We start from the raw sequence: 72089 nt of genomic DNA on the forward strand, positions 1-72089 counted from the left end.
AAACTCAAATCCTAACACGTTGGTATCGGACTCCTGACTTTCTACATAGAGCAAACTTACTTTCGAACGATTTGTGCTGGAGATGTCGTGAAGGAAAGGGCTCACTCTCGCACATATGGTGGTCTTGCCCGCACTTAAAGCATTTTTGGAGGGAGGTAGAGGGCCACATTAACGACAGTTGTAAAACAAATGTAACACTCACCCCAGAGCTTATTCTAATCTGGAGACCTCAGACAGATATGACACCTTCTGCCGGTAACTTACCCACACACATTATAGCAGCAGCAAAGATTCTGATTCCAGCGACATGGAAAGAGTCAGCACCCCCAACAATTGGGGAATGGCTAAATGAAATACATAAAATCTGCCTTATAAAGGAGTTGGTAGGGTGGAATAGGGGTAAAAGAGCTACCTTTCTCAAAACCTGGCAACCTTGGCTAGATTTTCATGCTCAGAGAATTGGGATAGACCCTGAGTGAATGACCTACCGATTTGCTGGTCATAGTCGTCGTCGTCTCCCTCCCCCCCCCCTTTTTCTTTCCTCCCACTATAGGAAGATATTGTGTCTAACTCGCCCTCCCTCTCCATTGACATAGGTATCACTAGGGCTAAAACCAGACCCATTGACCCTGCTGTACCTGGGAATTTGTGGACGTTCTTTTTATCATTAAGGGATCCAACCTCAGTCTTAGCTTTACATGAGTAGATCTTAAGTAAGGGGTTTAATGTTTATTCTTTGAAACATTTTGGCTCCACACAGATATGGATCAACAGGGGCCCAGCATGCATGTGGGACCTGCATTTCCTTGATTTCATGGTCGCTGTTATGGCACCCAACAGGTGAGCTTTAGTATTAGGATCCGTCTTATTAGAGATCGCCTTGGCGTGCGGCAGACGGGCTCAAATGATTTTGTACAAAATGTATTTGCTAAGCATCTCTAAGTTATTAGCATAGCATTTACTATGTAATATAGTTTTGTACTCTACCTTTGGTTTGTAGAGTGCTGTTGCCTTATGTGTTTGTCAAATGTATATTTGCAGCCACACTGCGACGTGCACCTATGCATTGGGATGTGCTGACCCCCCTTTTTTGTGTTTGTAGTATTATATATGGGAGTAGTGGCTGACTCCCATATGCAGGGTCGTGCACTCCCTAGCCTCTTCTGCCTCACAGGCTGATTTTAATTAGCATGAGTATATAGTTTGCTCAGCATGCATGCTGGTATTTATAGTCCCTGGATTCCATGTAGGCCATTTTGGCTCCACACAGATATGGATCAACAGGGGCCCAGCATGCATGTAGGACCTGCATTTCCTGGATTTCATGGTCGCTGTTATCGCACCTAACAGGTGAGCTTTAGTGTTAGGACCCGTCTTATTAGAGATCACCTTGGCATGCGGCAGACGGGCTCAAATGATTTTGTACAAAATGTATTTGCTAAGCATCTCTAAGTTATTAGCATAGCATTTACTATGTAATATACTTTTGTACTCTACCTTTGGTTTGTAGAGTGCTGTTGCCCTATGTGTTACTCAGAAATGTTTGTCACAGATGGTGCAGGACATCCGTTTAAGAGTGGGTGATTTTCATCAAGAATCTATTTCGTGTTTTCTGCTGGAAGGTCTGCCTGCTCCATTGGTTCTGGGTTTACCATGGTTGAGCAAACATAATCCTACCTTTGACTGGCAAGATAGACAGATTCTCCATTGGAGTGATTATTGCATGGACATCTATCTTAATACATCTCTTTCTGTCTTTACCACTAACGCTGTTCCCTCTTTTATTTCTGATTTTTCTGATGTATTTTCTGAGAGTGGTTGCCAGGGGTTACCCTCACATCAGGAATATGATTGTCCTATCAATCTTATTCCCGGAGCGAAGTTGCAGAAAATAATGCACTACAGTAATAGATGCATACATAACATATGGACTAAGCCCTCACTCTAGTAATAAAATCTGAATCTCTTAGCCAATACATTTTGATCAAAATACATCTGTGCCCACCTACCCAGCGCTAAGGTGGTCTCAGTTCAGGCAGGTCCTACACTAAACCTACCTAAGCTGTTATGCATCTATGTTCAGGAGCGCAGACCCTGCACATATAGTGTGTTGCTCCTAGTTACCTCTATGTGCATCAGCAACCGGTGAGAGGAGGAGCACACACACCTATATGTTCCACCCTAATCAAGGTCGCCTCTTAGATAGGTGGGGCAAAGTGCACATGAATGCTACTCCCAGACTAGGAGCGCATTCACACCTGAGACCACCTTGGCACTGGGTAGGTGGGCACAGATGTATTTTGATCAAAATGTATTGGCTAAGAGTCTCAGATTTTATCACTAGAGTGAGGGCTTAGTCCATATTTTATGTTTGCATCTATTACTATAGTGCTTATGCAGTTTTTGGGATTCACAAACTACTACCGAAAATGTATTTTGAACTACTCGTCTGTGGTCAAACCTTTGACGGACATGTCTAAGAAAGGTTCGGATGTCTTAGTCTGGTCTGATGTGGCATTACAAGCCTTTTCTGTAGTGATGGAGTGTTTTGCTTCTGCTCTTATACTGGTGCAACCTGATGTGTCACAACCATTAATTGTGGAAGTTGACGCATCCGAGGTGGGGGTAGGAGCAGTTTTTTCGCAGGGTCCTTCACCTAGTAAATGGCACCCATGTGCTTTATTCTTTAAGAAACTCTCGGCCGCAGAAAGGAATTATGATGTGGGTAATAGAGAGTTGCTGGCCATTAAGTTGGCTTTTGAGGAATGGTGTCATTGGTTGGAAGGAGCTATTCATCCTATTACTGTGCTTACTGACCACAAAATTCTGGCCTATCTGGAGTCGGCTAAATGACTGAACCCTAGGCAGGCCAGATGGTCGTTGTTTTTCACCAGATTTAATTTCATTATCACCTATCGCCCTGGGGTTAAGAACGTCAAGGCTGATGTTTTGTCGCGTAGCTTTCCTTGGGGGGGGGGGGGGGGGGGATGATTCAGAAGATCCCGGTCCGATATTGTCTGAAGGGGTAGTCATATCCACCCTAAATCCCGACCTTGAGGCACAGATGTTGGAGTCCCAGGGACATGCACCGGATTCTTGTCCTCCGAGGAAGTTGTTTGTTCCTTCTGAGTTACGTCACAAGGTGTTCGATGACCATCACTGTACGGTTCTCACAGGACACCCTGGGAGCAGATCCACTGTCGATCTCATCTCTCGTAGATTCTGGTGGCCCGGGTTGCATAAGAGTGTTGAGGACTATGTGTCTGCTTGTAGTACTTGTGCACATACTAAGGTGACACATACTCGGCCTTCCGGATCTTTACTTCCATTACCCATCCCATCCAGACCTTGGACTCATCTGTCCATGGATTTTATCACAGATTTGCCAAATTCTTCAGGAAAAACTGTGATTTTGGTGGTTGTTGATCGCTTTAGTAAGATGGCGTATGTGACAAAACTCCTGTTTTAGGAGTCTTGTATTTCGTCTGCTGTTCATGTAGTTAACCGTATTTCGCCCTTTAAATGTACACAAACCACCTCATCTGCCTGTGACACAGCGAACACAATGGACATTAGCGAACACAATGGATATTGCCGGTGACGCAATCCACAAACACAATGGATATTGCCTGTGATATATTTAGCAAACACAATGGTCTTGGTCATTGACTATGGGAACTATGTCCGGCCGCCTTTATCTAATTATCTCCAGGATAGAGAGGAGAGATTTTACTGTTTATGTGGGAGTGTGTTATATCTTACTGTATATTGATTGGTCACTGTATTTCGTGTGCCTGTTCCCTACAAGGGCACCGTGGGAGTAACCCTTGCTGGAGGACTTGATAAAAGACTGAACTGTGGCCATCAATAAAGTTTAAAGTTTTTACCCCCTTCCTGAAGTCCTGCATCTTGTTTGTGGGGGATTGGGAGCTATATATTCACAACACCTTCGAATTTACTTGGTTTTTGGGAGACGCTGTACGGATTTACTCAGCTGGAGTGTAAAATATCTGTAACAGCGTACTTTATAGCATTACCAGGTCTACCTAATGCTAAAACTCTGGCACGAGTGTTTGTCGATAACATCGTGAAATTACATGGTATTCCTTCTGATGTGGTGTCTGATAGGGGGACTCAGTTTTCAAATTCTGGAAGGCGTTCTGTACTCGTCTGGGGGTACAATTGTCCTTCTCTTCGGCCTTTCATCCTCAGTCGAACGGACAGACTGAACACACTAACCAGAATCTGGAGACTTATTTGAGATGTTTTGTCTCGGAGAACCAGGAGTGGTCTTCATTTTTGTCTTTAGCCGAATTTGCCATAAATAACCGTAGACAGGAGTCCACTGATAAGTCGCTGTTTTTTGGGGCATATGGGTTCCACCTGCAATTTGGCACATTTTCTGGTACAGAAACTTATGGTATACTGGAAGAGGAACGTTTTTCCTCTTCTTTGTCATCTATTTGGCGGAAGATTCAAAATAATCTAAAACAAATGGGCAATAAGTATAAACGTATGGCTGACAAGAGACGTATGAATGGTCCGGACCTGAGAGTGGGTGACTCTGTGTGGTTGTCCACAAGAAACATTAAGTTGAAAGTACCCTCTTGGAAGTTGGGTCCAAGGTTTATTGGTCCATACAAAATCATTGCCATTGTTAACCCAGTTGCCTTTCGTCTTGAACTCCCTCAAGCTTTGAAGATTCATAATGTGTTCCATAAGTCGTTGTTGAAGAGATATGTCGAACCTGTTGAGCCATCCTCCTTACCTCCTGCGCCTGTCATGAAGGACGGTAATCTAGAATTTCAAATAGCCAGGATAGTGGACTCCCGAATTCTCCGTAGATCCCTCCAGTATCTCATCCACTGGAAGGGTTACGGACCAGAGGAGAGGATGTGGGTTCTAGCATCCAACGTTAATACTAATCTTGTGAAAGCTTTTCACAGGGCTTATCTGGATAAAGACGGTCCTGGGTGTCCGGAGGCCACCCGTAGAAGGGGGGTTACTGTCACACTCCCACCTGTGACAAGGACTAGAAGATCTAGCAGACTGGCTGCATGTGATTGACAGTCTCTTTGGTTTCACCTTTCTTTGTTGTTGCTGGGGATGGCCACATCTCTTGTCTTAGGTGTAGCTTAAGTGGTTATTCCTTCCCCTTTTTTTAGTCTTTCCTCACCCATCATGCTAGGCAGTTGATAGCTCCTTTTTTGTGGAAGTCCTGGTGTTGGTTCTCTCTGAGTTCCTGCTCGTCCACATACTTCTGGAAGTTAAATGTATTTTCTCTGTTTGTTGTTTTTCCCTACCTCCTGATATTAGGCCTGAGGGGGTCTCCTATTCCTTTATCTGGGGAGGAATAGGCCATCCGTGTCCTAACACTATCTGCAGGGCCCTGTTAGGATGAGATTGGGCTTAGGTTCCTGCGTATGAACATTCCTACCATCAAGGTCTGTTTATACTGATAGCAGTCAGGGCTTGGCGTAGGGACTCACTAGGTGTGACATTTTCCCTTTCCCTAGGTTCCAGGCCTAAAATCTTGTCACTGCCCTTCTGTGTTCAGTGTGGAGTGCATTTACCACACTGCGCCGTGACAAGTATCTTGTGGATTCTCTGCATATTCTTCACCACTGATCTTTAACAGTCCTGCTGTTTCTCATTTGCAAATTGAAAGCAATCTATCATTCATGTAGAGCCATGTGATCATGGTGGCCAGTGACCACCTCATGTGACATCAGAATGGACAATACATAACCATTGTTCCCTCTAAGCTTTTTCCATTGCTGAGTCGGGTCAGCTCAGAACTGGGCACAGCGCCATCAAAGGTGGGTGATAGGAAAACCTAAGATAATTGTCACATTAAAGAGCATACAGTGTAACCCCTGCCCAATCCCGTACAATACAGTATAATCACTGCACCATGCTGTGTAATATACAGTATAATTCCTACACCATTCTGTACAGAATACATTATTATCCCTACACCATGCCGTACAATATATAGTATAGTTCATACACCATGCTATACAATAACCCCTACACCATGCTGTGTAATATACATTATAATCCCTGCACCATGCTGTATAATATACATTATAGTCCCTGCACCATGCTGTGTAATATACATTATAATCCCTACACCATGCTGTACAATATACAGTATAATCCCTGCACCATGCCGTATAATATACATTATAATCCCTGCACTGCTGTATAGTATACATTATAATTCCTGCACCATGCTGTACAGTATACATTATAACCCCTCCACCATGCTGTATAATATACATTATAATCCATACACCATACAGTAAAATATACAGTATAATCCATACACCATGCTGTACAATATACATTATAATTCCTGCATCATGCCGTACACTATGCATTATAATCCCACAGTGTAGGTGTTATACTGTATATTGAACGGCATGGTGTATGATTATAATGTACATTGTATAGCATGATGCAGGGGTTAAAATGTATATTGTATAGCATGGTGCAGGGATTATAATGTATATTGTACAGCATGGTACAGGGATTATAATGTATACTGTACAGCAAATATATGGAGGTTACACCATGCCGAACAATATAACTCATGTGGGATGGATAGATAGATATACCTATATACAGCCTATACCTATACACAGTCTATACCTATATACAGCCCATACCTATGTACATACAGTATATACAGCCTATACATATTGTGACACAGTGAGAGGTTTAGTCTGGAAAACAGGTATTTTCCTCCCAGCATGGGCTGCTTTACAGCCAGGTGAGGTCAAATACCGGACCAGATTTTAAGTGCCGGTCCGGGTTTTGGCAGCACCTGACTGTCCTTAAATAGGTAGCTGGGCTCAGAAGCGAGGTCTCTGTGTTGGGATCTGGGAGCCTTATGTCTGGATGAAGGCTTGCTACCTGTTTGGCGTGAAAACAGGTTGGTGCATATAGTATATAGTGCATATAGTATATAGGTGTGGACTGTATATAGGTGTAGCCTGTATATAGATATAGGCTGTATATAGGTATAGGCAGTATATAGGTGCAGGCTGTATAGAGGTATAGACTGTATACAGGGAGTGCAGAATTATTAGGCAAGTTGTATTTTTGAGGATTAATTTTATTATTGAACAACAACCATGTTCTCAATGAACCCAAAAAACTCATTAATATCAAAGCTGAATATTTTTGGAAGTAGTTTTTAGTTTGTTTTTAGTTTTAGCTATTTTAGGGGGATATCTGTGTGTTCAGGTGACTATTACTGTGCATAATTATTAGGCAACTTAACAAAAAACAAATATATACCCATTTCAATTATTTATTTTTACCAGTGAAACCAATATAACATCTCAACATTCACAAATATACATTTCTGACATTCAAAAACAAAACAAAAACAAATCAGTGACCAATATAGCCACCTTTCTTTGCAAGGACACTCAAAAGCCTGCCATCCATGGATTCTGTCAGTGTTTTGATCTGTTCACCATCAACATTGCGTGCAGCAGCAACCACAGCCTCCCAGACACTGTTCAGAGAGGTGTACTGTTTTCCCTCCTTGTAAATCTCACATTTGATGATGGACCACAGGTTCTCAATGGGGTTCAGATCAGGTGAACAAGGAGGCCATGTCATTAGATTTTCTTCTTTTATACCCTTTCTTGCCAGCCACGCTGTGGAGTACTTGGACGCGTGTGATGGAGCATTGTCCTGCATGAAAATCATGTTTTTCTTGAAGGATGCAGACTTCTTCCTGTACCACTGCTTGAAGAAGGTGTCTTCCAGAAACTGGCAGTAGGACTGGGAGTTGAGCTTGACTCCATCCTCAACCCGAAAAGGCCCCACAAGCTCATCTTTGATGATACCAGCCCAAACCAGTACTCCACCTCCACCTTGCTGGCGTCTGAGTCGGACTGGAGCTCTCTGCCCTTTACCAATCCAGCCACGGGCCCATCAAGACTCACTCTCATTTCATCAGTCCATAAAACCTTAGAAAAATCAGTCTTGAGATATTTCTTGGCCCAGTCTTGACGTTTCAGCTTGTGTGTCTTGTTCAGTGGTGGTCGTCTTTCAGCCTTTCTTACCTTGGCCATGTCTCTGAGTATTGCACACCTTGTGCTTTTGGGCACTCCAGTGATGTTGCAGCTCTGAAATATGGCCAAACTGGTGGCAAGTGGCATCTTGGCAGCTGCACGCTTGACTTTTCTCAGTTCATGGGCAGTTATTTTGCGCCTTGGTTTTTCCACACGCTTCTTGCGACCCTGTTGACTATTTTGAATGAAACGCTTGATTGTCCGATGATCACGCTTCAGAAGCTTTGCAATTTTAAGAGTGCTGCATCCCTCTGCAAGATATCTCACTATTTTTGACTTTTCTGAGCCTGTCAAGTCCTTCTTTTGACCCATTTTGCCAAAGGAAAGGAAGTTGCCTAATAATTATGCACACCTAATATAGGGTGTTGATGTCATTAGACCACACCCCTTCTCATTACAGAGATGCACATCACCTAATATGCTTAATTGGTAGTAGGCTTTCGAGCCTATACAGCTTGGAGTAAGACAACATGCATAAAGAGGATGATGTGGTCAAAATACTCATTTGCCTAATAATTCTGCACGCAGTGTATAGGTATAGGCTGTACAAAGGTGTAGACTGTAAATAGGTATAGGCTGTATATAGGTATAGACTGTATATAGGTGTAGACTGTATATAGATATAAGCAGTATATAGGTAAAGGCGGTATATAGTTGTAGGCTGTACTAGGGTATAGGCTGTATATAGGTATAGACTGTATATAGGTGTAGGCTGTATATAAGTATAGGCTGTATATAGGTATAGGCTGAACATAGGTCTAGACTGTATAGGTATAGTCTGTACATAGGTGTAGACTGTATAGATATAGGCTGTACATAGGTATAGGCTGTATATAGGTGGAGGGCATGCTGCTGCAGAACACAAGGGGTGAAACCATGGCAGGAACACACCATCCCAGTGATAGACTATCACTGTGATGGGATGGTGTGTTCCTGCCAGTGGTTTCACCTCTCTTGTTCTGCAGCAGCATGCCCTCCAAGTCTGTCCCCAGCATACTTATGTAGCAGGCGCAGCAGGCAGCTCTCAGTCTCAGGACAGAGTCTAGCTTCTAAGATGGCACCGCCGCCGCCAACACCACCTTCACGTTACCTCTCCCTGTCCACTGCTGTTCCTCCTCTTCGGTCAGAAAAAGGAGGAGGCAGCAGTAGCGCGGGTATATGTGGTAGGCAGCGCCCAGCTTACCATGCACACAGAAGGAGGAAGTTTGGAAGAACTCATCAATAGTGTAGGTAAGTATGTGGGCATTTTGCAAGCAGGATGAGCGGGCGCTGAGTGGACTTATTAGACTTGTGTGTGGGTATAAACTATATCTGACCATTATATGACTTGTATCCTGAATTTTTATCAGGTTCCCCTCTGGGGGCTCATCTATAATTCTCTGTTCTGCCTGAGCTGGGGACAAGCTTCTGATGAAACATCCGGTCGATTCGCATAAAACTTTGTTCTAATACTGTACCGAGCAGGAGCTCCGTACAGTAGTAGAATGTATTGGCTCCGATGAGCCGAAGTTATTGCTCCGCAAAGTCTCGCGAGACTTCATGCAATAGCTTCATAAATTAATTTGTACTGTAAAAAACTATTTTCCGAACTCGGGTTCGGTTCCAAGGCTCCTGCTCCATACAGTATTAGAACAAAGATTTATGCAAATCGACTTCCCTGATGATGGCTTCCATGAATGCACATGGAGAAAGCAAGGGATTCTGCTCTCTAACTTTCACTAAGAATCACTCAGAAGCACAATATAGGGCATTATAGAGAAGCACTGAACAGTATTGATATGAATAAAGTACATGGGGTGACAAAAAACACTAGCAGCTGCTGCAGCCTCCCTATCTGCTCCTCTTTGTTGGTTTCTCACTCTACAGCTCGGTCCTCTTCCCTTCTGTACCTCTCCTTTGACTTGTAATCTGATCCTTCATTGAGCTGGCTGCCCAAATCGCTCTCTGAAGATGGATTTATCACAGAATTCAGAGTAATTATTAATTTAGGAGGTGGGGAAGAGCTGATTAGCGGAGAAAAAGGCCTTCTTCTCTAAGACAAATTACAATTGTTTTTATATCCGCCTGTACTATTGATTTATGCCAATTTGTGTGAAAAGTTAATAACCATTTAAAGGATCAAGTATATTGCATCGTTTGTATATGTCTAAATGGATAAATTAAATATTTTGATAATACAGGATGATTTTTTTCAATTGTTGGGAATGTTATGTAAACCATTTACATCATCACTCTGATTGGTCAGAGAGGTCCCATAGCTTTATGACAAGATCTGCAGTGGGTAATAATGCTGAGCTTCATGAATACGAATTTGAGGCATTAGCAATATCTGTATAAATTGAATTAAATGTGGCTTGAATATGCTTCAGTGACTGGAACAGTTACCTGTTAAGAATTTGTTATAAATATCCCTCTAATGTTAAATTTTCTATTGTACGTTTTAAGCTCTAAGTAATGAATGATCTTTATTTCTTGGTATCTATAGAAAATATATGCAGAATTATTCAGACTAAGAGACTTTAAATGTATCTTTAAATGCATCTCAAAAATCTAAGAATTTGCTTAAAATGTTTTACATATGCCATGAGGCAGACAAAGAAATTGCATTTTTATTTGATATAAGGAGCAATTGTATAGTTAGTTTCTATCAGCATTACAGTTCATCAGATTAAAACAGGTTTGTAGTTCAAATGTTATCCTACACAATTCTGTCTCAATAAATTATTATTGTGCTACCACACATTCTTATTTTGGTGTGTGTTTTCAAAAAGCACATCCAAAAATGCTTTTTTTTTGTCATTTTGTGATGTTTTTGGACAAATAGTGTGAGTACAGGTAGTTTTTAACCACTTAAGGACCACAGGTTTATACCCCCCTAAAGACCAGGCCCTTTTTTTACAAATCGGCACTCCACAACTTTAGCGGTTTATTTCTCGGTCATGCAACTTACCACCCAAATGAATTTTACCTCCTTTTCTTCTCACTAATAGAGCTTTCATTTGGTGGTATTTCATTGCTGCTGACATTTTTACTTTTTTTGTTATTAATCGAAATATAACGATTTATTTGCAAAAAAATGACATTTTTCACTTTCAGTTGTAAAATTTTGCAAAAAAAAAAATGACATCCATATATAAATTTTGCTCTAAATTTATTGTTCTACATGTCTTTGATAAAAAAAAAATGTTTGGGTAAAAAAAAAATGGTTTGGGTAAAAGTTATAGCGTTTACAAACTATGGTACAAAAATGTGAATTTCCGCTTTTTGAAGGAGCTCTGACTTTCTGAGCACCTGTCATGTTTCCTGAGGTTCTACAATGGCCAGACAGTACAAACACCCCACAAATGACCCCATTTCGGAAAGTAGACAGCCTAAGGTATTCGCTGATGGGCATAGTGAGTTCATAGAACTTTTTATTTTTTGTCACAAGGTATTGTCACAAAGGTATTGTCACAAACTCCTTACCACACATTTGGGCCCCTAGAATGCCAGGGCAGTCTAACTACCCCACAAGTGACCCCATTTTGGAAAGAAGACACCCCAAGGTATTCGCTGATGGGCATAGTGAGTTCATGGAAGTTTTTATTTTTTGTCACAAGTTAGTGGAATATGAGACTTTGTAAGAAAAAAAAAAAAAAATCATAATTTTCCACTAACTTGTGACAAAAAATAAAAAATTCTAGGAACTCGCCATGCCCCTCACGGAATACCTTGGGGTGTCTTCTTTCCAAAATGGGGTCACTTGTGGGGTAGTTATACTGCCCTGGCATTTTCCAGGGGCCCTAATGTGTGGTAAGTAGGTAAATGACCTGTGAAATCCTAAAGGTGCTTTTTGGAATGTGGGCCCCTTTGCCCACCTAGGCTGCAAAAAAGTGTCACACATGTGGTATCGCCGTATTCAGGAGAAGTTGGGCAATGTGTTTTGGGGTGTCATTTTACATATACCCATGCTGGGTGAGAGAAATATCTTGGCAAAAGACAACTTTTCCCATTTTTTTTATACAAAGTTGGCATTTGACCAAGATATTTCTCTCACCCAGCATGGGTATATGTAAAATGACACTCCAAAACACATTCCCCAACTTCTCCTGAGTACGGCGATACCAGATGTGTGACACTTTTTTGCAGCCTAGATGCGCAAAGGTGCCCAAAATCCTTTTAGGAGGGCATTTTTAGACATTTGGATACCAGACTTCTTCTCACGCTTTGGGGCCCCTAGAATGCCAGGGCAGTATAAATACCCCACATGTGACCCCATTTTGGAAAGAAGACACCCCAAGGTATTCAATGAGGGGCATGGCGAGTTCATAGAAAAAAAATTTTTTTGGCACAAGTTAGCGGAAATTGATATTTTTTATTTTTTTCTCACAAAGTCTCCCTTTCCGCTAACTTGGGACAAAAATTTCAATCTTTCATGGACTCGATATGCCCCTCACGGAATACCTTGGGGTGTCTTCTTTCCGAAATGGGGTCACATGTGGGGTATTTATACTGCCCTGGCATTCATGGGGCCCTAAAGCGTGAGAAGAAGTCTGGAATATAAATGTCTAAAAAAATTTACGCATTTGGATTCCGTGAGGGGTATGGTGAGTTCATGTGTGATTTTTTTTTTGGACACAAGTTAGTGGAATATGAGACTTTGTAAGAAAAAAAATAATAATTTCCGCTAACTTGGGCCAAAAAAATGTCTGAATGGAGCCTTACAGGGGGGTGATCAATGACAGGGGGGTGATCAATGACAGGGGGGTGATCAGAGAGTCTATATGAGGTGATCACCCCCCTGTCATTGATCACCCCCCTGTAAGGCTCCATTCAGATGTCCGTATGTGTTTTGCGGATCCGATCCATGTATCCGTGGATCCGTAAAAATTATACGGACATCTGAATGCAGCCTGACGGGGGGGTGATCAATGACAGGGGGGGTGATCAATGACAGGGGGGGTGATCAGGGAGTCTATATGGGGTGATCACCCCCCCTGGAAGGCTCCAGGGAGACGCCTGTATGTGTTTTGCGGATCCGATCCATCTATCAGTGGATCCGTAAAAATCATGCGGACATCTGAATGGAGCTTTACAGGGGGGTGATCAATGACAGGGGGGTAATCAATGACAGGGGGGTGATCAGGGAGTCTATATGGGGTGATCACCACAGTCATTGATCACGCCCCTGTAAGGCTCCATTCAGACGTCCGTATGCGTTTTGCGGATCCGATCCATCTATGAGTGGATCCGTAAAAATCATGCGGACATCTGAATGGAGCTTTACAGGGGGGTGATCAATGACAGGGGTGTAATCAATGACAGGGGTGTAATCAATGACAGGGGGGTGATCAGGGAGTCTATATGGGGTGATCACCCCCCCTGGAAGGCTCCAGGGAGACGCCTGTATGTGTTTTGCGGATCCGATCCATCTATCAGTGGATCCGTAAAAATCATGCGGACATCTGAATGGAGCTTTACAGGGGGGTGATCAATGACAGGGGGGTAATCAATGACAGGGGGGTGATCAGGGAGTCTATATGGGGTGATCACCACAGTCATTGATCACGCCCCTGTAAGGCTCCATTCAGACGTCCGTATGCGTTTTGCGGATCCGATCCATCTATCAGTGGATCCGTAAAAATCATGCGGACATCTGAATGGAGCTTTACAGGGGTGTAATCAATGACAGGGGGGTAATCAATGACAGGGGGGTGATCAGGGAGTCTATATGGGGTGATCAGGGGCTAATAAGGGGTTAATAAGTGACGGGGGGGGGTGTAGTGTAGTGTAGTGGTGCTTGGTGCTACTTTACTGAGCTACCTGTGTCCTCTGGTGGTCGATCCAAACAAAGGGGACCACCAGAGGACCAGGTAGCAGGTATATTAGACGCTGTTATCAAAACAGCGTCTAATATACCTGTTAGGGGTTAAAAAAAACACATCTCCAGCCTGCCAGCGAACGATCGCCGCTGGCAGGCTGGAGATCAACTCTCTTACCTTCTGTTCCTGTGAGCGCGCGCGCCTGTGTGCGCGCGTTCACAGGAAATCTCAGCTCACGCGAGATGACGCCAATCGGCATTAGCGTAGCCTGGGGGAGCCGCCGCAATGACGCCTTTCGGCGTTAGCGCGGCGGCAAGTGGTTAATTGGGTCCCGGGTGTTGTACTCCCACTGATCAGATACTGGTGACCAATCCTGAGCATAGGTCATTAGTATAAGGCCTCATGCACATGACCAAATTTTGACAGTTTGAGCATTTTAAGCTATATTTACACATCAGCTATAATTTCAGGTATGTTTCATCCACACTAATGTCACATCATATGATGGTGATTGCGCCCTTTTACTAGTGCAGCTTTTGGACACATTACCACTCTGCCACATAAGGGAATAACAATTTTTATGTCTGTGTTGTGACGTCACTGATTATTAATGCTGTACTATTGCTTTACCATGTGCATAATCTTTTAGCTCTATCACCGTGTTTATTACTTTTGTGAAATCATTGCATTAATGATCCCTGTCATGTGAAAACACTGGGGCGGATTTACTAAAACCGTCAACACATTATAAACTTAGGCTACTTTCACACTAATGTTTTTTGTGGATCTGTCATGGATCAGCAAAAACGCTTCAGTTACAATAATACAATAATACAACCGCATGCATCCATCATGAACGGATCTGGTTGTATTATGTCTTATATAGCCATGACGGATCCGCCATGAACAGCATTGTAAGTCAATGGGGGATGGATCCGTTTTCTATTGTGTCAGAGAAAACGGATCCGTCTCCATTGACTTACTTTGTGTGTATGACGCATTCTGGTGCACTCCATTTCGTTCAGTTCAGTTTTGTCCCCATTGACAATGGATGGGGACAAAACTTTTCATCCGCTATTGAGATCCTATGACGGATCTCAATAGCGGAATTGAAAACGCTAGTGTGAAAGTAGCCTTAGACAGAGAGCCTTAAACTTCTTCTAACTTTACACTACCTATAAAATTTTGCTGCATTTTTTGGCGCACAGAGGCGCATTTAAGCCACACACCTTTGTCGTTGAGGCGTAAATAACTTAGAAAAGTGTGTAAAATACTTGATAAATGCAGTACAAAGCATGTGCACCAGGTTTTTGTTTGGCACAAATTGCGCATTTTCAATAGTAAATCTGCCCCACTGAGTTCATTATCTCTGTCCAGTGACAACAACGAGGCCCTTACCTGTCAGCAATGAAATCACTGTGTTTATTATCTACATATGTTTGTGCATTACTTGTTGGCATGTTGGCTGGACGCTTGCTGCTAATCAAGTGCTGGTCTAATCAAGTGCTGGTCTGCAAGTGCATTGGAGATATTCAGGAGATACTCAGGAGGTAATCTGGAGGTGGATACAATCTAAACAAGTAAGATTTGTTTGTCTAAAAAATTTTCCCCTCTTTGCAATGGCAGACCTGGTTCTGTGCAGGAATTGTTGTGCTTTTATTTCAGGTTCCACTCTTCAGAGGTTTGGATACTGTCTGATCTGTAGACAGCTCTCCATAATGCAACAGGAAATTACCTTTTTGAAATATGAGATTTGTAAATTAACCATTAAACAAACTCAGGCTGAGAACGTTGCAATGCCACTGCCACAGAGGCCCCCTAGAAATGGAAAATGGGTTACTGTAGGTTCTGGCAGACTGAGAGTTGTGGATAGAAGACATGTCCCACAGTCTGTGGCTCTCCATAATTCATTTGCAGCACTTTCAGAGTGCAAGAGCAACATGGCGGATGGCTCAAGCACAGTGGGTGAGAAACAATCATCTCCCATGCCTAAAGTATGCAAGACTGCAGCCAAAGACAGAAAGGAGAAGGTGAGGACTGATAGTAAGCAGCTGTTGGTGGGCGATTCCATCATAAGAGGTGTGAAGTTTGAGGAGAATGGTGTTGTGAGATGTCTCCCTGGTGCTACCGCTAGCAGGGATAGACGACGGATCCTGAATATTGTTAGGCAAGCAAAGCAGGAAAGGGAAGTGGATGTTATTGTCCATCTTGGGACAAACGATCTCGCTTGTAATGAGGTTTCAAAGATGAAAGAAGCTTTTCACACACTTGGAAAGGATATACGGGAGGTTGCGTCAACTGTTTCATTCTCTGCAGTTTTGCCTGTGCATAACCTTCAGCATGACAGGAAGATGCGCATTAAGGAATTCAATGTATGGCTTGGTGAATGGTGTCTGAACCAAGGGTTTGGCTTTGTGTCTCATGTTAGCTCTTGTTGGAATGGAAAAGAACTGTACAAGAAAGATGGTTTGCATCTTTCTCTCAAAGGAACGAATGTCCTTGGTGAACAGTTCCAAGTATTTGCTAAGAAGCATTTAAACTAGGAAAGGGGGGCAAAAGAGTGATAATCCAGCAGTCCGACTGCCCACCGGAACAATGCCAGAAGATGCCAGTAGCACAAAGGTTAAGAAATGACAAGCTCAGATTCTTATCTACAAATGCTCACAGTTTAGGGAATAAGATCAATGAACTTGAGGCTATAATGGCATATGAGAATATAGATGTAGTGGCTGTTACCGAGACGTGGTTCAAGGGGAGTAATGACTGGGATATATCAATACCAGGGTTCTCTCTATACAGGAAAGACAGAGAAGGCAAGAAGGGGGAGGGGTGGCCCTGTATGTGAAAGACAGCATAAAATCTAATTTGATACAAGTTAGCGAGAACAATTTAGAGTCAGTTTGGGTTACCTTGCAGCTTGATAATCATAAGGTAACTCGTGTAGGTGTGATATTCAGACCACCTACCCAAGTCAAAGAATTAGATGATCTACTAGTTGAGGAAATAGCTAAAATGACATTGAAGGGGGAAGTTATCATTATGGGAGACTTCAATCTTCCAGATGTAAACTGGAAAACCAAAATAGCTAGTTCTGCCAGGGGTACAGATATTCTAAATTCCCTACTGGGATTATCTCTACAGCAAGTAGTTGAGGAGCCAACCCGGAAGGATGCCATTTTAGATTTAGTATTCACAAATGGGAATTTTATATATGGTATTACTGTAGGGGAAAGCTTGGGATCTAGTGATCACCAGTCAGTGTGGTTTACTATAAGTACAGTGACTGAGTCACACCACACAAAATCAAAAGTTTTAGATTTTAGAAAAACTGACTTTTCTCAAATTAGATTAGTGGTATAGGAGTCCCTATCAGATTGGAACAGTTTCATTGGAGTCCTGGAGAAATGGCACTACTTAAAAGAGGCACTATTGAAGGCAACAGAAAATTGCATTAGGCTTGTCAGTAAAAGCAAAAAAAGGAAGAGACCACTGTGGTACTCAGCAGAAGTGGCCAAAATCATTAAAAAGAAAAAGATAGCATTTAGGAATTATAAATAAAAACAAAACGAGGATGACAGGCAAATTTATAAGATTAGGCAGAGAGAGGCCTAACAAGTTATAAGAGCTTCTAAAGCACAGGCAGAAGAGAAATTAGCTCAGTCAGGGAAAAAAGGCGATAAGGCATTCTTCAGATACATAAATGAAAAAAGGAAACTAAAACAAGGAATTACAAAATTAAAAACAAAAGAAGGAAGGTATATGGAAGAAGATAAAGAACTAGCTGACTGCCTCAATGAATACTTCTGTTCAGTCTTTACAAAGGAAAATGAAGGAAAAGGACCTCAGTTAGGAAAGAAGACTAATGAATTTTTTGATGCATGTGTCTTTACAGAGGAAGAGGTTCTAAGTCAGCTGTCTAAAATCAATACAAATAAGTCACAGGGGCCTGATGGGATACACCCAAAGCTATTAAAAGAGCTCAGTGGTGAACTAGCAAAACCATTAACAGATTTATTTAACCAATCACTGGCAACAGGAGTCATCCCAGAAGATTGGAAATTAGCAAATGTTGTGCCCATTCACAAGAAAGGTAGTAGGGAGGAATCGGGCAACTATAGGCCAGTAAGCCTGACATCAATAGTGGGGAAATTAATGGAAACCATACTTAAGGAGAGGATTGTGGAACATCTAAAATCCCATGGATTAAAAGATGAAAAACAGCATGGGTTTACTTCAGGGAGATCATGTCAAACTAATCTTATTGATTTTTTTGATGGGGGGACTAAAATAATAGATGGAGGAGGTGCAGTAGACATCGCTTATCTAGACTTCAGTAAGGCTTTTGATACTGTCCCACACAGAAGGCTTATCAATAAATTGCAGTCTTTGGGCTTGGACTCCCATATTGTTGAATGGATTAGGCAGTGGCTGAGGGACAGGCAACAGAGGGTTGTAGTCAATGGAGTATATTCAGACCAAGGTCTTGTTACCAGTGGGGTACCTCAGGGATCTGTCCTGGGACCCATATTGTTTAATATCTTTATCAGTGAAATTGCAGAAGGCCTCGCTGGTAAGGTGTGTCTTTTTGCTGATGACACAAAGATTTGTAACAGGGTTGATGTTCCTGGAGGGATACACCAAATGGAAAAGGATTTAGGAAAACTAGAGGAATGGTCAAAAATCTGGCAACTAAAATTTAATGTTGATAAGTGCAAGATAATGCACCTGGGACGTAAAAACCCAAGAGCAGAATATAAAATCAGTGATACTGTCCTAACCTCAGTATCTGAGGAAAGGGATTTAGGGGTCATTATTTCAGAAGACTTAAAGGTAGGCAGACAATGTCATAGAGCAGCAGGAAATACTAGCAGAATGCTTGGGTGTATAGGGAGAGGAATTACCAGTAGAAAGAGGGAGGTGCTCATGCCGATCTACAGAGCACTAGTGAGACCTCATTTGGAGTATTGTGCGCAGTACTGGAGACCATATCTCCAGAAGGATATTGATACTTTGGAGAGAGTTTAGAGAAGAGCTACTAAACTGGTACATGGATTGCAGGATAAAACTTACCAGGAAATATTAAAGGACCTTAGCATGTATAGCTTGGAAGAAAGACGAGACAGAGGGGATATGATAGAAACTTTTAAATACATAAAGGGAATCAACAAGGTAAAAGAGGAGAGAATATTTAAAAGAAGAAAAACTGCTACAAGAGGACATAGTTTTAAATTAGAGGGGCAAAGGTTTAAAAGTAATATCAGGAAGTATTACTTTACTGAGAGAATAGTGGATGCATGGAATAGCCTACCTGCAGAAGTGGTAGCTGCAAATACAGTGAAGGAGTTTAAGCATGCATGGGATAGGCATAAGGCCATCCTTCATATAAGATAGGGCCAGGGGCTATCCATAGTTCTTAGTATATTGGGCAGACTAGATGGGCCAAATGGTTCTTATCTGCCGACACATTCTATGTTTCTATGACAACACCCCATGGCCTCAGGGGCGTAGCTAAAAGCTCTTGGGCCCTGGTGCAAGATTTTAACTTTAACTTTAATTTTAACCGCCCTTCCCTCAGTGCTTTGTGGCCAGGGGCAGGGAAGCACATTGCCTTCATACTGCCCGAGGCGAGAATTGAATCAGCACCCCCCCCTCATGCCAAATTCTTCAGCTAACCCATTCCCTCCAGCCAGAGGTGTAACTTGACCTACATGCAGTTTCTATAATACTAGTGTCTTCTTATGTCGAACAAGGGTCTTTGGGCCCCCTCAGGCTCCTAAGCCCAGTAGCAACTGCTATCTCTGCACCCCCTGTAGCTACGCCCCTACATGGCCTCCATTATAACTGACAATATTTTTTACTTCTTATTGACACAGTAGGAAGAGCAGCTCTGAAGCTCAAACTGCTTCCCTAACAGGTAAAGTTCTGTGTAAGTTATGAAAAGAGGATCATTCATAATCATATTAAAGTTTTATTACTTGGGTGGAGATGTGCTTTAGACATTTGCTGGAAATTGTTCAAGATGTTTTGACGTCTTTTTATAACAGTATAATTATCTGTCCTCCATCAGCACCAAGTCTATATAAAATATGCCAAAATTTTAAGGCTAGGAAACCTGTTCAGCAAGTATGGTGAATATTAATGTTATTCCAAAATAATTCTTAATTACCTAGGATTTGCCAGAATGAAAAATGGAGACTTTCTTATTTAAGTTTGGCATGCAAGAGGAAAATTCAATCATAAATCAAAACTAAAGCTCACTGGTATGATAATATAAAAAGCAGGAGTGAAATCACTGCATGTTTGGGGCCCATGCACATATCCAATTTGTACAGTGACATACAAGTATTAGGACACGCTTAGAGTTTTACTGTACCTCCATAAGCCTCTAATTTCATACTCTGTTGGTTGCTGTATATGGTAGAATAGCTCCACACAAACACCAACCAAAGGAGCATTGTTGTCACGGCTGTATGTGGGCAACAATAGTAATACACAGTACAGAGCTACTGACTGGACCCAGAACTAGGGAGGATAACGGGTGACCCCTGTCCGACCCTCAACGCTCTCCCTATTCTGCTAAAGCACATGCCCGGATCCAAATGGCGGAAAGAGGCATGCCCACGTGCCTAAGACTAATGACCACTGTAACCCCTACAATAGTGGAAGGGGCACGGCCACCAGTGCCCTACTCAGTATATGGAGGGAACCGTGGCCACCTCAGATCCAGTCAGAAAATAAACAGGAACACAACAATGTCTGCACACTTAGCTGGAGGTGTTGCAGCCGCAGAGAAGACGGATCCAAGGACAGGCTGGCAATATCCAGAGTGCTAGCTGCAGCAGAACACAGGTCCAGTGAACTGATAGCTACAAGTGAAGAAACTAAAGCCAGAGCTACAACTGAAGTGAGAACTATAATCCACATCCTATCATAGGAGGAGGGGTGATATAAAGAGAGGAAAATCAAACACATGAAGGACAGCTGTGGTGAAAGAAACCAAAAGTAAACAGAGTAGTGAGAACTCCTCCCAGCTCTAGTAGTGACATCATCACAGGGGTGGAGAAACAGAGCTGTGAGAACGTCCCAAAGCTCTGGTAGTGACAGTACCCCCCCCTCTACGGGTGGACTCCGGACACCCAGGACCCACCTTCTCAGGATGAGCCCTATGAAATGCCCTGATGAGGCGAGTGGCTTTAATGTCCGACACCGGAACCCACATCCTCTCTTCAGGACCATAACCCTTCCAATGAACGAGGTACTGAAGAGAACCGCGGACCATGCGAGAGTCCACAATTCTGGAAACCTCAAACTCCAGATTGCCATCAACCAAAATCGGAGGAGGAGGCAAAGAGGAGGGTACCGTGGGCTGGACATATGGTTTTAAGAGAGATCTGTGAAATACATTATGTATCTTCCAAACCCGTGGAAGATCAAGACGGAAGGCAACAGGATTGATGACTGACAAGATTTTATAAGGCCCAATAAACTTGGGACCCAATTTCCAGGAGGGAACCTTCAACTTAATGTTTCTAGTAGACAACCACACCAGATCACCCACATTCAGGTCCGGACCAGGCACACGTCTCTTATCAGCCACACGCTTATACCTCTCACTCATCTTTTTAAGATTACCCTGAATCTTTTGCCAAATGGTAGACAAAGACGAGGAAAATCTCTCCTCCTCAGGTAAACCAGAAAGAGCCCCTCCCGAGAATGTCCCAAACTGTGGATGGAACCCATATGCACCAAAGAATGGTGACTTATCAGAAGATTCCTGACGACGGTTGTTCAGAGCAAACTCAGCAAGAGGGAGAAATGAACACCAATCCTCCTGGTTCTCTGAAACAAAACAGCGCAAATATGTCTCCAGATTCTGATTGAGGCGCTCAGTCTGACCATTCGACTGCGGATGAAAAGCAGAAGAGAAGGACAGCCGAACCCCCAGGCGAGAACAGAAAGCCTTCCAGAACCTGGACACAAACTGCGTGCCTCTATCGGAAACAATATCAGAGGGAATGCCGTGCAATTTAACAATATGGTCGACAAAAGCTTGCGCCAACGTTTTAGCATTGGGTAAACCAGGGAAAGGTACGAAATGAGCCATCTTGCTAAAACGGTCCACCACCACCAGGATCACCGACTTCCCCGAGGAACGAGGAAGATCCGTGATAAAGTCCATGGACAGGTGTGTCCAAGGACGGGAAGGAATGGGTAACGGGAGAAGGGAACCTGAAGGCCGTGAACGAGGGACCTTAGCGCGAGCGCACGTCTCACAAGCAGCCACAAAACCCTCCACCGACTTACGAAGAGCCGGCCACCAAAATCTCCGAGCAATAAGATCCACCGTGGCTCTACTCCCGGGGTGACCAGCAAGAACCGTATCATGATGCTCCTTAAAGAGTTTGTGACGTAGCTCAGGAGGCACGAACAACTTCCCAGAAGGACAACGGGCAGGTGTCTCAGTCTGGGCAGCCTGGACCTCGGCCTCCAAATCGGAATATAGAGCAGAAACAACTACCCCCTCCGCCAAAATGGGACCCGGGTCCTCGGAGTTTCCTCCTCCCGGAAAACAGCGAGAGAGAGCATCAGCCTTCACATTTTTTATCCCAGGTCGGAATGTAACAACAAAATTGAATCTGGAGAAGAACAGAGACCATCTGGCCTGTCTCGGATTCATACGCCTGGCCGACTCCAAGTATGCCAGATTCTTATGGTCGGTAAAAACGGTGATAGGGTGCCTGGCCCCCTCCAACCAATGGCGCCATTCCTCGAAAGCCAACTTGATGGCCAACAACTCCCTATCGCCCACATCATAGTTTCTCTCTGCCGGGGAGAGTTTTTTAGAGAAAAAGGCACAGGGTCGCCACTTGGCAGGGGAAGGGCCCTGGGACAAAACCGCACCCACACCCACCTCGGAAGCATCCACCTCAACAATAAAAGGTAAGGAAACATCGGGATGCACCAAGACGGGAGCAGACGCAAAATTCTCTTTAATCTTAGAAAAGGCTGCAAGCGCCTCCTCCGACCAAGAGGAAAAATCCGCCCCCTTTTTTGTCATGTCAGTGAGGGGTTTGACAACAGAGGAATAATTCAAAATGAACTTTCTGTAATAGTTCGCAAAACCCAGAAAGCGCATCAATGCCTTCTGATTCTCAGGAAGCTCCCACTCAAGTACAGCACGGACCTTCTCGGGATCCATGCGAAAACCAGAAGCAGAGAGGAGAAAACCCAGAAATTGAATCTCCGATACCATAAAAAGACATTTCTCCAGCTTGGCGTACAATTTATTTTCCCGCAGAATCTGCAGAACCTGAAAAAGATGATCCTGATGGGTCTGAACATCAGGGGAAAAAATCAAAATATCATCAAGATACACCAATACAAATTTCCCCATTAAATGATAGAAAATACTATTAACAAAATGCTGAAAGACGGCCGGAGCATTCATCAGGCCGAAAGGCATAACGAGATTCTCGAAATGCCCGTTAGGGGTATTAAAGGCCGTTTTCCATTCATCCCCCTCTCTGACCCTGACCAGGTTGTACGCGCCTCTCAAATCCAATTTGGAAAACACCTTGGCCCCAACAATTTGATTGAAGAGGTCCGGGATCAGAGGAAGGGGATAGGGATCGCGAATCGTGATACGGTTCAGCTCCCTAAAATCTAGGCAAGGTCTCAGAGAGCCATCTTTCTTTTTAACAAAAAAAAAACCCGCGGCCACAGGTGACTTTGAGGGACGAATATGCCCCTTTTCGAGACTCTCGGAGATGTAAGTTCGCATAGCGATTCTTTCCGGTTGTGAGAGATTGTAGAGGCGTGCTTTTGGCAGCTTGGCGCCGGGAATGAGGTTAATGGGACAGTCAAACTCCCGGTGAGGAGGTAGCTCCTGAACACCGCTCTCGGAAAACACGTCAGAGAAATCAGAGAGAAATGATGGCACCGTTTTAGTAGACACCTCTGCAAAAGTCGCTGTGAGACAATTCTCTCTACAAAAGTCACTCCACTCATTTATTTGCCTTCCTTGCCAATCAATAGTGGGGTTATGTCTAGTGAGCCAGGGTAACCCCAAAACTAGAGGAGACGGCAATCCGTTAAGGACAAAACAAGATATATCCTCCACATGAGTGTCACCTACAGCTAGCCGGATATTGTGAACAATGCCTTTCAGAGATCTCTGTGAGAGCGGAGCAGAGTCAATAGCAAAAACAGGTATATCTTTATCTAATGTGCAAACCTGAAAACCATGCATGGCTACAAATTGAGTGTCAATAAGATTGACGGCCGCTCCACTATCGACAAAAATCTCACAAGAAATGACTTTGCTCTCTAGCGCCACCCTGGCAGACAGGAGAAAACGGGAACTGCAGGTCAGAGGAAAAGCATCAAATCCTACATCAACTTTGCCCAAAGTAGCAGATGAAGCAGAACTTGATGATTTACCTTTTGAGATTTTTCTCTTATTATCGCTCTTAGTACGGTTCAAGAATCTCCTAGATGGACAAACATTTGCCAAATGACCTATGCCCCCACAACAAAAACAGACCATACTCTGAGGACTAAATCCTCTTTTATCAGGGGCAAGTCGAGCTAGCTGCATGGGCTCCTCCTCAGAGGGGAGCGAGACAGGATGAGGCCCCTGCACACTGAATGAGTCCGCACCACTTCCCCTAGACTGACAATGGCTGGACAGAGAGGTCTCGTTTCTTTCTCTTAGACGCCTGTCAAGGCGTACCGCCAATGACATGGCAGACTCTAAGGACGTTGGTCTCTCATGGAAAGCAAACGCATCTTTTAATCTCTCCGAGAGACCATGACAGAACTGACTCCGGAGTGCAGCATCATTCCAACCCGAATCAGCTGCCCATCTCCGAAATTCAGAACAATAAAGCTCCGCAGACCGTTTGTTCTGGCATAAAACACGTAGGTTAGATTCGGCCAGAGCAACACGATCCGGGTCATCATAAATCTGCCCCAGGGCCACAAAAAATCCCTCCACGGATCGAAGGGAGGGATCCCCTGATGGCAGCGAAAAAGCCCAAGTCTGAGCATTACCCCTGAGCAGGGAGATGACAATCCTCACCCTCTGCTCTTGATTACCAGAAGAGTGAGGACACAAGCAAAAATGGAGTTTGCATGCCTCTCTGAAACGAACAAAATTCTCACTGCCCCCGGAGAACGTCTCCGGAAGTGAGACCTTTGGCTCGCAACAGACTCCATGAGCCGGAGCAGGGCCCAATGCTTGAAGCTGAGTCATAGATTGACGGAGATCCGCTACTTCCAAAGAAAGACCCTGCATGCGGTCAACCAGGCCAGAAAGCGGATCCATGTCAAAAAAGGACGGTTTTGGTGGATTATAATGTCACGGCTGTATGTGGGCAACAATAGTAATACACAGTACAGAGCTACTGACTGGACCCAGAACTAGGGAGGATAACGGGTGACCCCTGTCCGACCCTCAACGCTCTCCCTATTCTGCTAAAGCACATGCCCGGATCCAAATGGCGGAAAGAGGCATGCCCACGTGCCTAAGACTAATGACCACTGTAACCCCTACAATAGTGGAAGGGGCACGGCCACCAGTGCCCTACTCAGTATATGGAGGGAACCGTGGCCACCTCAGATCCAGTCAGAAAATAAACAGGAACACAACAATGTCTGCACACTTAGCTGGAGGTGTTGCAGCCGCAGAGAAGACGGATCCAAGGACAGGCTGGCAATATCCAGAGTGCTAGCTGCAGCAGAACACAGGTCCAGTGAACTGATAGCTACAAGTGAAGAAACTAAAGCCAGAGCTACAACTGAAGTGAGAACTATAATCCACATCCTATCATAGGAGGAGGGGTGATATAAAGAGAGGAAAATCAAACACATGAAGGACAGCTGTGGTGAAAGAAACCAAAAGTAAACAGAGTAGTGAGAACTCCTCCCAGCTCTAGTAGTGACATCATCACAGGGGTGGAGAAACAGAGCTGTGAGAACGTCCCAAAGCTCTGGTAGTGACAATTGTACAGCAGCACGCTGAGTCACATACGGGTTCGTGTGCCACTTGAGCTGTGTGCATGAGCTCTTGTAAAGAGTGCTAACTAATCTTGTCTTGGATTATTTTTATACCACTACTAATTACATACCGTATTTTTCGCTTTATAAGACGCACCTGATGATAAGACGCACCCAGATTTTTGAGGAGGAAAATAAGAAAAAAAAAATTTGAACCAAAAGGTGTGCTTTTGGAGGGGTTTTGAACTAATGGTGTGCTTTTGGAGGGGTTTTGAACTAATGGTGGTCTGTGGATGACGCACTGTTATGGGGCGACCTGTGGGTGACGCACTGTTATGGGGGGACCTGTGGGTGACGCACTGTTATGGGGGGACCTGTGGGTGACGCACTCTTATGGGGGGACCTGTGGGTGACGCACTGTTATGGGGGGACCTGTGGGTGACGCACTGTTATGGGTAGACCTGTGGGTGACGCTCTGTTATGGGGGGACCTGTGGGTGACGCACTGTTATGGGGGACCTTTGGGTGACGCACTACTACGGGGGATGTAGCATCATATATAGCATCTTATGTAATGGGGGTCACTATTCACACAGGGACAATATACTGTGACACATATGATACTGTGACCAGCATAAGATGATCTTATGCTGGTCACAGTATCATGTGTCACAGTATATTGTCCCTGTGTGAATAGTGACCCCCATTACACCACAGGGCACACAGTAGACTTTATATGTAAAATCTTTTAATGGCTCTGCTTTCTTCTATACCAGTACTCACTATAAAAGCAGCAGTCCGGCCAGCACGTGACGTCACTCACTCAGTCAGTCACGCTCCTGCCAGCTTCATTAATGAAGTGGGAGGAGCATGACCGAGTGAGTGACGTCACGCGCCGGCAGGACCGCTGCTTTCATAGTGAGTACTGGTATAGAAGAAAGCAGAGTGTAATGAAGCCGTTTTCATATGTAAAGTCTATAATCTTCAAGCAGTGTCTCTGCTTTAAACTAGGGCAATCCTCTGTAGTGCAACTCACTATGAAAGCGGCAGGCAGAGCGGCAGTGTAACCTCGCGATTCTCACTCATTAATGCTCCTCCCACTTCCTTCCCATGAATGAGTGAGAATCGCGAGGTTACGCTGCCGCTCTGCCTGCCGCTTTCATAGTGAGTTGCACTACAGAGGATTGCCCTAGTTTAAAGCAGAGACACTGCTTGAAGATTATAGACTTTACATGTGATAATTACCGTGAGCGGGGTCCGATGTATTACAGTACAGTGACTGCATCGGGCCCCGCCGCGAGTGTTGCCAGCCTCCGTCCCCTCCTCCCACCCCTCTGATACATTGCGGCTTGCGATGTATCAGCGTCAGCAAAGTAAACATGGCAGTGTTCGCTTTATAAGACGCACTGCCATTTCCCCCCCACTATTGGGGGGGGGGAAAAGTGCGTCTTATAAAGCGAAAAATACGGTATTTGGGTCTGGTTACCTGCCGTGACTCCTCTGTAGGATGAACATGGCCATATGGTAACATTTCAAACACAGGTCACCCTGTACATGGCTCAGGCACAGCAGGCGTACTAATCAGTATACATTGGTGATTGGCTTTCCTTATTCTGATAGAAAGCAGAGTTCTGCAAAAGAAAAAAATGGAATCCAGAACAATCCCTTTAACTTAATTCGCCCTGCTTGTTTTCAAAGGGGTTATCCATGGTTTTTTTTTTAATTCCCTTCCCCACCCAGCAGGACCTGTGAAGAGAAGTATTCTTACCTGTTCTCCACAGCTCAGTTTTGGCTCCATGGGTCCTTGGCTGTCTTCACTAGACTTCTAGGGCCAGATTTATCATTATAATCAAAATAATGGAGTGAAAAAGTAGCAAATTTTTGCGCAATCGCTAAAACTGCGCAAAAATTTGCGACTTTTATTGGCTCTGCGCTATGCTCGCCAGTTTTCTGAAAGTGGGAGTGTTTTCTTATGTAAATGAATCTCTAGACAGATTTACTATTGCGACAATTTAAAAAAGTTGCAAAATATTGCGCAAAAAAAAAAGCAATTTCACTCCAGTGAGGACCATACTTATCTTATGCGACTTTTTAATAGAACATGTGACTTTTTCGTAAAGACATGCGACTTTTGTAAAGCCGCTTACTGAAGGATAAACTGCTACTGTCAAACCACATTTATCACAGTATTTAAAGGACCATTAATAAATCTGACTTAGCCAAAAGTGACTTTGGACATATGTAAAAGTGGAGTAAGATGTAAGTGTAATGATAAATCTGGCCCCTAGTCTCCACATATAAACTTCCTACATGGATATGGACATGTGCACTGCTGCAGCCAATGACTGGCCTTAGAAGTGACATGTTTCTTAGTAGGCATGACCTACAGTGCCCCTGGAAAAAAACTAAAAGTGACCTCCATTTTGTACGTGAGTCCAAATTGACAGAAGACAGAGCAGTACAAGTAGGCAGGGCCAACACAAACCACAAGTAGGCATGGCCAGCAATAGCATAGTGCAGCACCAAATACAGCTCCGGTGAAAAGAAATACCATATATAAAATACTGCCCTACACCATACTGAATAGAGTGATACAGTTAAAGACGTTCTCCAGGCTTTTTCATATTGATGGCCTATCCTTAGGATAGGCCATCAATATCAGATTGGCAGTGGTCCGACACCCTACACCCCCGCCGATCTCATATTGATGGCCTATCCTGAGGATAGGTCATGAATATGAAAAAGCGCCGATGTAATAGGATCCTGCGCTATGTCCCAGACATGTGCCTAAAATGTATATGCTGATAAGACTTTTTGATCGATGTGTAACACTGTAACTGTGCAGTGATCTCACCTGAAGTGTGGTGCTGCAACAATATTTCCAATGTCTATTTCTTCTCCGGCAATGTTCTTTCCTTGAACGTTCTGTGCCTCTGTCTTTTGTTGCTAAAAGTCCTCTTTTCTTTCGCTTACCCCCCTCTCAACACACGCCGCTCCGGCCGGTAGCTTAGCGTGGGAGCAGGGAAGTATGAAAAAGAAACCGGGTCCCAGAACAAGTTCCTGAAGTGACGTCACACTTCTAAGTACGGATACCTCAGGGGGAAAAAAAATCCAACGCGTTTCAAAACACTCGTGTTTCTTCGTTCGGAACCCAGCAGCGGCCCGTGGGATCACTCCCAGGGCAACTCCAGACATAGTGGTTGTAGAAGATTGGCAGCGCAACAGTACCTTTTCTCATAATGAATATGAAAAAGCCCGGAGAACCCCTTTAATTCAGGAGGATACCTGCATCTGCTGGCCCAAGTACCTGATGTTCCTAGCATTAATTAATTCTGAGAGCATCAGATTATTAAGTACCTGGAAAGTGGTTGTGTGTAGGGCTTAGGCGGCCTCCTGGTCAGGAAAATTTTCCTGTAGGGTCTATGGTCTGTCCACCTCTGGTGACCTAGCAGTGACCTGTCATTTGAGGATGTCAAAGCCCAGTCATTGGCTGTATTGGCACATGTAACTCCATCTCTGCAGGAAGTTTACATGCGGAGCCCAGTAGTCCAGTGAAAACAACTGAGGAGCCATCTAGCCAGAACCAAACAGCAAGGAGCAGCCAAGTATATTTTTCGTCAGAAATCCCACTGGGTGGCTGGGGGATGAGTAATTTAATAAAATTAGAAAAAACCTAAAAAACCTAAAAAAAAATTGTGTGTCCTCTTTTTTCCCCCATAGTAACCAACTTCTTTTGTTTTATGGTGGAAATTATTATTTTTTATAAAATAAATGAGAAGACGCATCAATAGCACTGCACTGCTAATTATAAAAATCATCATAATAGCAGTTACACAAAAGCCAAGTGCAATGTATTTAATAGAATCTTCTCAGAAATAATAAAATGTTCTAAAAAAGAAAATGTGCTATTGCTCATTTTCAGTCAATATCCCCCACCATCAAGATAGTGAAGTGGCAAGAATGTGTTTTAAATGCAGCGGTGGCTATTTAGTAGGCCATTACATTCTGTGAGCATTGTGTTATTGATCTCACCCGTCCCTACATGCTGCAAAGCTCAGTCATTTCGGCAAATTAAGGTCACCTAATTAGTAGCCAGATTTACAATGTAAATGGATACAGCGTTAAAACATACAAATGTGACAGGTATTTTATAGATATTGAAACATTATCAGTTTGCATAAATGTTGTTTATTTTCCATGCAGTGTCTACTTAAAATTTTTGTGCCCGTTGTGTTTTTTAATTTAATTTTTTTTTTCTTATTTAATAGGCAGTTGTGATATAAATAGTATATTTATGAAATAAAATATAGAGATTAAAATGATCTAATGATGTGTTAGTAAATGTATTTTGTTTCCATCTTGAATAAGATAAATAAGTAAAGAAATAGTTCCAAGTTTCCCAGCAATCATATAGCTCAATTATTTTAATATTATAGTAGGAAATCTCATATTTTTGCACTCCAATAGATAAATCAAACCGTTTTAGAGAAATAACTGATAAACAAAATGGCAATTAAACCTAAATGTGCTGGAGACCACTGGGGAGAGATTAGAAAACGTGCAAATTAATCTATGGAATTACGGCTGTTGCATAATGTATTGCTAGATATGTTACCTTTGGGATTTATTGCAAAGAAATCGTGGTTAAATCAGCATTCCCGTGAGAGGAATAGGCATAGAGCAAGGCAAGCATCAATCTGGAGTGACCATACATTAATTTTAATGCTAGTAACACATTTTGGGATGTAAGGCTAGATTCATACCACAGTTAGAATACCTGACAGTATAGCTTTAAAACAAATGCATGTATGCAAGAAAGGCTACAAAAAAATTTTTGTACCCATTTGACATGTACAGTGATGCTTCAAAGTTTGTGAACCCTTCGGAATTTTCTATATTTCTACGTCAGATTTTCACTCAAGTTATAAAAGTAGATAAATAAAACCATATCAAGCAAATTAATTAAGAAATATTAGCCTTGGTCACTTATTTATTGTGAAAAATGATCCAATGTCACATGTGTGTGAGTGGCACAAGTATGTGTGAACCTTTGTATTCAGGATCTGGTGTAACCTTTTGTGCAGCAAAAATTGCTGCTAAATGTTTCCAGTAATTGTTGATTAGCCCTGCACATCGGTTTGGAGGAATTTTAGCCCATTCTTGTGTAAAAAACAGTTTCTACTCTGTTATGTTAGTGGTTTCCTCCTATGAGGTGCTGGCTTCAGGTCCTCCCACAACAATTCTATTAGATTAAGGTCAGGACTTTGACTTGGCCATTCCAAAAATTTTAAAGCTAGGGCTACACAGCTGGATTTCTTGTGACCGTTGCAGTGATCCCATTCATTTCTATGGGATCATCTCTATTCAGCGATCCTGGCTGCAACAGATGTCTTGCGACTAGTATAGCCCTGACCTAATTGTTTAACCATTCTTTGGTAGAAGGACTTGTGTGCTTAGGGTCGTTGTCTTGCTGCATGATCTATGTTCTCTTGGGATTCAATTCACAAACAGATCTCCTAATATTTTCCTTTAAAATTCACTGGTATAATTCAGGATTCATTTTTCCGGGCCCAGATGCTGCAAAACAGGCCTTGACCATGATACTACCGCCATTGTGTTCCACAGATGAGATGAGGTTTTTATGCTGGAATGCAGTAGTTTCCTTTCTCCAAACATAACACTTCTCAATCTAAAAGTTATATTTTAGGCTAGTTTCACACTGTCGGCAAGAGTTCTGGCAGAGAACTCCTGCCGGCAGTGTGAAACAGGCCTTAGTCTTCTGGCTTTTTCAATTAATCTTTAGCAAACTGCAGACAGGCTGCAATGTTCTTTTTGGGGTGCATCGGCTTTTCCTTGCAATCCTGCCATGCACATCATTGTTGTTCAGTGTCTTCCTGATGTTTTCCGGTGGGCCAACTGCCTTTCACATACATTGGGCCAATGTACTAAGAACATTTTATCCACTCCTGTTCTGCTTAGGAGTCCCCTGCCTACCTCCATATATAGCTATTTCCATATATAGAGTCATCCTTGGGGGCATTCCCAAAAACTGTGAGCATTCTGACATTGTATGAGGATACCCCGTATATTTTAAATATTTTCAGTCACAACTTTTAAACAGTTACCAAAGGGATTTTACCTCACAACTTTCTGCTTTAGAGACAGATACCTTACCAGTTGTGCTACAAAGCACACTGTTGTCTATGGGAAGAATTTCTCTAGCTAGAAACTTTCATTAGTACTGATGTAGAATGCACTGGTATCTACAGATACATCTCTGTATACCAGGACACTGAATTAACAGCAAAAGCCTTATTTACAATAAATACATTTTAGCTGTCTCTCTTTAAAAACATATATATATATATATATATATATATATATATATAGTGGGGATTCTCTCTGGTAGTTAGGATTAGTGGGTGCAGCACAGAGGCAAAGTACAAGTTCTTGCTTCAAAACATCAGTGTTTATTCACACATGAAAGCAAAACAAAAACGCAAGTTGCTTAGTGATCGTTCACACACATGAAAAGTTCATATACAAAACAGTCACCTTTTCTCCTGGGTGTTACTTCACACCCTGTTGGAAGTTCTGCCTTGTCAAGTCCACAGGCAGGCGTTAGACAGCCTGTTCGCCCTCACAGGGGTCTGAGCTTTCCAGCCCGGCTCAAACAGCAGGTCCCAACACAGCCCTGCTCCACTGTCGGACGGAGGTAATCCTCCTCACCTGGCAGTGCTGGCTGGTTTTTATGCCTGGCAAAACCCGGCCTGGAACATGGGGAGTAGTCACCCACCTAGCACTTTGACTACTCCCAGTAAGAGCTGTCCCGGATCAGCTATTATAGCCATACTAAGTATCAAGGTGTCAAACAGCAACTGCTGCTGACACATAAAAAAACATCTCTTACTCCACCGAGGCCAGGAACTCGGGGACACATACCTATCCACGATGATTCCTTGTACCTTCTTACATACCTCCCCCCTTTGTTCAAACCTGAGGAGGTGAACACATGCCATACATTATACTCGGGACAGGGCTTCCTCGTTTCCCTGCAACCGGCCTGCCCTGTGTTCTACGGAGAACTTAAAGTTTTGTAAGGACAGGAACCACCTGGTGACTCGGGCATTTTCTCTTTGGCCTGGCTCATCCACTTGAGAGGGGAGTGGTCAGTCACCAGGCGGAATGTTCTCCCCAACAAATAATAGCGGAGAGACTCAAGTGCCCACTTGATAGCCAGGCACTCTCTCTCCATTATACTGTACCTGGTCTCGGCTGGGGTGAGCTTGCGGCTTAGGAAGACAATGGAATGCTCCTCACTGTTGACTTCCTGAGACAGTACAGCACCGAGGCCTACTTCAGAGGCGTCCGTCTGTACTATGAATTCTCGCTTGAAGTCAGGCGTCACCTAAACCGAGGACCCACACAGGGCCGACTTCAAAGCGGAGAAAGCCTCTTCCGCCCGGTCATTCCAGTGAACCATCACTGACTTGTGTCCCTTCAATAACCCTGTCAATGGCGCGGCTACAGTAGCAAAGTGGGGAATAAATCTAATGTAATAGCCTATCATTCCTAGGAATGACTTTACTTGATTAGTGGTGACAGGTCGGGGCCAATTACTTATCGCCTCTATTTTGTTTACTTGGGGTTTGATCACTCCACGCCCAGTGACATACCCCAGGTATTTTGTCTCCTCTAACCCTATCGCGCATTTATTTTTGGGGTTAGCGGTTAGTCCAGCTTTTCAAAGGGAGTCTACTACAGCCTGCACTTTGGGCAGGTGACTTTCCCAGTCGGTACTGTGGATGACAATATCATCAAGGTAAGCTGAAGCGTACCGACGATGTGGTCGCAGCACAATGTCCATTAGCCTTAAGAAAGTGGCGGGGGCGCCATGCAGACCAAAGGGTAACACCTTATTCCGGTATAGCCTCTCCGGTGTGATGAAGGCCGTTTTCTCTTTGGCAGCCTCCATTAGGGGTACCTGCCAGTACCCTTTGGTGAGGTCCAAAACAGAAAAATACCGGGCTTGTCCTAACCTCTCAATCAGCTCATCTACCCATCGCATGGGATATGCATCGAACTTGGAGATTTCGTTTAGTTTCCGGGAATCGTTACAGAATCGTAACGACAGGTCCGACTTTGGTATTAAGACTATCGGACTGGCCCATTCACTTTTGGACTCCTCAATGATGTCTAGTTGCAGCATTAGCATTAGCCTCGGGTACCCAGTATGGTTTCAACCGGATTCTGGCCTGAGGCTCAGTGACAATGTCATGCTGGATTATGGAAGTGTGTCCAGGGGCGTCTGAGAACACATCCTGGCCTCCTGAGTCTGTTTAGAGGAGAGGCTGTCAGCAATCTTCACTGTGGCAACCGCTTACCTTACATCAGACTTAGGGGCCGGCACCTCTCCCCCTAGAAAACTCGGCCGCGGGCTATCGTCAGTACTGGTCTCCCTATCCTTCCACGGTTTGAGTAAATTCACATGGTACACCTGCTCCGGCTTCCGCCACCCTGGCTGGTGTACCTTGTATTTTACTTCTCCAACCTTTTCGAGTACCTCGTAAGGTCCCTGCCACCTAGCCAGTAACTTATTGTCCACTGTCGGTACCAGAACCAAAACCCAATCTCCCAGGTTAAAGATCCGGACCCGAGCCTGCAGATTATACACCCGACTTTGAGCTTGCTGAGCTGCCTCCATATGTTCCTTTAACAGCGGCAACACGGATTCCATACGTTCCTGCATCTTGGTGACGTATTCAACAACACTTTTATATGGCGTGAGTTGTTGCTCCCATGCCTCTTTGGCCATGTCCAACAGACCACGTGGATGTCTGCCATATAGTAGTTCGAAGGGCGAAAACCCAGTAGAGGCTTGGGGCACTTCTCGCACGGCAAACATAAGATTAGGCAGAAGGAGATCCCAGTCCTTCCCATCCTTAGACACTACTCGTTTTAACATGGTTTTTAACGTTTTATTAAACCTTTTTACTAGGCCGTCAGTTTGCGGGTGATAGACGGATGTCCGTATCTGCTTGATGTTCAGCAACTTACAGAGTTCCCACATGACCTTGGACATAAAAGGGGTCCCCTGGTCAGTCAGAACCTCTTTAGGTAGCCTCACTGTGGAGAATATCTCCATTAACTCCTTTGCTATGAGTTTGGCCGATGTATGTCGCAGTGGCACCGCCTCCGGGTACCAAGTGGCGTAGTCTAGGACTACCAAGATATGTTGGTGCCCTCTAGCTGACTTCGGTACTGGGCCTACGAGATAAATAGCAATTCTTTCAAATGGAGTCTCGATAATCGGGAGAGGCACTAAGGGACTGCGGAACAGGTGCTGGGGGCTAGTTTGGCAGGTTGGGCAAGACTTACAAAAGTCATCCACCTCTCTAAACACACTGGGCCAGTAAAACCGTTGTAGTATCCGGTCCTGTGTATTCTGCAGTCCCAGATGACCCCCGAGTACATGGTGGGTTAACTCTAACACGAGTTTTCAATAAGCCTTGGGCACCACCAACTGTTCAATGAGTTCACTCCGCAGCTGGTTTACCCGATATAGCATATTCTGGTTGACCACAAAACGGGGAAACATCGACTCGGCCCCAGGTTGTTGGGGTACCCCATCAACTATTACCACATTCTCACAATCCCGGGATAGGGTTGAGTCTCGGCTTTGGGCTGTACTGAAATTCTCCCCGGAGACATTGAGGTCTGCCAACTCAGGTCCCGGTGGCAATTCCCCCAGGTCTCCCACCTATACCCTATGCAGGGTTGTCTCCCCCTCTTCCACTGAGGTGGCGGTCACACCTACTGCTGGCCCTTCGGCCTCAGGTTCCCAGGGTTCTGGCCATCCCCCTGAACAAGGCCAATCTCCTGGGCTCACCTCTGACTCAGGGGTACCAGTCACTCTCACAAACGGCCATAGGGCTGGGAAACCCGGAAAATCTCTCCCTATTATGAGTTCGTAGTGCCAGTTTGCGGCGACTGCCACTTCGTGGGTCCACCTGCCGGCTACAGTGGTTAGAGTCACCAGCGCTGTGGGGTAGTCTTTTAAGTCTTCGTGAATGCACATCACCCCAACTTTCCGGTCAGTATACTCAGCGGACCGCACCAGGGTAGCCCTTACTAGGGTCACCAAGCTCCCTGAGTCCAGCCGCGCCTCAGCTTGAGTGTCTCCCACTTCCACCTGGCACAAGTGGTCTAGAGCCTCCGGGGTACCTGTGGCACACAGTTTCATAGCATACAGTGACTGACGGTAACCACAATTAGTGTCCATGGGCTCAACCCGATGGGGACACTCAGCCCTTATATGGCTAGGTTCCTGACACCACCAACAGATTACCTGGGTCCGGCCCATAGTGGGAACCTCCCAGGTGGGTTTCACCGGCTCATACTGTTAGACCTGGGGTGGGGAGTTCTGGGGTTTACCTGCCCCCCTCCCAAAAGAACACCCCTTAAGATTCTTAGTGGCCTCATAGCGTTCTACCAGGTCTACCATTTCCAGGGCATTTCCAGAGCTGGAGAGGGGGTGGCAGTGCCCTCCATAATATGTCAGCCAATAGTCTATCCAGCATAGCCGTGGGACTCAGCACATCAGGCTGTAGTCACTTTTGCAAAAGGTGGAGTAAGTCAGATTACTGGGGTCTCATGGGCTCAGCCGGCTTAAACCCCCACTGATGTACCCGCTGGGCCTGGACCAACACATTTACCCCCAGTCTTGCCAAAATCTCACCCTTTACCTTCGGGTAGTCGGCCGCTTGATCGTCTGGCAAGTCGAAATATACGTGCTGGGACTCTGATGCCAGGAAAGTAGCGATGACCTCAGCCCACTGGTCTTGGGGCAGCTTTTCCCTGGTGGCCACTTTCTCGTACATCGCCAGGTAGGTTTCGATGTCGTCTGCGGGTGTCATCTTAGAGATCGCTGCTCGGACTGCTTTCCGGGCATCGTGGACGCTTGGGGTTGCTCCTGCTGTCTGCAAAGCCATCACATGTTGTAGCAGCAACTGGTTGGTCTCTTGCTGCTGATTATTAGCCTCCCGTTGGTGCAGGTTGGTCTTTCGCTGTTGTAGATTAACTTCCACGAGGGCCTTCACAACAGCCCCCATTTTGTTGTGTGGTACGGGTTGTAATACCGCTGGTTTGATGTACGACATACAACCGTGCCCAAAAATGCAAACCAAAAAATATATTGGCTTTCACGCCAGCCTCACTGCGCTTGCCCGCATCCTCCACCAAATGTGGGGATTCCCTCTGGTAGTTAGGATTACCGGGTGCAGCACAGAGGCAAAGTACAAGTTCTTGCTTCAAAACATCAGTGTTTATTCACACGTGAAAGCGAAACAAAAACGCAAATTGCTTGGTGATCGTTCACACACATGAAAAGTTCATATACAAAACAGTCACCTTTTCTACTGCGTGTTACTTCACATCCTGTTGGAAGTTCTGCCTTGTCAAGTCCACAGGCAGGCGTTGGGCGGCCTGTTCGCCCTCACAGGGGTCTGAGCCCTCCAGCCCGGCTCAAGCCGCACATCCCAACACAGCCCTCAGATCACAGCACATAGACCTCCTGAGCTCCACTGTCAGATGGAGGTAATCCTCTCCCGTGGCATTGCTGGCTGGTTTTTATGTCTGGCAAAACCCGGCCCGGAACATGGGGAGTAGTCACCCACCCAGCACTTTGACTACTCCCAGTAAGAGCTGTCCCGGATCAGCTATTATAGCCATACTAAGTATCAAGGTATCAAACAGCAACTGCTGCTGACACATAAAAAACGTCTCTTACTCCACCGAGGCCAGGAACCTCGGTGACATGTATCTATCATCCACGATGATTACTTGTACCTTTTTACAATATATACAGTACAGACCAAAAGTTTGGATACACCTTCTCATTCAAAGAGTTTTCTTTATTTTCATGACTATGAAGGCATCAAAACAATGAATTAACACATGTGGAATTATATACATAACAAACAAGTGTGAAACCACTGAAAATATGTAATATTCTAGGTTCTTCAAAGTAGCCACCTTTTGCTTTGATTACTGCTTTGCACACTCTTGGCATTCTCTTGATGAGCTTCAAGAGGTAGTCACCTGAAATGGTCTTCCAACAGTCTTGAAGGAGTTCCCAGAGATGCTTAGCACTTGTTGGCCCTTTTGCCTTCACTCTGCGGTCCAGCTCACCCCAACCCATCTCGATTGGGTTCAGGTCCGGTGACTGTGGAGGCCAGGTCATCTGGCGCAGCACCCCATCACTCTCCTTCATGGTCAAATAGCCCTTACTTTCAAAGTTTTCCCAATTTTTTGGCTGACTGACTCTCCTTCATTTCTTAAAGTAATGATGGCCACTCGTTTTTCTTTACTTAGCTGCTTTTTTCTTGCCATAATACAAATTCTAACTGTCTATTCAGTAGGACTATCAGCTGTGTATCCACCTGACTTCTCCTCAACACAACTGATGGTCCCAACCCTATTTATAAGGCAAGAAATCCCACTTATTAAACCTGACAGGGCACACCTGTGAAGTGAAAACCATTTCAGGGGACTACCTCTTGAAGCTCATCAAGAGAATGCCAAGAGTGTGCAAAGCAGTAATCAAAGCAAAAGGTGGCTACTTTGAAGAACCTAGAATATGACATATTTTCAGTTGTTTCACACTTGTTTGTTATGTATATAATTCCACATGTGTTAATTCATAGTTTTGATGCCTTCAGTGTGAATCTACAATTTTCATAGTCATGAAAATAAAGAAAACTCTTTGAATGAGAAGGTGTGTCCAAACTTTTGGTCTGTACTGTATATATATATAATTTAAGTATGTATATTATTTATTTTGCTCCATTATATTTTAGTGGTTACTAAATAAAATTAACTTCCGTGGTTAACCCAGGATTCATACCCACAAATCTTGCGTTTAGAAGACCAGCACTTTACTAGTGTACTACAGGGTACACAGCTAGCATAGGAAGGAATTTCTCTAACTAAAAATTAAGGCATCTGACTTCCATACAAAACTCATGAGTTAAAGTCCTGGGGTAGCAGTAAAAGATAAATTTATTTATTAATCAAAGAAATGTAATGGGGGAAAAAATTACATAGAGAGAGCTAAAATGTGTTCACTTTTAATTATTTTGCTCCATTACATTGTGTGATTACGAAATAAATTAAATAAAAACAAAGATTTTTGTTATCCCAGTGTCCTGGTATACAGACATGGATCTGTAGATACCAGTGCATTGAACAGGAATACTAGTTCAGTCTATGGGAGATCGATCAGATGACCGCAATTAAACTGCCCTAGGGAGATGTAAAATAAGTGAAAATAAATGGAAAAAAGTTTTCAAAACTATATAAAAAAAATTAAATTTATAAAAATTGTAATCAGGCCCTTTCCCCATATTAATAACAAAAATAAACAATAAAAAATGAAGACCATTGTCATTGTTGTGCACAAAATGGCCATACTATTAAAATATAAACATATTTATTCCATACGGGAATCTCCATAATGAAAATTCGCCGTTTTTTAGTTGCTTCATCTTCCAAAAAAATCTAAATATAAAATGATCAAAAAGGCATATTCCAAAATGATATCAATAAAAAAAAATACATATTTCCCTGCAAAACCCCCGCCTACTTGTCTTGGCCACACTTTGTACCAGTTTGGCTCTGTTTACAACATGGGGCCACTTCTACGTTTTTTTTTTCCAGGGCCACTTTGAGTTCCCAATCCACCTCTGCTGATAATAGGCTCATGCACATTAACATTAGCTAATGTGAGAAAGGCCATTAGTTGCTTAGATGTTACCACAGGATAGGGGATAACTAAATAAATAGAGTGGCCGTTCGGGCTCCATTAATTTCTATGGGACTTCCAGAGATAGTCGAGTACAGCGCTTGGCTATTGACTGACCTGCCACTCCATTCATTTTGGGGGGCTCCAAAAGGTACGAGGCCTCCGTTCTCGTAGTCAGTGTGGGTTCCAGCAGTAGGACCCCCACCAATCTAATAGTTATCCTCTGTCCTTTGGTTACGAGATAACTTTATACAACTGGAATATCCCTTTAACACAATTCCAAGGAGGCAAGACATCTTTTAGAAACAATTGTTGCTGTCCATCAATCTGGGAAGGGCTATAAGGCTATTTAAAAAAAATCTGAAGTTCATCATTCTATCGAGAGATTATTTGCAAGTGAAAAATATTCACAGTTCACCATCTTTCCAGGAGTGGATGTCATAGAAAATTCACCCCCAAGTCAGACCGTGCAATGCTTAGAAAAATTGCAAAAACCCCAAAAGCTACATGCAAGGTTCTATAGGCCTCAGCCTATTACATAGTCAAGTGGAGTAATTACATAGTGGAATCTCTTGTGTGTTGATCATCTGAGGTTGTATTTACCTAATTTTAAGACCACCAGATTTCTATTATTATGTTCTAATACATTAAACCATAGAATTCAAAGAGGGTTTATTTTTTTTAAAGAAGGAAGGGATGCAAATGAGCTCTTAACAAGCTCTCCCTCTAATGCCACCAGGTGTGAGGCAGCTATCCTATAAGTCAATGTTCAGCTCTTAAAATAAGCCTTGAGACATGACTTAGATATTAAGCCAGCACCTCATCTGCAGACAGCTGTTTCGGGGTGATTGCCCCTCATCAGTGCAGACTAGAGAGTACTGGCTTAACTGGGTGAGAGGCCTGTGTCCGAGTCAGGGGAGAACTAACTCTTCTTAGGGAGAGAGCACCTTAATCAATGTGAGGAGACTTATAGGCCATACATGCTCCTCTGGAATTCTGGGAGGGAAGGGATGCAAATGAGCTCTTAATAAGCTCTGCCTCTAATGCCACCAGATGTAAAGCAGCTATCCTATAAGTCAATGTTTAGCTCCTCACACTGATTAAGGTGCTCTCTCCCTAAGGAGAGTTAGTTCCCCCCTGACTCAGACACAGGCCTCTCACTCCGTTAAGCCAGTACTCTCTGTTCTGCACTGATGAGGGGCAATCACCCTGAAACAGCTGTCTGCAGATGAGGTGCTGTCTTATTTAATATCCAAGTCATGTCTCAAGGCTTATTCTAAAAGCTGAACATTGACTTATAGGATAGCTGCCTTACATCTGGTGGCATTAGAATTGGAGCTTGTTAAGAGCTCATTTGCATCCCTTCCCTCCCAGAATTCCAGAGGAGCATGTATGGCCTATAAGGCTCCTCACACTGTTTAAGGTGCTCTCTCCCTAAGGAGAGTTAGTTCCCCCCTGACTTTTTAAAAAGAAAGAATGCTGTAAACTAAACAAAATTCCTCAGCTCACCAGGCCTCCACAACTGCCATTCTAACACTTACCAAGTGTTTGCTGGTCTCCACTTTCTGGTATTGCCTCACATAATCTTTAGCTGCAGTGGTGACCTACCTCAGTCAGTGACTGGTTAAGCAGGCATCTCCTGCCATTTTCTATGTGGTGAGCCGCGACCAGGAAATGGAGGCAGACGGGGACAGGAATATATGAGGTAAATAATGTATGTATCTTTTTTTTTTTTAACACCATATCACCCGTTTATGATAAATGAATATTGTTAAATTAATGTGATGTCCGGATATTCTGAAAAGTTTTGTAGTCCATTTTTATCTATACTCTTCTTGATCGTGTCTGCTATATAAGACTACGGATCATGTACGGGACCATATTTTTGGTCCGCATCCGATCAGAATGTTTTTTTACTTCGGATGTGGACCTATTCATTTCTATGGGGCCACAAAAAATTAAGACAGCACACCGTGTGCTGTCTGCATCCATATGTCTACGCCACCATTCCACAAAAAAAGATAGAACATGTCCTTTTCATATCCATTTTGTGGACAAAAATACAGTGGCATGCAAAAGTTTGGGTACCCCTTGTCAAAATTATAGTTACTGTGAACAGTTAAGCAAGTTGAAAATGACATGAGCTCCGAAAGGTATAAAGTTAAACATGAAACATTCCCTTTCTATTTTAAGCAAAAACTTTTATTTTCATTTTTTACATTTTCAAAATAACAAAAAAAGAAAAAGGCCCAAAGCAAAATTTTGGGCACCCTGCATGGATAGTGCCTAGTAGCCAGCGAAAAGTGTTTTAATTCTTGTTTAAGGGATTTTCATCTATTCTTCCTTGCAAAAGTCTTTCAGTTCTGTGAGATTCCTGGACCATCTTGCATACACTGCTCTTTTGAGGTCTATCCACAGATTTTCAATGATGTTCAGATCAGGGAACTGAGGCGGTAAAACCTTCAGCTTGCGCCCTTTGAGGTAGTCTATTGTGGATTCTGAGGTGTGTTTAGGATCCTTATCCATGTGTAGAAGCCATCCTCTTTTCAACTTCAGCTTTTTTATAGTTAGTGTTATGTTTGTTTCCAGAATTTGCTGAAATTTCACTGAAGCCATTATTCCCTCTACCCATGAAATCTTCCCTGTGCCATTGGCTGTAACACAACCCCAAAGCATGATTGATCTATCCTAAGCTTAATAGTTGGAGAGTTGTTCTTTTCATGAAATTCTGTGCCCATTTTTCTCCAAGCATACCTTTGCTCATTGTGGTTAAACAGCTGTAATTTAATCTCATTAGTCCACGGGACTTGTTTCCAAAATGCATCAGGCTTGTTTAAATGTTCTTTTTCAAACCTCTGGCACTGAAATTTGTGGTGAGGACGCAGGAGAGATTTTCTTCTGATGACTCTTCCATGAAGGCCATTTTTGTGCAAGTATCACTAAACAGTAAAACAATGTACCACAACTCCAAAGTCTGCTAAATCTTCCTGAAGGTCTTTTGCAGTCAAGCCGGGGGTTTTGATTCACCTTTTTGGCAATCCTAGCAACTGTCTCTGAAATTGTGCTTGGTTTTCCAGACCTTTTCTTGACTTAATTAAATTTGGAACTGAGGAAATGGCAACCTGAAAATGCTTTGCTATCTTCTTATAGGCTTCTCCTACTTTGTGGGCCTCAACCGTTTTCATTTTCAGAGTAGTTAGGCAACTGCTGATTGTGAACCTCATATCATGTAATACACTAATTTTCCCTAAAATGCTGAAAAGTGTGTTTTTTCTTTAGCTTTATGCCTTCGGAGATAATTTCATTTTCAACTTGCTTAACTTTTCGCAGTAATTTTGACCGGGGGTGCCCAAACTTTTTCATGCTACTGTAAGTATTTTTAACATAGGGTGGGACGTGTGAAACGGGAAAAATGCTGGATGCACAGTTATATCCAAATCTTATTGCTACAGTATTGTAACTTGTGCTCAGTTTTTGCACACTTAATCCCTATTGTTATATACACTGCTCAAAAAAATAAAGGGAACACAAAATAACACATCCTAGATCTGAATTAATTATTCTTCTGAAATACTTTGTTCTTTACATAGTTGAATGTGCTGACAACAAAATCACACAAAAAAAAAAATGGAAATCAAATTTTTCAACCCGTGGAGGTCTGGATTTGGAGTCACACTCAAAATTAAAGTGGAAAAACACACTACAGGCTGATCCAACTTTGATGTAATGTCCTTAAAACAAGTCAAAATGAGGCTCAGTAGTGTGTGTGGCCTCCACGTGCCTGTATGACCTCCCTACAACGCCTGTGCATGCTCCTGATGAGGTGGCGGACGGTCTCCTGAGGGATCTCCTCCCAGACCTGGACTAAAGCATCTGCCAACTCCTGGACAGTCTGTGGTGCAACGTGGCGCTGGTGGATAGAGCGAGACATAATGTCCCAGATGTGCTCAATTGGATTCAGGTCTGGGGAACGGGCGGGCCAGTCCATAGCATCAATGCCTTCGTCTTGCAGGAACTGCTGACACACTCCAGCCACATGAGGTCTAGCATTGTCTTGCATTAGGAGGAACCCAGGGCCAACCGCACCAGCATATGGTCTCACAAGGGGTCTGAGGATCTTATCTCGGTACCTAATGGCAGTCAGGCTACCTCTGGCGAGCACATGGAGGGCTGTGCGGCCCTCCAAAGAAATGCCACCCCACACCATTACTGACCCAATGCCAAACCGGTCATGCTGGAGGATGTTGCAGGCAGCAGAACATTCTCCAACATTCCTTGATCCTGACCAGATTATATGCCCCCCTTAAGTCCAACTTGGAGAACACCTTAGCATCAACAATCTGGTTAAACAAATCAGTAATCAAAGAAAGGGGGTAAGGATCACGGACAGTAATCCGATGGAGCTCACGGAAATCCAGACATGGCCTAAGACTTCCGTCCTTTTTTTTTTAACAAAGAAACACCCTGCTGCCACTGGAGATTTGAAAGGTCTTACGTGTCTTTTAGCCAAACTCTCGGTAATATCTCATGGCCTTTTTTTCTGGTCCAGAAAGGTTATACAACCTAGATTTGGGCAACTTAGCTCCGGGAATAAGGTTGATAGGACAATCATATTCCCAATGCAGAGGTAAATCCTGGCATCCACTTTCAGAAAATACATGGGCAAAATCATATAAAAAAGAGGGTAATGTTTTAGTGGTAAAGGCAGAAAAAGATGTATTCAGACAATTGTCAGGAATCATCAGTAATAGAATCACATGACGCAGGGATTGGTAACCATTGGCCACTAGTCACTTAAAAAGACCTCCTTAGCCATTAGAAAGAAATCCTCCTGATGAAGCATTAGCGAAACGTACGTCGAGGAGTACGCCAGATAGAGACAGCCCACACGCACGCCACTGAATATCGGGTAAGTGAGTAATTCAGATCGGTCCGATATATTCACCATGATAATGCATGATAAATTAAACTGTTTGGATGGTTAGGATCAGAATATATGGATGCTATTTACACCCGATATACATTTATGCTTGATTCGCCTCACAGTGGAGATAGTTGTGCTATAATGGCTAGATACAGCTTTGAATAATATATGCTGATCTAGACCCTGCACTCACAACATCCTCAATGTGATTGAGGGGATCAAAACGATTTAATATCTGCTAGTGGTGGATTTATTGTGGATTGCCCCTTGAGGCACGCTGTACGGTCTCTACATTTATGTTTGTATGTTGTTTTATGTCATAATAAAATTTAACTTTATTGGGTAATATTTTGTACCGATTCTCTTTTTGTTGATATGCATATTAAGGAGGTACACCCTTTCTAACACAAGGCTGTTTTGATCCAGTTGAAGAATTGTCAACGCAATAATCACCCCAATCCAGAATCTGTCTAGCTTGCCAATCGATGGTTGGATTGTGCTTGCTGAACCACGGTAAACCCAGAACCAACGGAGCAGGGAGACCCTCCATAACAAAACACAAGATGAATTCCTGATATAAGTCACCCATTCTTAATCGGATGTCATGTATCATCTGAGATAAACACTTCTGAGTTAGAGGTGCAGAATCAATAGCAAAAATGGAAATGTTTTTCTCTAATGCACTTGGAGACAACCCATGCATACAGACGAACTGAGCATTAAACAGGTTCACCCCTGCCCCACTGTCGATAAACACCTCAATCCCCACAGTCTTGGACTCTAGCGCCACCTCGGCAGTCAGGAGAAATCGGTTACTACCAGTCAAAGACAAATGCACGTTCTCTGACTCCCCTTAACCACTCCAAGAGTCAGATGGGAATTAGACGTCCCCTTTTTTTTCCTTTTTGATGCTGAATGCATGGACATACATCGATAAAATGTCCCCTTTGTCCGCAGAAAAAAACACACTCCCTTCCTACGACTAATACTCTTAAAAGCAGATCCAGGAATTGCCTAATTGCATGGGTTCGTCCCCAGGAGTATCTTCACCCAAAGTGTCAGAGGAAGATGATACATTATGTGATAGTTTGTCCTGAAAGTGGGGGCCCCTAGATCTCTCTCTCAGGCGTCTATCAATGCGTACTGCAAGAGACATAGCGGCCTCCAGAGACTCAGGATTCTCATGAAAGGCCAAAGCGTCCCTTAGCCTCTCTGATAATCTCTGACAAAACTGACTACAGAGAGCCGGATCAATCCACTCAGTATCCGGCCACTTAGCTTGGTCTCGGCCAGGGAGGACCGATCGGGGTCATCATTGATGAGACCCACAGCTTTGAAACATTCATCCACCGACCGGAGAGACTACGATCCAGTCGGCAGAGAAAAAGCCCATGACTGAGCGTCCCCTTTAAGCAATGAAATAACCACACCAACTCTCTGAATCTTATCCCCAGATGAGTGTGGACGTAGCCTAAAATACAATTTGCACACCTCTCTAAACAAAAGGAAATTATCACTTCCCCCAGAGAATCTGTCCGGGAGTGCAAATACTGGTAGCCTTATACATTTTGTAGGCTACCAGTATTTGCACATTTTTGCAGTGGAGATTTGTCATTTATTTATGAAGCACTTAGCACTTTAACAGTATAGATTGCATACCAGTACTTGAATGGATGTTTTCTTAAATGTCGCTTCTCCAATTAGAGTGTGGTCATAAACCTCATCCCAGTAGTCCCTCTCCTATTAATCTCTTTCCCACTCGATAGTGTGGACTCCTTTTGTATGTTTTAATGGGTATGGACTCAAAGATTTAATGGATTATTAATATGGTTGTTGTGGTTTTTCAATAACCTGAGGCATACACAAAATATATGTTTGTAGGTTCTGTATTATTTGTTTGTGGCTCATATTGGTCGTTTTATAGGTTGATTCAAGTGGCTATGGCAGCACCAGGAACTCAGCCGAGATCCACACACCAGCTATCCACAACTTAAACTGGAGCTATAAATCGCATAGCATAGTGTGAGAAACAACAATAAATAGAGAGGGGTAAATAACCATAATAGCCACACCTGGGGAAAGAAGGTGTGGCAAGCACCAGAAACAACACAGACGTCATTTGATCTAAATGGAAAACATGTCAGATCAAACCACGTGTTGCCAGCCTCACCGATCTCCTTCCACCTGACGCGGGAACGTCCGTGACACAACCCCGTGCCGGTACTGCTCGCAAAAACTGAAGAAAAGGTCCCTCAACTTCATAGGCAACAGAAAGGCAGTACCATTCCTGGTTGACACGGGGGCAGCCAAAACAGTAGTAGACCACAGTTTCTTGCGGCCACATCAGTTAACCCCTAGGCAAGTACCGGCTGTGGGATTTACAGGAGAAACTGTTTTGGTCTGTGAATCTGAGCCAGTTAAACTAGAGATAAAAGACAGTACGGTTGTTGTCCAATTGCTACTTAAAGAAAACCTGCCAGAACCTCTTTTAGGGCCTGATGTTTTGCAAGCACTGGGAGCCCAACTAAACTTTGATCCCGATGGCACTACCCGTGTAATTTTGGGGTCCCAGAGGAAGTATTATGTCCCATAATAGCGACACTGGCCCTGCCTGAGACTGAACTGTCAGAATTAACTGTTGTAGACCAAGCTGTTCTTGAGGTGGTACCAAAGGATTTGTGGGCAACATCTAACACAGACATTGTAAGACTCACTGTGTCTCCAGCTATGGTGTATCTTAAGCCAGGATGTCAGCCCCCTCAAGTAAAGCAGTACCCCCTCAGTCATGCCCAGGAGATAGCAGTGGCCAGCCAAATTGATGGTTTCTTCCAGGCCGGTGTATTGATAAAAACAGTAGGGATCGACCGCTTATCGGTTTTACCGATATTATCGGCCGATATTCCTGGTTTTGCAAGTTATCAGTATCGGCATCTAAACTGCCGATACCACCGATAATGCGTCCAACACGCGCGTGTGCCCGTCCGAAGTCTCAGAGTCCGCTTGTCTTTCAGCTGCCAGTGCCAACTATTGCGGGAGTACAGGAGAGACTACGCGTGTGGGCGTGCCTGCCTGGAACGTCCCCTAACGGGACTCTGTAGGCGACGTTGGTCGATAGGACTGACGTTACCGATCCGGAGACGGGAAAGTGGTCAGTGTAGGCCAAGTGGAGAAACATAAAGAGCGCCTGCCGAGACCGTATACAGTCACTATATACACTACAGTGTGTGATATGGTAATAAATACGTGCGTCATAGTAGATATACAGTGTGTTATATATACCTACTAAATCATAGACACCTTATATACCTCATATACTAACTATTATACAGTGTGTTATGTATTATATATACCTCATACTAGATCATGCACACATTATATAGTATGTAATTGTAATGTGTGTATGATGTAGTATGAGGTATATAATACATATAACACACTGTATATGTATAATAGTATGAGGTATATAATGTAATGTGATGAAGTATATATAATATATAACACACAGTATATGTTATGTATACTATTATCAGGTATATAAGGACTCTAAGGAGTGTTTGTATGATGTACCGTAGTATGAGCGAGGTATATAATATATAACACACTGTATATGTATAATATTATGAGGTATGATGTAATATGAGGTTTAACACACCATATATGTGAGGTATATATTTATATACCTCATAATATTTTACATATACAGTGTGTTATATATTATATATATATACCTCAGCTCATACTACATCATACACTCCTTATATAACTCACAAGCTTTTATTGTTATATATATTTATTTTACTCCCCCCTCGATTCCACATATTTCTTAGCTAAGAATGATTATATTGCTTCAAGCTTTGTGAAATGTAAACAGTCACTGTACTATTGTTTGTATGCGCGCTGTTCCTTAATCTGTACTGCTTCTACAAGTAAAAGGCTAATAGCACTAGTAGTCATGTAACCCTCTTCTTTCAATGCAGATGGATGCACAAAGAAAAAGTAAAAGTATAGTTTGGGACTATTTTAGTCAACCCACCCCAGGATGGGCAATGTGCAACACATGCAAAATCAATGTGAGCATGGGATTTGCAACTGCAAAAACAAAGAATACATCAAATCTTTGGACCCATCTAAGAATTAATCATGTTAAATAATTTAATGAAACACAAAAAGAAAGGGAATCATCTGAAACACCAACTCTATTCCATCCAAAAATAAGAGACCTATTTCAGAAACACAGAAAAGTGGAAAAATTCAGATGAAAGATCCCAACTTCTGGACAGAGCAATCACAGAGATGATGGTTACGGATAACCAGCCATTTACAATGGTGTCTGACTCTGTCTTTAAGCACATGATGTCCATAGTTGAGCCAAGGTACACACTGAAAAATGAAAAGTTTTACAGAACCGAAATGCTGCCAAAGATTCATCACAAGGTGGTTCAGAAAGTGAAAACAATGTTACAACCAGAGAACGCTGGCAATTTACTCTCATTCACTACTGACTGTTGGACTGGATCAACAGAATCACTAATGAGTCTTATGTGTCACTTCATTGATAATGGATGGACAAAAAGGCAGTTGGTGTTGAACACAAAGGTGATGCAAGGATCCCACACTGGCGAGTACATTAAAGAAATGTTTCTAGGCATGCTTGATGACTGGGGGATAAACAAAGATCGAGTGCTGCTTGTGTTTCGAGACAGCAGATCAAACATGGTGAAAGGAATGAAGCTTGCTGAAGTGTCAGATTTCAGCTGCATGGCACACACCCTGCAACTTGTAGTAAATGATGGTCTGTCAAGCCAGAGAGCTGTGAGCGACATAATTGCCCTGCTAAAGAAGTGCGCAAGTCATTTCCACCATTCATTCATTGCCAAGCACCGACTGAGGTGCATTCAGTCAGACCTTGGCCTGCCCCAAAACAGCCTGATTCAGGCTGTTCCAACAAGGTGGAACTCCACACTCCACATGCTACAAAGAATGCTGGAACAGAAGCGAGCTCTTAGCATCTATGCTCGTGAACATGGAGGATATTCTTGCCCTAATGCTGATCAGTGGGAGATTGTAGCAAATGTGATTCAGACCCTCCTCCCAATAGAGGAAGTGACCCTAGAGGTTAGCCATAACGACTCAAGTGTGTCATCCGTCATTCCATGTGTGAGAGTGCTGAAGATTTCTTCAAAAGAATGAAGGGCCCACTACACGTGGCATTAAAACACTCAGGGAGGTCATGAAGGAAAGCCTCAACAAACATTTTTTAAAGTATGAAGAGAATATAAACGTAGTGTTGGCATGTCTTTTAGATCCTTGATTCAAACATCAGGCTTTCTCTTCTGATAATGTATTGAGCAAGGCAAAAGAATGGCTGACAGAAGATATGCAAAAGGAGGTGCAGGTTCTAGAAAGGTCACATCTGGAAGAGCTTGATGCTACTAGTCTGGAAGAGCCTACTACTAGTACTAATAGTCTGGAAGAGCAGGATGATGATGCAACAGAAACAAATTCCCAAAAAGGAAACACATGGAAAAAAGGCTTAAACATGGCTAAAATGATGCCATGTTCAGCGTTTTATTGGGGCATTCTTTTATTGGGGCGTAGAGGATTCTTTAACTTTACCAAAAGTCTGCCTTGATGATGAGCTTCATTTTTATTTGAAAGAACGAGTGATTAATAGAAAGGGCAATCCACTTGAGTGGTTGAAAGAAAATGAGACACGCTTTAAAACCCTTGCTTCTTATGACAAAACATACCTTTGCTCTCCACCCTCCTCTGTACCTAGTGAGCGTGTTTTCAGTGAAGTGTCAACAATCAACGAAAGAAACAGAAGCCGTTTAACAGGAGAATATGCAGAAATGTTGTGCTTTCTGCACAATATATTCCTTCTCAACTGGAAGTATTGAAGAAATTCTAAATGTTCTCCGTGCACAGCATGAACCAAGGCGGGCTCTCAGCACATAAATGTGAAAGGATAAATTCCAGCACTGGATAAATTTACCGTTGCGTCATCTTTATTTTTCATTTCATATCACATCACAGGTTACATCTTGTAGACATCACCTCCCACCACCACAGGTTGACATGTTTCGAATGTCCAGGAGGTTACGACTAAGAACGCTATAGTTCGAAACATGTCAACCTGTGGTGGTGGAAGGTGATGTCCACATTTGAACATTGTTGTTCTTGTTAGTTGTTACCTTTTGACTGAGATTTATTAACTTCTTGCAGACACAGGGCGTACAGGTATGCCCTGATGCCCCGGTACTTCAGGACACAGGGCGTACAGGTACGTCCTGTGTATTTACGATCACCGTTGCGCGGCGGGCGATGATCGGAACAGAGTGCCTGCTGAAATCATTCAGCAGGCACTCTGTGACAATGCCGAGGGGGGTCCTGTGAACCCCCCCATATCGGCGATCGCTGCAAACTGCAGGTCAACTCAGACCTGCTGTTTGCAACGCTTTAGGAAGTTTCTGATTCCCGCGGTCCGTGACCGCGGGGATCAGAAACTTCGAAATGACACATCTTTTCATTTTTAAACCCTCCCCGCAGCCCTGATTGTTATCTTCCGGCAGGCTGTGCAGAGGGGGTGCAGGCGGTGCGGGCGGGCGATCATCCATCCGCCCCCTCTCTCATTTCCAGGATGGCCGAGCAGTTAGCAGAGTATCAGCACATTACTGACACTCTGCTTGAAAGGGCTGACATCTGTGCTGGCACAGATGTCAGCCGTTTAACCCCTTCCATGTATGGAAGGAGTTAACAGGGAGGGAGCTCCCTCCCTCTCCCATCGGGGGGCTGCTGTGCTGTTTCAGCCCCCGATTCTTGACGAGATCACAGAGGGAGGGGGACCCCCTCCCTCTCCATCACCCGCTGCTCTGTTGTGGCAGCGGGTGATGGTTACTATGGCAACCGGACGCCTTCACAGGCTTCCGGCTTGCCATGGTAAGGCTAAGTCTGTGTCACGAGGGTATCGAGAACCACGCCTGACTCTGTTATACCCGGGGTCAGGAAGTCGCAGCGGTTGGCTGTACGCTCTATTTAAGATAGGGCTGTTTTCCTTATGGTAGCTTTCTGGGTTTGCTTTGCAAACCCTTTTGGCTCACTCAGGGATACGTAGCTCCTTCTCCTCAGCTGTTCCTTGTCCAGCACTCCCAGACCTCCTTATATTCCTCTCTCACACTTCTCTGGTTGCCAGAGATAGAGCTTCCTGCCTGGACATCTATTCTGACCTTCTGGAGCTGTGTTGCTGCGTTCTCTGGTAGTTGGTCCAGAACGCTACCCTCCGGATCCCTGTTGGACATTTTTGGTCTATTGTGGTCACCCACCTGGGTGTATGTGTTTGTCTGTTTTGTCTGTCCTCTCCCTGGTGTTTCCCTCTTAGGCCTCATGCACACGACCGTTGTGTGCACCCGTGGCCGTTGTGCCGTTTTCCTTTTTTTTTCGCGGACCCATTGACTTTCAATGGGTCCGTGGAAAAATCGGAAAATGCACCGTTTTGCAGCCGCATCCGTGATCCGTGTTTCCTGGCCGTGAAAAAAATATGACCTGTCCTATTTTTTTCACGGCCAACGGTTCACGGACCCATTCAAGTCAATGGGTCCGTGAAAGAACACGGATGCACACAAGATTGGCATCCGTGTCCGTGATCCGTGGCCGTAGTTTAGTTTTTATACAGACGGATCCGAAGATCCGTCTGCATAAAAGCTTTTTCAAAGCTGAGTTTTCACTTCGTGAAAACTCAGAACCGACAGTATATTCTAACACAGAAGCGTTCCCATGGTGATGGGGACGCTTCTAGTTAGAATACACTACAAACTGTGTACAAGACTGCCCCCTGCTGCCTGGCAGCACCCGATCTCTTACAGGGGGCCTTCATCAGCACAATTAACCCCTTCAGGTGCGGCACCTGAAAGGGTTAATTGTACTATCATATCCCCCTGTAAGAGATCAGGGCTGCCAGGCAGCAGGGGGCAGACCCTCCCCCCCCCTCCCCAGTTTGAATATCATTGGTGGCCAGTGCGGCCCCCCCCCCCCTCCCTCTATTGTAATAATTCGTTGGTGGCACAGTGTGCGCCCCCCCCCTTCCTCCCTCTATTGTACTAAATCGTTGGTGGCACAGTGTGCGCCCCCCATTGCCCCCCCCCCTCTATAGCATTAACAACGTTGGTGGCCAGTGTGCAGCCTCCCATCTCCCCCCCCCTCCCCCCCATCATCATTGGTGGCAGCGGAGTTCCGATCGGAGTCCCAGTTTATTCGCTGGGGCTCCGATCGGTAACCATGGCAACCAGGACGCTACTACAGTCCTCGTTGCCATGGTTACTTAGCAATAGTACAATAGTAGAAGATTAATACTTACCTGCTGCTGCGATGTTCGTGTCCGGCCGGGAGCTCCACCTACTGGTAAGTGACAGTGACAGGTCTGTGCGGCGCATTGCTAAATGAACCGTCACTTACCAGTAGGAGGAGCTCCCGGCCGGACACGAACATCACAGCTCCCAGGTAAGTATGAATCTTGTACTATTGCTAGTAACCCGCTGCCACCAATGATCGGGGGGGGGGGGGGGGCGCAAGATGGGTGGCCGCACACTGGCCACCAATGTTGAAAATGCTATAGAGGGAGGGGGGCCAATGATTGCCACCAACGATTTATTACAATAGAGGGAGGAAGGGGGGGGGGGGCGCACACTGTGCCACCAACGAATTATTACAATAGAGGGAGGAAGGGGGGGGGAGGCGGGGGGGGGGGGCACACTGTGCCACCAACGAATTATTACAATAGAGGGAGGAAGGGGGGGGGCGCACACTGTGCCACCAACGATTTATTACAATGGAGGAAGGGGGGGGGGGGCCGCACTGGCCACCAATGATATTCAAACTGGGGAGGGGGGGGGGGGGTCTGCCCCCTGCTGCCTGGCAGCCCTGATCTCTTACAGGGGGATATGATAGTACAATTAACCCCTTCAGGTGCGGCACCTGAGGGGTTAATTGTGCTGATCACGGCCCCCTGTAAGAGATCGGATGCTGCTAGGCAGCAGGGTGCAGTCATGTACACAGTTTGTAGTATATTCTAACTAGAAGCGTCCCCATCACCATGGGAACGCCTCTGTGTTAGAATATACTGTCGGAAATGAGGTTTCACGATCTAACTCATATCCGACAGTATATTCTAACATAGAGGCGTTCCCATGGTGATGGGGACGCTTCAAGTTAAAATATACCATCGGATTGGAGAAAACTCCGATCTGATGGTATAAAAGGGACTCCGGACTTTACATTGAAAGTCAATGGGGACGGATCCGTTTGAAATGGCACCATATTGTGTCAACGTCAAACGGATCCGTCCCCATTGACTTGCATTGTAATTCAGGACGGATCCGTTTGGCTCCGCACGGCCAGGCGGACACCAAAATGACTTTTTTTTCATGTCCGTGGATCCGCCAAAAATCAAGGAAGACCCACGGACGAAAAAACGGTCACGGATCACGGACCTACGGACCCTGTTTTTGCGGACCGTGAAAAAAAACGTTCGTGTGCATGAGGCCTTAGTGATAGTGGTGCGGACTAGCGATCCCACCGGCCCGTTCACTATCTAGGGCTCATATTAGGGAAAGCCAGGGTTTAGGCACGTGATCGCGGCACGGGTGAGGAACCCGTCTAGGGACGTCAGGGCAGTCAGGTGCCAGCCGCAAGGTGAGTTAGGGGTCACCACCTTTCCCTCTCCCTTGGGCAGGGCTTTCCCTGTTTTCCTCCCTGTGCGTGACGTCGGTCATTACAGTCTGATCAGACTTCTGCTAAAGGCAGAAGTCTGATCAGACTAGGTGTACTGTATATAGTGTACTGTATTGTATTATACAGACATTAGACCCACTGGATCTTCAAGAACAAAGTGGGTCTGGGTAAAAAAAAAAGTAAAAAAAAAGTGAAAAAAACTAAAAATAAAAAATATTATTATAAATAACAATTTATCACTGATTAAAAAAACAAAAAACAAAAATGCACTACACATGTTTGATATCACCGCGTCTGTAATGACCTGATCTATGAAACTGTCATGTTACTTTCCCCGCACAGTGAACGCCATAAAAAATAAAAACTATAATGAAATTGAAATTTTGCCCACCTTACTTCCCAAAAAAAGTAATAAAAGTGATCAAAAAATTTGTATGTACGCCAAAATAGTACCAATCAAATTGGAACCTCATCCCGAAAAAAATTAGCCCCTACATGAGACAATCGCCCAAAAAGTAAAAAAAATATGGCTCTCAGACTATGGAGACACTAAAACATGATTTTTTTTTTCTAAAATTCTGTTATTGTGTTAAAGTAAAATAAATTAAAAAAACTATAAATATTAGGTATCGCCACATCCATAAGAACCTGCTCTATAAAAATATCACATGACCTAACCCCTCAGGTAAAAACCGTAAAAAAATTCAATAAAAACAGTGTCAAAAAAGCCATTTTTGTCACCTCACATTACAAAAAGTGTAATAGCAAGCAATGAAAAAGTTATATGCCTCCCAAAATAGTACCAATCAAACTGCTATCTCATCCCGCAAAAAATGAGCCCCTACATAGGGAAATCGCCCAAAAATAAATAAATAATTGGGCTCTCAGACTATGGAGACATTAAAACATGATTTTTTTTTGTTTCAAAAATGATATTATTGTGTAAAACTTAAATAAATAAAAAAAGCATACATATTAGGTATTGCCGCGTCCGTAAAAACCTGCTCTATTAAAAAAACACATGACCTAACCCTTCAGGTGAACACAGCAAAAAAAATAATATAAATACGGTGTCAAAAGCCATTTTTGTCACCTTACATCACAAAAAGTGTAATAGAAAGCGACCAAAATGTCATATGCACTCCAAGATCAAACCGACAGCTCTATAGAGCAACCAAAAATCATATTTACCCTAAAATAGTACCAACAAAACTGCCACCTTATCCCGTAGTTTTCAAAATGGGGTAATTTTTTTGGAGTTTCTACTGTAGGGGTGCATCAGGGGGGGCTTCAAATGGGACATGGTGTAAATAAACCAGTCCAGCAAAATCTGCCTTCCAAAAACCATATGGCGTTCCCTTCCTTCTGTGCCCTGCCGTGTGCCCGTACAACAGTTTACGACCACATATGGGGTGTTTCTGCAAACTACAGAATCAGGGCAATAAATATTGAGTTTTGTTCGGCTGTTAACCCTTGCTTTGTTACTGTAAAAAATGGATTAAAATGGAAAATTTTCAAAAAAAATTTAATTCTGAAATTTTATCTCCATTGCCATTAACTCTTGTGGAACACCTAAAGGGTTAACAAAGTTTGTAAAATCAGTTTTGAATACCTTAAGGGGTTTAGTTTCTAGAATGGGGTCATTTTTGGGTGGTTTCTATTATGTAAGCCTCACAAAGTGACTTCAGACCTGAACTGGTCCTTAAAATGTGGGTTTTGGAAAATTTCTGAAAAATTTCAAGATTTGCTTCTAAACTTCTAAGCCTTGTAACGTCCCAAAAAAATAAAATGGCATTCCCAAAATGATCCAAACATGAAGTAGACATATGGGGAATGTAAATTAATAACTATTTTTGGAGGTATTACTATGTATTATACAGTTGCAAGAAAAAGTATGTGAACCCTTTGGAATTATATGGATTTCTGCACAAATTGGTCTTAAAATGTGATCTGATCTTCAGCTAAGTCATAACAATAGACAATCACAGTCTGCTTAAACTAACAACACACAAAGAATTAAATGTTACCATGTTTTTATTGAACACACCATGTAAACATTCACAGTGCAGGTGGAAAAAGTATGTGAACCCCTAGACTAATGACATCTCCAAGAGCTAATTGGAGTGAGGTGTCAGCCAACTGGAGTCCAATCAATGAGATGAGATTGGAGGTGTTGGTTACAGCTGCCCTGCCCTATAAAAAAACACACACCAATTCTGGGTTTGCTTTTCACAAGAAACATTGCCTGATGTGAATGATGGCTCACACAAAAGAGCTCTCAGAAGACCTACGATTAAGAATTGTTGACTTGCATAAAGCTGGAAATGGTTACAAAAGTATCTCCAAAAGCCTTGCTGTTCATCAGTCCACGGTAAGACAAATTCTCTATAAATAGAGAAAGTTCAGCACTGCTGCTACTCTCCTTAGGAGTGGCCGTCCTGTAAAGATGACTGCAAGAGCACAGCGCAGACTGCTCAATGAGGTGAAGAAGAATCCTAGAGTGTCAGCTAAAGACTTACAAAAGTCTCTGGCATATGCTAACATCCCTGTTAACGAATCTACGATACGTAAAACACTAAACAAGAATGGATTTCATGGGAGGATACCACAGAGGAAGCCACTGCTGTCCAAAAAAAACATTGCTGCACGTTTACAGTTTGCACAAGAGCACCTGGATGTTCCACAGCAGTACTGGCAAAATATTCTGTGGACAGATGAAACCAAAGTTGAGTTGTTTGGAAGAAACACACAACACTATGTGTGGAGAAAAAGAGGCACAGCACACCAACATCAAAACCTCAACCCAACTGTGAAGTATGGTGGTGGGGGCATTATAGTTTGCGGCTGCTTTGCTGCATCAGGGCCTGGATGGATTGCTATCATCGAAGGAAAAATGAATTCCCAAGTTTATCAAGACATTTTGCAGGAGAACTTAAGACCATCTGTCCACTAGCTGAAGCTCAACAGAAGATGGGTGTTGCAACAGGACAACGACCCAAAGCATAGAAGTAAATCAACAACAGAATGGCTTAAACAGAAGAAAATATACCCTCTGGAGTGGCCCAGAGTCCTGACCTCAACCCGATTGAGATGCTGTGGCATGACCTCAAGAAAGCGATTCACACCAGACATCCCAAGAATATTGCTGAACTGAAACAGTTCTGTAAAGAGGAATGGTGAAGAATTACTCCTGACCGTTGTGCACGTCTAATCTGCAACTACAGGAAACGTTTGGTTGAAGTTATTGCTGCCAAAGGAGGTTCAACCAGTTATTAAATCCAAGGGTTCACATACTTTTTCCACCTGCACTGTGAATGTTTACATGGTGTGTTCAATAAAAACATGGTAACATTTAATTTTTAGTTTAAGCAGACTGTGATTGTCTATTGTTGCGACTTAGATGAAGATCAGATCACATTTTATGACCAATTTGTGCAGAAATCCATATAATTCCAAAGGGTTCACATACTTTTTCTTGCAACTGTAGAAGTAGAGAAATTAAAACTTGGAAATTTTTCAAAATTTTGGTAAATTTGGTATTTTTAAATAAATAAAAAAGAATTTTTTTGACTCCATTTTACCAATGTCATGAATTACAATATGTGGTGAATAAACAATCTCAGAATGGCCTGGATAAGTAAAAGTGTTTTAAAGTTATTCACTCATAAAGTGACACTGGTCAGATTTGCAAAAAATGGCTTGGTCCTTAAGGTGAAAATGAGCCCGGTCCTTAAAACTGGTCCAATTTAGTAACATACAGTGGATATAAAAGGATATAAAAAGTCTACACACCCCTGTTAAAATTTCAGATTTCTGTGATCTAAAAAAATTAGACAAAGATAAATCATTTCAGAACTTTTTCCACCTTTAATGTGACCTATAAACTGTACCACTCAATTAAAAAAAGAAAATTAAATCTTTTAGGTAGAGGAAAGAAAAAAATATAAAAATAAAATAATATGGCTGCATAAGTGTGCACACCCTTAAACTAATACTTTGTTGAAGCACCTCTTGATTTTATTACAACACTCTCTCTTTTTGGGTATGAGTCTATCAGCATGGCACATTTTGACTTGGCAAGATTTGCCCACTATTCTTTGCAAAAACACTCCAAATCTGTCAGATTGCGAGGGCATCTCCTGTGCACAGCCCTCTTCACATCACCCCACAGATTTTCAATCAGATTCAGGTCTGGGCTCTGGCTGGCCCATTTCAAAACTTTAATCTTCTTCTAGGGAAGCCATTCCTTGGTTGATTTGGATGTATGCTTTGGGTCCTTGTCATGCTGAAAAATGAAGTTCCTCTTCATGTTCAGCTTTCTAGCAGAAGCCTGAAGGTTTTGTGCCAATATTGACTGGTATTTGGGACTGTTCATAATTCCCTCTAGCTTAACTAAGGCCCCAGTTCCAGCTAAAGAAAAACAGCCCCAAAGCATGATGCTGCCACCACCATGCTGCACTGTGGGTATGGTGTTCTTTTGGTGATGTGCAGTGTTTGCGCCAAACATATCTTTTGGAATAGTTCAAAGTTCAACCTTGGTTTCATCAGACCATAACACCTTTTCCCCAGGGCCGGTGCAAGGATTTTTGCCGCCCTAGGCAAGATAAAAATTGACGCCCCCCCCCCCCCCTTCCTTATCAGATGATCTGCCCATATCATGTTCTACCCCTTTCTCAGCTTTTAAATTAAAAGAACTGCTATGTTTCCCTTACGGTTAATCCAGCTTCTTGTAGCTGTCTATTTTTGCGGAACGGAATTGCGGACCCATACATTTCTATGGGGCCGCACGTTGTGCGGCCCCAATCCGGAACTGTGGACCCGGATCCGCAATTCCGATCCTGAAAAAAATAGAACATGTCCTATTCTTGTCCGCAATAGTGCCGGCAATGTGCGGTCCGCAAAGTGCGGAACGCACATTGCCGCTGTCTGTGTTTTGTGGATCCGCAAAACACACACGGATGTGTGAATGGACCCTAAATGTGAGGTAAATTAGTTTCCAATGTAGTATTAATACCTAAACAATTACATAATAAACATATTGCATTGTCTGCTTACCACCAGGACAATAAGATGACCTGCTCTCTGGCTCTTGGTCTGGCTCTGGGGACTCCCTTGTCACTCTCTTCCCCCCCCCCTCCCTTGTCACTCTCATTATTCCCCCCCGCTCTCCCTTGTCACTCTCATTATTCCCCCCCTCTCCCTTGTCACTCTCTCCCCCCCCTCCCTTGTCACTCTCATTATTTCCCCCCCCCTCCCTTGTCATTCCCCCCCTCCCTTGTCATTCCCCCCCTCCCTTGTCACTCTCATTATTTCCCCCCCTCCCTTGTCACTCTCATTATTCCCCCCCCCCTTGTCACTCTCATTATTTCCCCCCCCTTGTCACTCTCATTATTCCCCCCCCTTGTCACTCTCATTATTCCCCCCCCCTTGTCACTCTCATTATTCCCCCCCTCTCCCTTGTCACTCTCATTATTCCCCCCCTCTCCCTTGTCACTCTCATTATTCCCCCCCTCTCCCTTGTCACTCATTATTTCCACCCCCCTCCCCCTTGTCACTCATTATTTCCCCCCTTGTCACTCATTATTTCCCCCCTTGTCACTTATTATTTCCCCCCTCCCCCTTGTCACTCATTATTCCCCCCTCCCCCCTTGTCACTCATTATTCCCCCCCCTTGTAACTCATTATTCCCCCCCTCCCCCCTTGTCACTCATTATTCCCCCCCCTCCCTTGTCACTCTCATTATTCCCCCCCTCTCCCTTGTCACTCATTATTTCCACCCCCCCTCCCCCTTGTCACTCATTATTCCCCCCCTCCCCCCTTGTCACTCATTATTTCCCCCCTCCACCCTTGTCACTCATTATTTCCCCCCTCGTCACTCATTATTCCCCCCCTCCCCCTTGTCACTCATTATTCCCCCCCCCTCGTCACTCATTATTTCCCCCCTCTCGTCACTCATTATTTCCCCCCCCTCCCCTTGTCACTAATTATTTCCCCCCCCTCCCCCTTGTCACTCATTATTTCCCCCCCTTCCCCTTGTCACTCATTATTCCCCCCCTCCCCCTTGTCACTCATTATTTCCCCCCCTCCCCCTTGTCACTCATTATTTCCCCCCTTTTCACTCATTATTCCCCCCCCTCCCCCCTTGGCACTCATTATTTCCACCCCCCTCCCCCCTTGGCACTCACACCCACACCCACCTCTAATGTAGCGTGGCCGAGCTCTGTTCGATCCGTGGTACAGGAGCATTTGTTTCCTGTACCCGGCCGGACTGACAGGAAGTGCACACTAAGTGAGCACTTCCTGTCAGTCTGGCCGGGTACAGCTAACAAAAGCTCCTGTACCGCGGACCGAACAGAGCTCGGCCACGCTACATTAACATCAACAGCTGAGCACAGAGCAGACACAGCACACAGCAGGCAGGATTCTTTAGAGCGGCAAGCGCTCAGGCGGTGCCGCATGAGGGGCGCCGCCGGCCGCCCGAACTCATATAAGCAATTTTTTTTTTTACCGCAACGGGCGCCGGGCGCCCCCTGCTGCATGGCGCCCTAGGCGACTGCCTAAGTCGCCTTACTGGTGGCGCCGGCCCTGCTTTTCCCACATGCTTTTGGGAGACTTCAGATGAATTTTTCTAAAATGTAGCCTGGCTTGGATGTTTTTCTTTGTAAGAAAAGGCTTTCGTCTTGCCACTCTACCCCGTAGCCCAGACATATGAAGAATATGAGAGATTGTTGTCACATATATCGCACGGCCAATACTTGCCAGATATTCCTGCAGCAATTTAATGTTGCTGTAGGCCTCTTGGTAGCCTCCCAGACCAGTTTTCTTCTCGTCTTTTCATCAATTTTGGAGGGACGTCCAGTTCTTGGTAATGTCACTGTTGTGCCATATTTTCTCCACTTGATGATGACTGTCTTCACTGTGTTTCATGGTATATCTACTGCCTTGGAAATTCTTTTGTACCCTTCTCCTGATTGATACCTTTTAACAATGAGATCCCTCTGATGCTTTGGAAGCTCTCTGTGGACCATGGCTTTTGCTGTGCGATGCGACTAAGAAAATTTCAGGAAAGACCAACTAGAGCAGCTGAACTTTATTTGGGGTTAATCAGAGGCACTTTAAATGATGGCCGGTGTATGCTGACTACTATTTAACATGATTTTGAATGTGATTGCTTAAAGGGGTTATCTGAGTTATTTTTTTGTTCTTTCTATGTTCCTAACTAAGCAAATGTAACAGCTTTCCAATTAACTCACTTTATCTCCAGTGGCTGGTTTCTCAGATTTCACTGAGGGTCACTGTGATGTCAGCTTCTCTCCCTGCTCTGATAAAGGTCGTTTACAAGCCTGTAAACGAGACGTCACTGTGCTGGCCACGCCCCCCCCTTCACTGCCGTCTGCTCTCTCTCCCCTAAGATTCTTAACCCCTTCAGCTGCACATACTGGCTAGCTGCAGCAGTGACAATTCTGGGCACAGGCTCTGACAGACTAGAGAAAACATTGCACAAGAAGGTAGGGGGAAGATCCTGTGTGTATTAGCAGTGTCATTATACAAGTGGGACTTGTAGTTCTACACTTACAAGTTGCTGTTGATTCTCCCAGCACTCAGGTCAGCTCTTGTATCCACTCCCTTAGCAGTGTCATTATACAGCTTGGACTTGTAGTCCTACACATACAACATGCTGCAGAGTCTCCCAGCAGGCAGACATGTCACTCAGGGCAACTCTTGTATCCACTCCCTTAGCAGATCAGGGGGAGGGGCAGAGATTTTTTTTTTTTGCATGTAAACAAAGGGCCAGAAAAGAACCAGGGAAATGAGGAAATATATATATTTTTTTTGCATAAAACTTGCTTAGCTTAGTTATATATTGCTGCCCATCAGATTTTCAGTGCTATATTATTTTTTTTCATAACTCGGACAACCCCTTTAATTCTGAACACAGCTACATCCCCAGTTATAAGAGGGTATGCAAACTTATGCAACCACATTATTTTAGTGTTTTTTTGTTTTCTTCCCTTCACCTAAAAGATTTCAGTTTGTTTTTCAATTGAGTGGTACAGTTTATAGGTCACATTAAAGTTGGAAAAAGTTCTGAAATGATTTATCTTTGTCTCATCACAGAAACCTGACATTTTAACAGGGGTGTGTAGATTTTTTATATCCACTGTAGTAACATAGTATATAAGGCCGAAAAAAGACATTTGTCCATCCAGTTCGGCCTGTTATCCTGCAAGTTGATCCAGAGGAAGGAAGAAAAAAACTGTGAGGTAGAAGCCAATTTTCCCCACTTAAGGGGGAAAAAATTCTATGCCGACTCCAATCAGGCAATCAGAATAACTCCCTGGATCAACGACCCCTCTCTAGTAGCTATAGCCTGTAATATTATTACACTCCAGAAATTCATCCAAGCCCCTCTTGAATTCTTTTATTGTACTCACCATCACCATCTCCTCAGGTAGAGAGTTCCATAAAATAGAAAAGAATTGTGATGGCACACTTGCATTTTGATTAAATAAGGGGATATTTAATGTTATATAAAGTAAAATATTTGATGGTATTTATTTAAGTTACATAAAAATAATGATATAAAAATAATGAGATAAAAATATATATATTATAATATATGTTACGATAGAGTAACTACTCTTGGTGTTCTTTGGTATAGAGTCTATTGGGCAGAGATATATATTTCAATGGGTATTGTTGGACAGGGAGTAGGATTCCCTAGGATTGAAAATGGTGTCTAAAATGTTCAAAGAGTTCTTCAAAAAGGTCCTGGAATCAATAAGTATACAGTCCAAAAAGGCCTAATGGTATATGTTGACTGCCTTCAGTTAAGTAGTGATGTTCTTAAAAAGAGTGCAGTATATACGCATATAAAATCCAATAGATATAATAAGACAAAAGTGCCATGCAAAAAATTGAAAAAAATTGAAAGAAATTGAAAAAATATGTGCTCATTGAGTAAAATACGTTGTGCACAACAAAACAATGTTGATTTTTTAGCATACAAGTGTTCTAAAAATTGTGTTCTTAAAAACGTGAATTATACACCATATAGGGAGTCTTCATATATTGTAACGCTATAAAGTAGCTGTTGGTATGGATACAACAATATTAGGTCCTGTGTTCACCGGATTTTCAAGTGTTGGTGTCCGCCTTTTAAAAAGAGATCGACTCTCCTGGCAGTTTTCCAATTTACTTGAATTTGAATGTAAATTGTCCCGGTATTGTTGTTACATATAGCCGTTATTGTGGGCAAAGTTCATATGCTGTATTATGGAGGAACAGTAAAAGATGTAATTTACTTTACCCCTCTTCAGTCTGTTACGGTATCTTCCGTTCTGCAAGGACCTGTGTGGCGTCCCACGTGATCACTTGCCTTACCATGTGATGCTGCACGTGATGGTGATGCAGCCTGACGTCACACGGTAGTTGCTTCCTGATTGGCCAATCTTCTTAGCTGCGGGAAATTTAAAAGAATATCGCGGTGGCGAGTATTTTCTTCCGATGATTTTCAGCTCAATATAGTTGATTTCCTTATGGTCCTCACTGCTTCCTCTGACCAGACGCGTTTCGGGACACTTTCTGGTCCCTTCCTCAGTGGTCACGTAGTGATGAGTCCGGAGCAAGTGAGGATTTATGTGCGGTCTTCTTTAAGGGGTGTTGCCCTAATTTTGTTGGGTTGATTATAAATCCTGGACTGGATTTTGTCAGCAGCTAGGTGATTTTATGTCGGAATAGTTTATTTTTGGATCTATTAAAATGATAATCTATTAGGAATATTTTACCTATAATGTATATAGAATATGTATCTATAAAGAAGGTCTCATCTCTGAGTTAATAAAAGTCATTCGATTCCACTAAAACGCATTATATGCTGCTTGTGGTTTTTTTGTGTGGTTTCAGTGCGTTTTTTTTTATATTAATATTATTTTGGGATTAAATCCTTTATGTTGTAGATATAGGTATGTTCCTGTCATGTTAGTCCATATCAATGAACTCTAACAAGCGTTTATAGTATTTGCAGTGCTGTAGTTTGATTTCTTTGTGCTTTTTTTTTCTTTAAATTGGTTCTTTTTTTTATGAAGATTAATTTTTAATGGGATTGATAATACAAAATATGTGTTTCATGTTTTACTATTTTTCTGTGGATTTCTTGTTTGGGCATTGTTTGAATTTGTTTGATGATATACATAGCTTGTATTTTAGGTGGTCTTTCACTATATGTTTTCCCACTTCAAGTTTAGCCTGATAGATGGTCATTGTCTTTATTTTTTGTTCATTAGATTAATCTAATTGTTCAGATTGTGTGTGAATGTGTCATTGGAAAAAGGGGTTTTAATGTTAGTGTTCACACGATCCCTGCGTTTATGGTGCGGTTTCTATGCGTTTTTTTTAGAAAATATGATTTTTTGTGATTTTTTTTGTGATATCTAGGCTGTTTAGAGGTTGGGAATTCGGTGTGGGCGATGTATTAATTGCAGAGTGACAAATTTCCCTAAAAAAAACACACAAGTCTGCTCCACACAGAATTCATTTAAAATACGAATAGAAGAATGCCTAACATGCAACACAACAGACGTCATATACATACTGGAATGCCCATGTCATAAACAATACATCGGAAGAACAAAAAGACAACTGAAAAAAAGAATATCAGAACACATAGCAAACATCAAAAAAGGATATGAACATCATACACTATCCAAACACTACAAAATACACCATAATAGTGACCCATCATCCCTCAAATTCATAGCCTTTGAAAAAATTAACAAATCCTGGAGAGGAGGAAACCACATAAACAATATGTCACGAAAGAATCCAAGAGAATTTACGAATTTGACACCTTAATGCCCGCAGGTTTAATTGCTGAATTAGAAATTTTTGGATTCTTATAAATGGGGATGTGCCTCTTTGGGAAAGAGAAATAGAGGTCAGGCTGTTTTACCAGCACCTCTATCTCCTCTCCTATTAAGGCCCCTCCCCCATACACACTTCCCATCTCCACTAAGAAACCCATGGGACCAAAAAATCTATGGAATCAAGAAAAATCCTGAGTGAAAGATCAACATAATGGCAATTATTAATGGAAAGACAAATAAGTAGACCCAGAATAAGAAAGAAGAAAGAAAAAAGAATTCCCAACCTCAAAACAGCCTAGATATCACCAAAAATCACAAAAAATCATATTTTCAAAAAAAACCGCATAGAAACCGCACCATAAACGCAGGGATCGTGTGAACACTAACATTAAAACCCCTTTTTCCAATGACACATTCACACAAAATCTGAACAATTAGATTAATCTAATGAACAAAAAATAAAGACAATGACCATCTATCAGGCTAAACTTGAAGTGGGAAAACATATAGTGAAAGACCACCTAAAATACAAGCTATGTATATCATCAAATAAATTCAAACAATGCCCAAACAAGAAATCCACAGAAAAATAGTAAAACATGAAACACATATTTTGTATTATCAATCCCATTAAAAATTAATCTTCATAAAAAAAAGAACCAATTTAAAGAAAAAAAACACAAAAAAATCAAACTACAGCACTGCAAATACTATAAACGCTTGTTAGAGTTCATTGATATGGACTAAACATGACAGGAACATACCTACAGGGAGTGCAGAATTATTAGGCAAGTTGTATTTTTGAGGATTAATTTTATTATTGAACAACAACCATGTTCTCAATGAACCCAAAAAACTCATTAATATCAAAGCTGAATATTTTTGGAAGTAGTTTTTAGTTTGTTTTTAGTTTTAGCTATTTTAGGGGGATATCTGTGTGTGCAGGTGACTATTACTGTGCATAATTATTAGGCAACTTAGCAAAAAACAAATATATACCCATTTCAATTATTTATTTTTACCAGTGAAACCAATATAACATCTCAACATTCACAAATATACATTTCTGACATTCAAAAACAAAACAAAAACAAATCAGTGACCAATATAGCCACCTTTCTTTGCAAGGACACTCAAAAGCCTGCCATCCATGGATTCTGTCAGTGTTTTGATCTGTTCACCATCAACATTGCGTGCAGCAGCAACCACAGCCTCCCAGACACTGTTCAGAGAGGTGTACTGTTTTCCCTCCTTGTAAATCTCACATTTGATGATGGACCACAGGTTCTCAATGGGGTTCAGATCAGGTGAACAAGGAGGCCATGTCATTAGATTTTCTTCTTTTATACCCTTTCTTGCCAGCAACGCTGTGGAGTACTTGGACGCGTGTGATGGAGCATTGTCCTGCATGAAAATCATGTTTTTCTTGAAGCATGCAGACTTCTTCCTGTACCACTGCTTGAAGAAGGTGTCTTCCAGAAACTGGCAGTAGGACTGGGAGTTGAGCTTGACTCCATCCTCAACCCGAAAAGGCCCCACAAGCTCATCTTTGATGATACCCGCTCAAACCAGTACTCCACCTCCACCTTGCTGGCGTCTGAGTCGGACTTGAGCTCTCTGCCCTTTACCAATCCAGCCACGGGCCCATCCATCTGGCCCATCAAGACTCACTCTCATTTCATCAGTCCATAAAACCTTAGAAAAATCAGTCTTGAGATATTTCTTGGCCCAGTCTTGACGTTTCAGCTGGTGTGTCTTGTTCAGTGGTGGTCGTCTTTCAGCCTTTCTTACCTTGGCCATGTCTCTGAGTATTGCACACCTTGTGCTTTTGGGCACTCCAGTGATGTTGCAGCTCTGAAATATGGCCAAACTGGTGGCAAGTGGCATCTTGGCAGCTGCACGCTTGACTTTTCTCAGTTCATGGGCAGTTATTTTGCACCTTGGTTTTTCCACACGCTTCTTGCGACCCTGTTGACTATTTTGAATGAAACGCTTGATTGTTCGATAATCACGCTTCAGAAGCTTTGCAATTTTAAGAGTGCTGCATCCCTCTGCAAGATATCTCACTATTTTTGACTTTTCTGAGCCTGTCAAGTCCTTCTTTTGACCCATTTTTCCAAAGGAAAGAAAGTTGCCTAATAATTATGCACACCTGATATAGGGTGTTGATGTCATTAGACCACACCCCTTCTCATTACAATAAAGAAGGAAGGACCGGCACTCGCGATGATGATGAATGTTGCGTTTATTCAGTCACATATTAAGGACATATAGTGACGCGTTTCAGCACAACACGTGCTTTCTTCAGACTATACAATAAACTCCTATCACATCTCTTTTATACACAGAGAGAGGGAGGAGTAACAAAACAAAAGGAAAATGACATCATACTATGTAGCTCCACCCACCTCAGGGCTGACACAGGTGAAGTAATGAAAGATGCAATAAACCAAAAAAAAAATCAATGTGGATACATTGATGAAACAATGGAACAATTGATAACAATTCAGGAATCAAGTCCGCTGAAAGAGACAAATGAAATGTATATTATTATAATCTAAATTCTTATAATAAGAATAATATAGTCAAGAACTAGGTGAAACTGGAAATATTATACTCGCGGTTGAGCCCCCTTGGATCCACAGTTTGTAACCGGTGGATCCAATAAGCCTCACGCTTTAAAAGCAAACTATTCCTGTCGCCGCCTCGGCGAGGTAAAGATACGCTCTCAATCACTTGAAACCGCAACTGCGATATCGCATGACGCTTCTCATGGAAATGATGCGGTAGGGGTAACAACAGAGATGCACATCACCTAATATGCTTAATTGGTAGTAGGCTTTCGAGCCTACACAGTTTGGAGTAAGACAACATGCATAAAGAGGATGATGTGGTCAAAATACTAATTTGCCTAATAATTCTGCACGCAGTGTATATCTACAACATAAAGGATTTAATCCCAAAATAATATTAATATAAAAAAAAACGCACTGAAACCGCACAAAAAAACCACAACCAGCATATAATGCGTTTCAGTGGAATCGAATGACTTTTATTAACTCAGAGATGAGACCTTCTTTATAGATACATATTCTATATACATTATAGCTAAAATATTCCTAATAGATTATCATTTTAATAGATCCAAAAATAAACTATTCCGACATAAAATCACCTAGCTGCTGACAAAATCCAGTCCAGGATTTATAATCAACCCAACAAAATTAGGGCAACACCCCTTAAAGAAGACCGCACATAAATCCTCACTTGCTCCGGACTCATCACTACGTGACCACTGAGGAAGGGACCAGAAAGTGTCCCGAAACGCGTCTGGTCAGAGGAAGCAGTGAGGACCATAAGGAAATCAACTATATTGAGCTGAAAATCATCGGAAGAAAATACTCGCCACCGCGATATTCTTTTAAATTTCCTGCAGCTAAGAAGATTGGCCAATCAGGAAGCAACTACCGTGTGACGTCAGGCTGCATCACCATCACGTGCAGCATCACATGGTAAGGCAAGTGATCACGTGGGACGCCACACAGGTCCTTGCAGAACGGAAGATACCATAACAGACTGAAGAGGGGTAAAGTAAATTACATCTTTTACTGTTCCTCCATAGTACAGCATATGAACTTTGCCCACAATAACGGCTATATGTAACAATACCGGGACAATTTACATTCAAATTCAAGTGAATTGGAAAACTGCCAGGAGAGTCGCTCTCTCTTTAAAAGGCGGACACCAACACTTGAAAATCCGGTGAACACAGGACCTAATATTGTTGTATCCATACCAACAGCTACTTTATAGCGTTACAATATATGAAGACTACCTATATGGTGTATAATTCACGTTTTTAAGAACACAATTTTTAGAACACTTGTATGCTAAAAAATCAACATTGTTTTGTTGTGCACAACGTATTTTACTCAATGAGCACATATTTTTTCAATTTTTTTCAATTTTTTGCACGGCACTTTTGTCTTATAATATCTATTGGATTTTATATGCGTATATACTGCACTCTTTTTAAGAACATCACTACTTAACTGAAGGCAGTCAACATATACCATTAGGCCTTTTTGGACTGTATACTTATTGATTCCAGGACCTTTTTGAAGAACTCTTTGAACATTTTAGACACCATTTTCAATCCTAGGGAATCCTACTCCCTGTCCAACAATACCCATTGAAATATATACCTCTGCCCAATAGACTCTATACCAAAGAACACCAAGAGTAGTTACTCTATCGTAACATATATTATAATATATATATTTTTATCTCATTATTTTTATCTCATTATTTTTATGTAACTTAAATAAATACCATCAATTATTTTACTTTATATAACATTAAATATCCCCTTATTTAATCCAAATGCGAGTGTGCCATCACAATTCTTTTCTATTTTAATATATCCTCACGGTCTTAGGTGTACCGGTGATTGAGCACCTCTATCCATACTGACCGTCTGGTGAGCCACAGAAACCCTTCTATTTAGAGAGTTCCATAGTCTCACTACTATTACCATAAAGAAGCCTTTTCTATGTTTGTGTACAAACCTTCTTTCCTCCAGACGCAGAGGGTGTCCCCTCATCACAGTCACAGTCCTGGGGATAAATAGATGATGGGAGAGATCTCTGTACTGTCCCCTGATATATTTATACATAGTAATTAGATCTCCCCTCAGTCTTCTTTTTTCTAAAGTGAATAACCCTAATGTTGATAATCTTTCGGGGTACTGTAGTTGCCCCATTCCAGTTATTACTTTAGTTGCCCTCCTCTGAACCCTCTCCAGCTCTGCTATGTCTGCCTTGTTTACAGGAGCCCAGAACTATACACAATATTTCATGTGTGGTCTGACTAGTGATTTGTAAAGTGGTAGGACTACAGTTGTTTTCAAATTTATTCAACCCCCACTGAAATTGAGTGTTTTGGCCAGTTTGACATTGATTTTGATCATTTCAGTCATCTTGTTTACAATTAAATCAAAGAGGCACTTGTAAGTCAGACAAATATAACATAACATTTATAATGAAATAACCACAAATGTCTTTTCTGTGCTCACATCATTATCAGTTTTATTCAACCCCCAAGTGACATTCAATCTTAGTACTTAGTACAACATCCTTTTCAAGTTATAACAGCTTTTAAACGTGAAGCATAGCTTGACACAAGTGTCTTGCAGCGATCTACGGGTATCTTCGCCCATTCTTCATGGGCAAAAGCCTCCAGTTCAGTCACATTCTTAGGCTTGCGCGCTGCAACTGCTTTCTTTAAGTCCCACCAGAAGTTCTCAATCGGATTTAAGTCTGGTGACTGCGATGGCCACTTCAAAATGTTCCAGCCTTTAATCTGCAACCATGCTCTAGTGGACTTGGAGGTATGCTTGGGATCATTGTCCTGTTGAAAGGTCCAACGTCTCCCAAGCCTCAAGTTTGTGACGGACTGCATCACATTTTCATCCAATATCTCCTGGTACTGAAGAGAATTCATGGTACCTTGCACACGCTGAAGCTTCCCTGTACCTGTAGAAGCAAAACAGCCCCAAAGCATGATTGACCCCCCGCCATGCTTCACAGTAGGCAAGGTGTTCTTTTCTTCATAGGCCTTGTTCTTCCTCCTCCAAACATAGCGTTGATCCATGGGCCCAAAGAGTTCTAATTTTGTTTCATCAGTCCACAGAACACTATCCCAAAACTTTTGTGGTTTGTCCACATGACTTTTGGCATACTGCAGTCGACTCTTCTTATTCTTTGGAGACAGCAAGGAGGTGTGCCTGGGAGTTCTGGCATGGAGGCAGTGTGCGCCTTATTGTCTGAGCTGAAACTTCAGTACCCACATCTGACAAATCTTTTTTCAGTTCCTCAGCAGTCACACGGGGACTTTTCTCCACTTTGCGCTTCAGGTAGCGCACAGCAGTCAAAGTCAGCATCTTCTTTCTGCCACGACCAGGTAGCGTTTCAACAGTGCCCTTTGCCTTGAATTTGCGAATGATGCTTTCTATGGTGTCTCTTGGTATGTTTAACATCTTTGCAATCTTCTTATAGCCATTGCCCTTCCTGTGAAGAGAAATCACCTCTTCTCTTGTCTTCCTGGACCATTCTCTTGACTTCACCATGTTTGTAAACACACCAGTAAATGTCTAGAAGGAGCTGAGTATCACAGTCCTTTTAAGTCTGCCTAATTGGTGCTTATTATGCTTGATTGCTGCTCCTTGACATCCACAGGTGTTTTCAATACCTGATCGAAAACACTCTATTCTTAAGAGTGGTAGTCTTTAGGGGTTGAATAATTGTGTCAATGAAGAAATCACAAAAAAAACATTTAATACTGCATTACAAAAACAATTTAGTTGCATTTGGTTCTTTAAAAAGTCCTTGTAAGATTTCATTCTGAACACAATTACAAATGTACACTAAATTCCCTAAAACCCTTTACAGCATTGGGGGTTGAATAATTTGGAACACAACTGTATGTTCTCATCGCAGGCATCTATGCCCCTTTTGATGCAACCCATTATCTTATTGGCCTTGCAGCAGCTGCCTGACACTGGTTTTTACTGCTTAGTTTGCTGTTTACTAAAAATTCCTAGGTCCTTTTCCATGTCAGTGTTACCGAGTGTTTTACCATTTAGTATGTACGGGTGATTTGCATTATTCCTTCCCATGTGCATAACCTTACATTTGTCAGTGTTAAACCTCATCTGCCACTTTTCTGCCCAAGCCTCCAATCTATCCAGATCCATCTGTAGCAGTATATTGTCCTCTTCAGTGTTAATTACTTTACACAGTTTAGTGTCATCTGCAAAAATTGATATTTTACTGTGCAAGCCTTCTACAAGATCATTAATAAATATATTGAAGAGAATAGGGCC

The 72089-nt window shown here is 43.0% G+C and overlaps 1 pseudogene; it reads left to right on the forward strand.

The window, feature by feature from the left end:
• Positions 1–9277: 9277 nt before the first annotated feature.
• On the forward strand, positions 9278–50247 carry LOC121002606 (annotated as a pseudogene).
• The last annotated feature ends 21842 nt before the right edge of the window (positions 50248–72089 follow it).

This window comes from Bufo bufo, chromosome 5 (genome assembly GCF_905171765.1).
Source record: "Bufo bufo chromosome 5, aBufBuf1.1, whole genome shotgun sequence".
Lineage (NCBI taxonomy): Eukaryota > Metazoa > Chordata > Amphibia > Anura > Bufonidae > Bufo > Bufo bufo.